At 34.7% G+C, this 72,089-nt stretch overlaps 2 protein-coding genes and 1 pseudogene across 3 annotated transcripts; 1 reads left to right on the top strand and 2 right to left on the bottom strand.

The window, feature by feature from the left end:
• Positions 1-7,396: 7,396 nt before the first annotated feature.
• LOC143258109 (uncharacterized) lies at positions 7,397-27,596 on the top strand (annotated as a pseudogene). Its single transcript, XR_013032146.1, has 8 exons — positions 7,397-7,528; positions 9,907-10,059; positions 11,034-11,195; positions 12,633-12,749; positions 14,734-14,846; positions 22,277-22,402; positions 23,954-24,076; positions 27,286-27,596. The product of XR_013032146.1 is annotated as an uncharacterized LOC143258109 (transcript).
• A 2,956-nt stretch (positions 27,597-30,552) lies between these two features.
• LOC143258110 (uncharacterized) lies at positions 30,553-35,557 on the bottom strand. The gene is made up of 2 exons (XM_076517127.1): positions 35,431-35,557; positions 30,553-31,026 (listed from the first exon to the last, which is right to left on the bottom strand). Exon 2 carries the CDS (start codon positions 31,015-31,017, stop codon positions 30,658-30,660), a length of 360 nt encoding a protein of 119 aa, XP_076373242.1. The 5' UTR covers positions 31,018-31,026; positions 35,431-35,557; the 3' UTR covers positions 30,553-30,657.
• Positions 35,558-49,711: 14,154 nt separating this feature from the next.
• Positions 49,712-54,427, bottom strand: LOC143258111 (uncharacterized). Its single transcript, XM_076517128.1, has 2 exons — positions 54,338-54,427; positions 49,712-50,186 (listed from the first exon to the last, which is right to left on the bottom strand). The coding sequence occupies exon 2, from the start codon at positions 50,175-50,177 to the stop codon at positions 49,818-49,820; it is 360 nt and encodes a 119-aa protein (XP_076373243.1). The 5' UTR covers positions 50,178-50,186; positions 54,338-54,427; the 3' UTR covers positions 49,712-49,817.
• Positions 54,428-72,089: the final 17,662 nt, after the last annotated feature.

A 72,089-nucleotide genomic window follows, 5' to 3' on the forward strand; every position in this document is an offset into this window, starting at 1 on the left:
CTTAAATAAGAATAATATTCTACTCTTCTATAATATATTCTATGAAATTAAATCACAGAACCAACTAGCATCTTATTTTCCAAGAGAAAAGCTTCCGAATGTTTTGTTCTTACAAGAACGTCTCGTGTCCCAAGTTTGACCCGATTTGACCCCAGACAGCTGGAAGAGCGAGCGTTAATGGAACGAGAAATGTGTAACAGTAGTTCCATGACATTAAAAAAAAAAAAACAGTCTGAATCACGTGACAGGAAGACTAAATTTGCTTCAAAATAAACTGTTAAACAAAGAGGGAATCTAAACGTTATATAACAACTAATTTGCATTTTGGGAACCATTAAAATACAAAAATATTAATTATTGGTTCAGTTAAGTCATCATACTTGATTTATTGTTTTAAAAATGTGGTTAATTACAGGTGATCGTGTCAATAACCGTGAAAACATCGGCTGCTTCTGATCAGTTACGAACCTCTTCCATAAGCGGTAAGAAACATTAACTTTACATTATTATGTTGCATTCCCACTATAACAGTCACCATGAATAATATTCATCATATTGCAGTTTAATGCGTTGTAGCTGATCCAGAGTGTATGTCAGTGGTTATCGTGTCGGGCTGTAAGTACGAGAATATATGGCTCGCGTCCCCTTGTCGGTAAAACGCATTTTATTCTTTAAGGCGGCGAGCGCGTTGTAGAAATGAATTTTTAAATTACACTATTTATTTAGAGTGCTGTACTCTGGCTGTATTTCTTCTAATCTATCATATCTATCGAGTGAGTGGCTCTTGTATAGCTTCGCGTGAATATTTGACACAAACTAAAAGATCCAGCTGTATTGTACGGAAAGCTGTAAATTAGTGCTGGGTTGCAGCTGGAAAGTTTAAAACTAATATACACAGTTTCTTAGTTTTCTGCTATCTGATTTATAATTAACATTCTAAGTATTTTAAATATTGTATTTGTCGCAGATATGATATCACTAGTGATTATCTAAAGTTTTTGGATCAATTGCTTACTTTACAATTGCATATAAATAAAATAATTTAATATGTAAGATGTTACTTATTATAATTTATCTTGAACGAATTTCCGATTTATTGTGTTACGTTTCACGATTTCAAATAGCCTGAAACTAAGTTAAATTATGATGTACATTTAGAAGCTAATTAAAGGTAGAATTTTATCAAAATTAGGATGTGTGCGAACAATATTGTTACAGTTTTCTTTCTTAACACAAATAATTTTAATATACAAACAATAATACAATAATCTCCATCTGGTCTGGAACTGAATATTTTATCGATGGTTCACGGTAGAGGAATGAAATTTCGAGTTAATATTGTTACACTTCACTTAACGGGTAAGCTATCCTTTCACACGTGACTTTTACATGGAATTATGGAATGTCTTTGTAGAAAGACTGACGTTCAAAGTTAATTCATTGAAGTTAACGGTTTGTAACGTTCCAAATCTATAAACGTTTCTGGTCAGATATCTGTAGTTTTCCGATTAATAAGCGTTTATCACAATTATAGCTCCTGAGGTTTATAGTATACCAACTGTAGTAAACCAACAATTTCTAACTGTCTCTCGGCGCGTCAAGTTATTATCTTTAGGCGAGGTTTTGGAACATTTAGTTGGCAACAATGCTAGTAATCACTAGTATTTTACATACAAAAAATAGTTTACTATTGATTCTTACACTCGAAATCTTCTACAAATATAGAAAATAGACGAGAATTTCGCAATACACATTTAACAGCATAAGTTACATGTGATTCTAAATATATATTTAGTCAAATAAAATATCAATATTTAAATAAATATATAATAATAAATCCGTTACAAAAATAAAAACATTTCAAACGTTAACTCGCTTTATTAACAGACAGAGAGAATATAAAATGAATTCTTACTTATTACATCCAGGTCGATGTTGGAAAAATTTCAGTACTATACATATATAAACATATACCTGATATTTACTAAAATTACTGATTTCTTTTATCACAACACTGCATAATGAACTCTTTGCGGTCTGTTCATCATGATTAATTGAGCAACGAATTTTAGTATTGATTTGTATGTTCAAAAATTTATACTGACCCCTGGTGAGACTTACTAGAAACAGCTTGGACACGTTTCGTTTAACGTTTATGTTAGGAAACCATAATGGACTATTAACCCTAATAATGGTAAATTATTATTATTGTGCAAAATATGAGTAAATTCTAAAATTTTGATCGGCATGAAACAAAATAATTAAAATTATAATCTATTTAATGTACCAAAATTATGTGTCTTAGTAAAACTAAAACGTTAGGTCAACAGTGTTCTTGGATTGGTCGTATGGTTTCAATAAACTGTAAATCCATGTTCATGACTAATCAAAGTTTTCATACAGTGAGGTAAGACAAAAATGATTAATCACCAACAATGTTATTATATTTTTCATTCTATAAGATATGCATGGTTAACTGGTTTGGGCGCTCGAATCGTAATCTGAGGGTCGGGGATTCGAATCTCCCTTCCCGACAACATGCTTGCTCTTTCATTCAAGATTGAGTTATAAGATGACGGCTAATTTTACTATTCGTTGATAAAAAAGTAGCACAGGAGTTGGCAGTTGGTAGTGATAACTAGCTGCCTTCCCTGCAGTCCTTCACTGTTAAATTATGGTCGTGTAATTTTGCGCGAGCTTTTAATCAAATAGAATATTCTCTTATAAAAAGAGACGAAAGCTCATATATACCAAATAACTTTTAAAGGAGAAATATTTATGTTTTAGTTACATATAAGGTCATTTAAGAACTTGGCACTACTTTATGCGGATGTATACCTTGAGATGCATACAAATGCACGACAGTTACAGTAAACTTAATATACTAATATAGTTAATTGTCGTGTTAATAGTTAATTATTAGGTACAGGAATGCTAATTTCAAAAGGTAAGTTTCAAATGGTAGTACTTATTTTCCTTATTTATATTTTCATTTTATTTCATTTTTTTATGTTCATCTTTTTCTTATTCTTATTTTAACTTGGGAGAGCAGTCACCTTCCCATAACTGTCTGCAGACAATATAGAATGATAAAGAGGTGGGACGTTGTGGGTTTGAGCAACCACATCTCGCTCTTCTGACTTCTAATCTTCTTATGTGAAACTATCGAATTGGAGGTTAAGACTGATAGAAGGTGTATCCCCACCGCAATGTGAATTCCACTTTCTCACTCACCTCCAAAACCTAGGATACATTTTATAATCCCACGTTGTAGCCTGTACCCTAGAAATTTTTTTTAAGGTAGCATATTTTGTTTAATTTTAATGTGTTTTCTTATACATATTTATACATTATTTTAATCGCTTTTATTTTCAAATAAAATAATTTGTCATAGCAAGACTCACACATGTTTTTGTTTCTTCATTATCCACTTTTCACTTTAATTCCTCAGGACATCTTCCTTCGTCCATGATCTTGGGGTCATCATGTAAATCGTCGTTTGTCTGCCTTCTATTTATTTCGAACAGTTTCTGTGACTCAGATGACGGAATCTGCAGATGTCGTCCTTATTACGTGCAGTACAATGATTCTACGTGCCTTCCTCGTAAGTATTAAATTTATTTTGATTGGTTCATCTCTTTTTGAAGCAATACTTCAAAAGTTCTTAAAACATTCTATTCAATGTTGCCAGTACTCAATACTGGTTTAATTTATTCTGTGTATATCTGAGAGTAAACAAATTTTATGTTCTATATAACAGGACACTTATTTTAACTATTATTTTGACAATGGTTAACCCTGAATATTCAGTAATGGTTTAGTTAAAATTTTTAAACATCCGGGCACTGGCATAATGTATAATACAGTACTTAATTTGTGAGTGGGTTATTTAGTTAGAATACTGGAACTCCAGCACAGTTGTAGAGAGCCAGATTAGTATAGAAATGTTTTAAGAAACAAAATAGGTGTGAAATTAACACACACAAAATCATCATTGTTTATTCTAAACAGAACAAAGTATTTTAAGATTTTATTTTAAGTTTGATTGCGTCGGCCCGACATGGCCTGGTGGTTAAGGCGCTCGACTCGTAATCCGAGAGTCACAGGTCGGAATCCCCGCCACACCAAACATGCCCACTTTTCAGCCGTGGGGGCGTTATAATGTGACGGTCGATCCCACTATTTGTTGATAAAAGACTAGCCCAAGAGTTGGCGGTGGGTAGTGATGACTAGCTGCCTTCTCTCTAGTCTTAAACTGCTAAATTAAGATCAGCCAGCGCAGATATCCTTCATGTAGCTTTGCGTGAAATTCAAGGTAAAACCAAACTTTTCTATTGCGTCAAATCAGGTTTTTTATTAACGTAACTTTCTTAGTTTAGTACACAGTTTGATTATTGTAAATAAAACTAGTGTTTTGCATCTTCCAGCTTCTCTGTTAGGATTCGGATGTGCTGTTGATGCCCAGTGTAGAGTGAAAGTGAAGAACACCCACTGTGTCAGCGGCTTGTGCAACTGTCTAAGTAATTTCATTCCACTGAGACGAGACAAATGCTTACCAGGTTAGTTCCTTTTTCCACTGAGACGAGACAAATGCTTACCAGGTTAGTTCCTTTGTTCCACTGAGACGAGACATATGCTTACTTACAGGTTAGTTCCTTTTGTTCCACTGAGACGAGACAAATGCTTACAAGGTTAGTTCCTTTTGTTCCACTGAGACGAGACATATGTTTTATTACTGAGTTAGTTAGTTCATAAATAATATGTTTATTAAGTTAGTTTCATTATTTCAGTTCCTAAAACATATTCTAGCATTGTGTGTGATAACAACTGTCAAGCCATTAAAATCTATATTAATAAATTAAGCGGCTTATCCTTATTAGTAGATTCTAAAAAGCTCCGAAGTATAAAATATATGTATTTACGAAATATTTAAATTAAGTCAAAGTAACAATTGTCTTAAGCATGTTATTTACTCATCATTATTGTAGCGTTATTATTATTCATTTTTCTATCGTTAATATTACTACAACTTTAAAACTAACACGTACGTCCTTCAGAACCTAAGGGGTGTCTCTACACTAAAGTTTGTTGAATACTAAAAGTAACTTCAGTCCAGAAACTCACAAAGAGGGAGGCTTGGCATGGCCATGTGGTTAAATCACTTGGCTCGTAATCTGAGAATCGCGGGTTCGAATCTTCCTCACACCAAACATGCTTGCCCTTTCAGCCGTGGGGGAGTTATAAAGTTACGGTCAATCCCACTATTCCTTGACAAATAAGTAGCCCAAGAGTTGGCGGTCTGTGGTGATAACTAGCTGCCTTCCCTCTAGTTTTGCACTGCAAGATTAGGGACGGCTAGCGCAGATAGCCCTCGTGTAGCTTTGCGCCAAATTCAGAACCCAAAGAGGATGGTTTTGGACGCATTATTTCGAAACAACTTTGTTTTAAAAATAGATAATATTTGTTAGTGGGTTAATTTTAGAGTAAAATACATCATCATCATCAAGTTTCCCATACTAGCTAATTGTAAGATCTACCTGCTTGTAGTAAATTCAGTGTTTATCAATAAAGCCACGTTCTCAGCATCATTAATTAAACAATTGTCAACCCTTTATGCTTCTGTTATCACTTTCTTATAATTATCTTTCAACTAAGATAGGACGATTTCATTTGCGATATGGTAGGGAAGATCGAAGCATCACGATAGTCAGCAGTAGGATGAGTAGACAGGAACACTTTGAAAGTATCTACGGAGATAAATTTGCACTCAACTTGCTTCACATTATATATCACGGTGATTCTAAACAGTTACTGAATACCTCTGTGTGCTATTTGGAGACGTCCAAATAGCTCTCGTGGTTGACCGTTAAGCATCACGCGCTGATAGATTTCAGTCACTTTTCACAACCCCAACGCTAAAAATTGCAGGAAATGTACTATTTTTAGCCAGTAAAAAATATTAAACAATTTCATTGAAATTGAGAAAAACTGGATTAGTACTGGGTTGTTTTTTTTTAACAAAAAATTCCCTTCTTACTGGCTCATGTTATGTTTTAGGCATATCGGAGATCTGGATGCTGTGCGGTATTTAGATCTTCCACTGTAAATGTTCACATCCTTAAAACTATCTTAAAGACAATCACTACGATTCACTTGTGATTTTTCTAGAGGATCAAATTAGCGTTTAGAATTTATCTAAAATTTATCTAGGCATATCGGAGATCTGGATGCTGTGCGGTATTTAGATCTTCTACTGTAAATGTTCACATTCTTAAAACGATCTAAAAGACAATCACTACGATTCTCTTGTGATTTTTCTAGAGGATCAAATTAGCTTTTAGAATTTATCTCCATAGATGCAATTAGAAAAATTATTCATCAATATACACGACTTTCAATGTGAGTGTTTTATTTTTGATGTGCTTTCTCTTCGAAAATACAGAGGGCGCACAATTTTGTAATGTTCTTCAAAATTACACTTGTTAAACCAAATTTTTTTCAATATCTTTTTCTTGAAAAATACAATTCACTTTTGATGAGTTCTTAACTTACTAATTTTCTTCGCTGATCTAACCTGAAAAGATTTGAATTAATTATCTTTATGCGATTTAGTGTTAATACGAATGTTTTATAACTCATTTAATACAATGAACGCAAGGCCTAACATTAATTAAGTCGTTTTAAATTAAAATTATGCCAATTCTATTACAGGTTGCTGTACATCTTTATCTTTTCTAAGCCATCAACGTGTATTTTACACTCTGAAAGTACTATGTAGAAATAGATTTTAATTAAATGCTCCAAAACTATAATCTTGAAGTAGAAGCTTTATAAGTATAGTGCTATCTATCGACTATTTACGAAACTATATTTATTAAAAATAACGTTAAAGAACGAAAAAATGGTTATGCTTCCAAAATATTATGAATAAACATTTTATAAATCGTTAACGTACGTTTTCTAAGAATGTTGTTTGATATTATTTTTTCACATTGTCTTAATATCATGTATACTAGCATGTAATAAAACATATCAGTGTTTAATAAAACGTGATGTCAGCGTTCCTTAAGCCCAATTGTATGTAGTAGCTCCACAGTAAAATACGTGTATCTTGGCGACAAAAAAATAAACAGTGACAAAAAATATATACACGTTATATCTTTTACACTCAGCATTTCTATAAAAATATATTACATAATATATAAAACTATCTTTCAAAACTTGTATCCTACAACAACGAAGACCACGATATGTGTTTTGTAATTTTAATTAGATGTTCTAGAGGCTTAATTAACAATTGTTACCGTATTCTACTTAAGCATACTGAAAGAAATATCGTGAAACTTATATTATTATTATTATTATTTTTTTTTTTGCAGTGGCTAAAGTAGGGAATATTGTCTCAGTCACGAGCAATGTCGCCTTTCAGACAAATATACCTACTGTGATTGGATACTTCCTAACATATACGGAAAGTGTCGGTGTCCAATGGGATATTTGTATAGAGATGATGAACGCTGTTTACCGCGTAAGTGATGCTTTTCGTTTCTTTGTTTTTTCATTGCTGTTAACAGTATTAATTCCAGAAGCGATAATTTATAGAAAAGTTGACAAAGCCAGCATGTCAAACTTCATGTCATTAAATACAGTGTTATAAGATACCTATTAAACTTCATGTCATTAAATATAGTGTTATAAGGTAACTGTAAAACTTCATGTAATTAAATACAGTGTTATAAGGTAACTGTAAAACTTCATGTCATTACATACAGTGTTATAAGGTAGCTATTAAACTTCTGGTCATTAAATACAGTGTTATAAGGTAACTATCAAACTTCATATCATTAAATAGTGTTATAAGGTAACTATTAAACTTCATGTCATTAAATATAGTGTTATAAGGTAACTATCAAATTTCATGTCATTAAATACAGTGTTATAAGGTAACTGCTAAAGTTTACGTCATTAAATATAGTGTTACAAGGTGTGTGTCAAACTTCATGTCATCAAATACAGTATTAGAAGGTGCGTGTCAAACTTTATGTTAGTACGTCGGGACGGTTCTACGTAAACTTCAGGGGCTCTATGACTGGGCTGTTTAGCCCACTTGTACATAATATGCCGTTGAGGTGGGAATCACAATGAAATCATCAAACTGTTTTATTAATAAAAGCATTACTTAGAATATAAATTTATGTATTATATATATATATAGATGGATATTTGGTATTTGCTTATCAACTTTGTCTTGAGTGTTTTGGTTACGTGTATAAACTATTTTAGCATTAAGGTCACTAGAAATGTAACGTATGAAACGTGTATCTTTGAAACGTCCAATCCTACTATTCGTTGGTAAAAGAGTAGCCCAAGAGTTGGTGGTGGGTGGTGATGACTAGCTGTCTTCCCTCTAGTCTTACACTGCTAAATTGGGGACGGCTAGCGCAGATAGGCCTCATGTAACTTTGCGCGAAATTTAAAACAAACCTATCAGTTTTTTCTCTGATAAGTTAGTTAATACGATAAAATTTTGTTTTAAAACTAAAAACGGGCTTCCTGAAATGAAAATGTTAGAAACAGAAACACAAGGTAGTTGTTAACAAAAACTCTCGAGGGAGACTAAGGAAGAGTTAAAAATAACAATATGTCAACCGTAATATATCTGTTATATTAAGCGCCGACGAGTCAATTTTTCAAGCACACTCATTAGAAGTTTCTGAGGAACTAATATACTTTGTGTTCCATTGTCGCACGTGTCGAATATTTCAGTTTTGAAAACTCGATTCAAGAGGATGGCAAGTCAACGTGTGAGTAACATAATTTAGTAGTGGTAGAAAGGAGTGAAATTGAAATGATTATCAAATACGCAAGACATCAACCTGTGACTTACTCCTAAATCCCGTAGGTGTCACGGTAATCAGAAGTCGGGGGTGGGAAAATGTTTGTCACAGACAGACATACAACACTCACAAACTGCTTTAGAATGCATACATATTCACATTTTATTCAGTGCTTTAATATAAACGATATTGTAGCGATGTCGATCAAACTTTGTAATGGGAGAATTTCAAGGATGTCAGTTTTTGTCATCAATATTTCAAAACAAGAGGGAATCCTCAATAGCCGCGGCACTTAAAATTATTTTAGGCGAGATTAAAGTAAATTAATCTATGAGATATTTTCCCTTTTCTTATCAGGTTGCCCCTCAGTGGCTCAGCGGTATGTTTGCGGACTTTCAACGCTAAAATCCGTGTTTCCATACCCATGGTGGACAGAGCACAGATAGCCCATTGTGTAGCTTTGTGCTTAATTCAAAACAACAACAACTTATCAGCTGTATTTTTGGTTGCCAGTAGTACTAAGTGCAGGGCATTGGTGCATGCTCGTTTTAATTTTATTACTCATCAGAATTTTACCAGCCTACCATCAACTTACTTTAGGCAGGATTAGAGTAAATTAATTTATGAGAAGTAGGGCGTGGTCAAATAAACCAATCAAAAGGGTTTCAACTCCTGAATCCAAAACCGTAATTATGTCTCAAATTGGTCATGAAATGACGGAGCTAAGACCCAGTCTGTTTTAAAAAAAAACAAAACACAACACAACAAGATACAAACTTAGAACCATTCTATGGGCTGCTATTCTGCGGCTGAAAAGGTACCGAAATTTAATTAAAGAAGATATTGCAGTAAACTCGTTGTAGTAATTTTACATTTTAATCATTGGAGTTTTGTATGTTACCGTTAATTAGGAGCAAGGGCTACGTTCGAACGTGTCAACAGAAAACTACCTCCCAAGGTCTCGTGTTGTACTAACAAGTTAATAAAACAAGTTTGCCAAACTATGATGTATTTTCTTCAATAGTTAGTTCATTATAAAAAAAAAATATAAATGTTTATTTTATTGTAGATCTTGGCAACAAATGCAAAAGCTCAGACGATTGTGAAGCAGCGACACCTGGTGCTTACTGTAAGAAGCATAAAAAAGTTAATTCTTGTAATTGTCGTGAGGGTTTGAAATCCTCAAAAAATAAGCTTCGATGCGAACCAAAGAGTATACAAGGTAAGATCATAATGTTGTATTGATCATTAATTACACTGGCTTAAATTTTTAAACTTCATGAAAATTGTTTTGGTTTTAATAAGAGATTTCCAATAACTCAGGTATGCAGAGTTCGAAAATAACATTTTTTTTTATTACTTTAGGATTTTTTTAAAAATTGAGAAGAAAAAAAACTTCAACTTAGATCAAATTATTATTTTATTTTCCACAATGAACATACTTTTATTATTATGTTTAGGTTCTAGAACGATCAGTAAGACTCTCACGTCGCGATTGGTCTAGAGAAATCTATAGCCAGTGGTTGTCTACATTTTAAACATAACAAAATTTGAGCCGATTTTTCAATGAAAAATCGGGCCAGAAGAACAGATTAGACATATGTAACTTTGTTAGTAACTACAAATAAAAGGCCCGGCATGGCCAAGCATGTTAAGGCGTTCGACTCGTAATCCGAGGATCGCGGGTTCGATTCCCGTTGCACCAAACATGCTCCCCCTTTTAGCCGCGGAGGCGTTATAATGTGATGGTCAATCCCACTATTCGTTGGTAAAAGAGTAGCCCAAGATTTGGCGATGGGTGGTGATAACTAGCTGCCTTCCCTCTAGTCTTATACTGCTAAATTAGGGACGGCCAGCGCAGATAGCCCTCGAGTAGCTTTGCGCGAAGTTTAAAATACAAAACTACAAACAAACGAAAACCTACTTTTTGTAGGAATACGTATTTCAAGAAAGTTAAATTCCATTAGGGCTTGAAGGAGAACGTTTCTTTATAAGGTCAATTTTAAACCACAGTTATATATTTTCCTAAATTTCCTTTGGAACATAAATAACTTAGTAACACCTGATAAATTATGTGATACTTTTATTTCCATAAACAACCTTCACACGAGAAAAATTGTGATATATTTTAGCTCCTGACATGACGAATACTTAGCTGATGGTGTTGGTTATGAGGTCATGTGTTTTTCTTTTCAGTACCTGTTTTGCAGGATAAAGGTTCTCCCGTTGAAGTCGTTTCCATAGGAAAAATGTGCGTAAGAAATTCTCAGTGCCAAGCTCGAGATCCCTACAGTACATGTATTAACGGGAGCTGTCAGTGTCTGTCAAAAACATCTTATTGTAACCCTAAGAACACAAGTAAGACATTAATGCCAATACGTGGGTGAACTTTAGCTGAAGGTAATACGTTCTAGTTACAACGCTACTACATAAATTACATATTTAGCCACGACGACAAATTATTGTTTCAAATATACATATATTTGTCTGTGTTCATAAATTACAATATTATGCTAACAAAAAAACTCTATCCAGAAATGTTTTGAATAACTTCGTGCAACATTTATTTTTCACAAACCCGTATTTTAATATTAACAAAGCGTTTAACTTCTCAGCCGTTAAGCCTACATTGTTGTTATTCTATACGATATGTGGTTGCATTATTAGAATATTTGTTCGATTTGTTTAGTTCCCCGCTGGTACAGCGGTAAGTCTACGGATTTACAACGCTAAAATTAGGGGTTCGATTCCCCTCTGTAGACATAGCAGACGGGCTGATGTGGCTTTGGTATAGGAAAACATACATTCGATCTGTTTGTATTTATTGATGTGTTGAGATGCTTAGCAAACAGAATCTCAAACTAGTCTAGGTGGTTACGGCGATCTCTTAGTTATCTTAGGGTCGCGGGTTCGAATCTCCGTCACACTAAACATATTCGCCCGTTCAGTCGTGGATGCGTTATATCGTTACGGTCAATTCCACTATTAATTGACAAAAGAGTAGCCCAAGAGTTGTAGGTGGGTGGCGATGACTAGTTGTTTTCCCTCTAGTCTTACACCGCTAAATTAGGGACGGCTAGCGCAGATAACCCTCGTGTAGTTTTGCGTGAAATTCAGAAACAAATTAAGAACTCTGTAGATTTGGACAACACCTAAGAACTCCTGAACATTTCATGGCAATCAGAGTTGGGGAAGTGGACAGTAAGGCAATAGAAATGGAAAACTTTAAATGCTGTGAAACTCCTAAAAATTGGAAAGCGAGTCAAGTAATGGATCCCAGAATCCCTCAAAGCTTCATTGTGATTTGAGCTTGAAATAGGCCCAAGTTATTGGACATGGAGATAATTAAAATGTTTATCATATAAGCAGGAGAATGATTCTATAATTCCTTTTGGACATATCCAAGACTATCTGAAAGTTCCATGGTGATTATCGGTCAAAACTTTGAAAGCACACCCACAGGTCACATTATAATACAGGCGTTCAAGATTCAACGACAATGTTCATATTGTTTTCTCGTTATTGTCTTTTGAATTTTATTAAGATTTTAAGTATTTATTAAAGTTTCATATTTTTACACACGTGCACGAAATCAGTTGGTTTATATATCTACATGTTTGTGTGTGTATATAAATGATTTAAAAGCATACGTGTATCTTGGTAAGTGTAAACGTTTAAACTGCCACGATTGGAATTCAGAGAGTAAAGATTGTCTACTCATTTTCACAGTTTACTCTCCGAGGTTTAGTTTCTTGTGTTTGAGCTAATTTTATGAAGAAATCCCACGTCTTTCAGGTTGTCACAAAGACACGTTCCAGTGCAGAAATGGCCAATGCATCTCCTGGTTCTTCGTCTGCGACAGTCAGAAGAACTGTGTTGATGGAAGTGATGAAAATGAATGTATTCGTTACAGTGAGTACGCTTAAAACACATTAATTAACATTAATGTATTCGTTACAGTGAGTACACTTAAAACACATTAATTAACATTAATGTATTCGTTACAGTGAGTACACTTTACACTTTAATTAACATTAATGTATTCGTTACAGTGAGTACACTTAACACATTAATTAACATTAATGTATTCGTTACAGTGAGTACACTTTACACATTAATTAACATTAATGTATTCGTTACAGTGAGTACACTTTACACATTAATTAACATTAATGTATTCGTTACAGTGAGTACACTTTACACTTAATTAACATTAATGTATTCGTTACAGTGAGTACACTTTACAATTTTAATGTATTCGTTACAGTGTGTACACTTTACACATTAATTAACATTAATGTATTCGTTACAGTGTACACTTACACATTTTACATTAATGTATTCGTTACAGTTAATTAACACATTAATTATCATTAATGTATTCGTTACAGTAAGTACACTTAACACATTAATTAACATTAATGTATTCGTTACAGTGAATTAACATTAATGTATTCACTGAGTACACACACTTTAATTAACATTAATGTATTCGTTACAGTAAGTACACTTTAACATTAATTAACATTAATGTATTCGTTACAGTGAGTACACTTTACACATTAATTAACATTAACGTATTCGTTACAGTAGTACACTTTACACATTAATTAACATTAACGTATTCGTTACAGTAAGTACACACATTAATTAACATTAATGTATTCGTTACAGTGAGTACACTTTACACATTAATTAACATTAATGTATTCGTTAAGTGAGTACACTTTACACATTAATTAACATTAATGTATTCGTTACAGTGAGTACACTTTACACATTAATTAACATTAATTTATTCGTTAAGTGAGTACACTTTACACATTAATTAACATTAATGTATTCGTTACAGTGAGTACACTTAACACATTAATTAACATTAATGTATTCGTTACAGTAAGTACACTTAACACATTAATTAACATTAATGTATTCGTTACAGTGAGTACACTTAACACATTAATTAACATTAATGTATTCGTTACAGTGAGTACACTTAACACATTAATTAACATTAACGTATTCGTTACAGTGAGTACACTTAACACATTAATTAACATTAACGTATTCGTTACAGTGAGTACACTTAACACATTAATTAACATTAATGTATTCGTTACAGTAATTTCACTTAACACATTAATTAACATTAATGTATTCGTTACAGTGAGTACACTTAACACATTAATTAACATTAATGTATTCGTTACAGTGAGTACACTTAACACATTAATTAACATTAGAGCTGGTGTAATTATTATAAAGACCAGTGTGGTATATCAGACTTTGAACACTTTACTTCTGTATGTATGTATATATATATATTTAACTATTTCTAAATATGCATTTTTTGTAAGGAAGATTTTTTTTCGTAGAAATACAAAAGATGTATACATGGTTACAAAATATCGACCAGCTGGTTTACTTTACAGATGTTTATAGTAGATTAGAAACACTTCTTATGATTCGAAACAAGGGGTCGTTCAGCAGAAAAGACGACAATTTCCCAGGATTACGAATTCTCTTTAACATAGGCAGCAGAGCCTAAATTACACGTTTATATATATACGCTAGTAGGCTTTATGCTTTGATCGGTGTTAACATTTGAATCCGTTCATTGTCGTGTAAGCAAGCTTATAGTGTTTGAACGTTTAGGTTTTATTCGAGTAGATGCTGAATTCTATGTCTATAATGTTATTCGTTGTTGTACTTCTAAAAAAATGATGTTATTATCATATGTTATGACATTCATTTCGCATATTTTTACAGAATGCCCACTGGAGGTTTTCCAGTGTAACAACATGACATGTCTGTCCAGATCAGCAGTTGATTTTGTGATTCTAGCAAGGCTCCTATTATTACATGTTTATGACATCTATTAAATGTTCTTTTACAGAATGTCCACTGGAAGCTTTCCAGTGTAATGACGGGACATGTCTCTCAGATCAGTGGTGTGTAATGGCAAATGGGAATGTCCAGATGGCAGTGATGAAGCCAGGTGTTATAAAGGTGAACATATATTAATTAGTTGATAAATAATGAAGTAATTAACAGAAATAACAGACTGTAATTACTTCAACCTATGCTATTTATAGACACGATGCTTCTCCTGGGGATATAGCTGTATGACATGACTAAAGTGATAATTATGAAATTGTAGCGTCCACTATTTATAGCATTTATATTCTAAGTCCGTGAACTGTGATGATAATGTTGTGCACTACTTATGTTTCAATGTTGTATTTAGTAAAAACATAGCAGTAATAAAATCTGTTTATTTCAAAATTTTAGGTCAGTCATTACTGCATTTTTTTTTACAGAAACTGTCAAAGATAAGGAACCAGTGAAAATGATTATGACCATTATTTATGAATATGCTGTATATATTCTACCGAACTTTCTTTATTTATGAAGCCCCTCGGTGTGGATTCCTGTACGTGGTGAGGGGACCTCCCAGGGAAGGTTCTGTTCTATCTGGTTACCTTCTCTGGGATCTAAACATCCACCCACGTGTTTGCCGTGCGTGGCGACCCGTGAAGGGGAGGAGAGGATCCTGGTGGTTGAGGGGTCCAACCCTAACACACCACTTTGGCCTCGAATTCCTGTAGACGGGCGGCCTTTGGGTGGCCCCCCCTGGGTCAATCGGCTGGTCCACTTGGGCTAGAGTCAACCAAGTACCAGTGTTGGAAGTTCTCAACGGGTGTTGTGGACATTGTGCCTGATGCTGGTGTTTGGGTATAGTGCTCACGAAACCCTGGCGTAGCTGCATTGTCCTTGCGTGACTTTGTAGTGCGTCCCCTTGTAGGGCTCCATGGTGGGTGGGGTCAGTGGGTACCGAAATTTTTTCCTTTTCCTATGGATCCTCAAAAAAATTTAAATAAAATTGTAAAAAAACAGTCAATGGGTAAGCGACCACGTCTTGAATACTCAGAACAGCAATCTTCAACATCAGTAACACACGTACCTAATTTTCTTATATTACATTCTCTTTCGGAAAAACCTTTAGGGCAAATGTCCCCTTTTTTATTCAAAGGGACTAGAGGGACTTGCTAGCTCTCCAAAATCAGTAAAGAAACTTCGATCTGGTGACATATAGTTGAAACATCCACATCCCAACACAGTGAACTCCTGTTGAAATCAAAAGCAATTGGGGATATACCTATTGAAGTTACACCCCATGCTACCTTGAATTCTTCACGAGGAGTTATTGTTGAAAGGGATTTGAAGAACGTTCCCGAGTCAGAAATTCTCGCTGGTCTCTCCACTCAAGGAGTTTCTGCAGTGAGGCGCATCTCCACTCGCAAAGATGGACTTACACTGCCAACAAATACCCTCGTTTCAACATTTACTTCACCACGTGCACCTGCCACCATCAAGGCAGGTTATCTCATTTGCAGGGTTCGGCCATACATACCAAACCCTCTTCGATGTTTCCAATGTCAGAGATTCGGCCACTCAAAGACATCTTGTCGTGGTTCCCTGACATGTGCTCGTTGTGGAGGCAAGGACCACGATGCCTATGACTGTGACATGAACCCACATTGCGTAAACTGCAATGGTTCTCACCCCTCATACTTTCATTCTTGCCCAAAATGGTTGGAGGAAAAAGAGGTGCAGCGTTTGAAAACGACACATAACATTAGTTATCCTGAGGCTCGGAAATTGCTGTCCACAACTCCATCTCGGACATATGCTGCTGCACTTCATTCCACAACTACAGTGGGAGTGCAGACAGATCTCTCTGTGCCTCCAAAAGAATCGTTTTCAAAACAAATGAAAAGCCTTTTGACCTCCGTGGTTAAAAAGGTTGATGAATCAACTACCACACCTATCTCTGTCCCTCCCATACCTTCCAACACACCTCAAGATCCACGTCCTTCAGTTTCAAATACAGGCATTTCTTCTGATACATCTTTTTCTCCCACCACAAGAGACAAAACAATTATTCGTTCGCGTCCTCAGTCACTAGATTCCCCTTCCAATAACAAAAACCTGCCCACCCGACCCAGAGCAGGATCCATGGAGGTTGATAGACCTCCTCCGACTAAAGACAGTAAAGAAAAAAGACGTGGTCGTAAACCGAAGGGTTCTCCAGCCACTTCACCTACCCGTTCTTAAAAATGGCCACTTTGATACAATGGAACTGTCGAGGTTTATGTTCTAATCTGGATGATATCAAAACGCTGATTGCTTCCTACCATCCTGTTTGTCTTTCTTTACAAGAAACATTTCTCAAAACTGCTGATACTGTCTCCATTCGGCAGTTTTCTCTGTACAGAAATGACAGGTTGTGTGATGGTCGAGTACATGGAGGGGTGGCACTGTTGGTTGATCAACACGTGCCCACCCTGTCTTTGTCACTCAACACACCCTTGGAGGCTGTAGCCATCCGTGTTTCCTTGGGTCATACCATCACTGTTTGTTCTCTGTGCCTGTCCCCTGGAAAGACATATGATCAATCAGATCTGGATGCTCTCGTTGAACAATTGCCATCTCCGTTTCTAATCCTAGGGGATTTTAATGGACATCATTCCCTCTGGGTAAGTGCTATTATTGATGGGAGGGGCCGATCTGTAGAGCGGATGCTCTCTGACCACAATCTTTCTCTTTTCAATACTGGTTCTTCCACTTACTTTCATGCACCTAGTCAGTCCTTTACCGCTATTGATCTCTCAGTTTGCTCCCCTTCATTATTCTCCCATTTTCATGGAGGGTTGACAGTAATCCACTAGGCAGTGATCATTTTCCAATCCTTTTGAGAGAGACTGGCCGTGGTCGATGCCACCCTACCCGCGTGCCCCGGTGGAAGCTGGATCAGGCAGACTGGTCCACTTTCACTGCTCTCGCAGAACTTGATCCTGCCATCGTAAATCAACCATCAATAGACGACTGTGTAGCAGCGGTAACTGACTGTATTACACATGCAGCTGCTCAGTGTATTCCTAAAACCTCGACACGTTTTCCACGATATTCTCGTCCGTGGTGGAATCCTGCTTGCCACTTAGCACGGAAGGCTCAAAAGCGGGCCTGGGATACTTTTCGTAGATATCCCACACTTTCAAACCGGGTTGCTTTCCAACGGGCCCGTGCACATGCTAGGTGGGTAAGACGTCACAGCCAGAAGGAATCTTGGATTAAGTTCACAACCAGTATATCTTCTACCACCAGTTCCAAGATCATATGGGACAGGATTCGAAAGGTTAATGGACACTACAATTCTATCCCCCTCTCGATCTTACTCTCTGATGGTCAGGAGGTGACTGATGTTCGGAACATCGCTAACACTCTAGGTGAAAGCTTTTGCCGGGTATCTAGCACTTCTGCTTGTTCCTCCACCTTCCTGGCCATCAAGACTCGGGCGGAGCGATCACCTCTTTCCTTTCGAACTGACTGTTTCTTTGACTATAATCGTCCCTTTACCCTGGTGGAACTAAAAATGGCCCTTCATCGGTCTGCCAGTACGTCTGTTGGACCTGATGATATTCATTATGACATGCTGCACCATCTATCTCCTGCTTCTCTTGATGTCCTTCTGATTGTTTTCAACCGGATCTGGCAGGAGAATGTTTTTCCTGATGCTTGGCGCCAGGCTATTATTTTACCTTTCTCTAAGCCAGGAAAGATCCCAAGATTCCTTCAAACTACCGTCCAATTGCTTTGACGAGCTGTCTCTGTAAGACATTAGAAAGGATGGTTAATGCTCGTCTTGTTTGGTTCCTTGAATCAAACAACCTCCTCTCGCCCACCCAGTGTGGGTTCCGTCGACAGCACTCCACCACAGACCACCTAATTCGTCTTGAAACATCTATCAGAGAAGCCTTTCTCAACCGCCAACATCTTGTATCAATATTCTTTGACATAGAGAAGGCTTACGACACAACATGGAGGTATGGCGTTTTGCGAGACCTCCATACATATGGGTTACGTGGCCATCTACCCATGTTTATTAAAAAATTTTTAATGGACAGGAGATTCCAAGTTCGTGTGGGTTCGACACTTTCCCGTTCTTTTGTACAGGAACTTGGAGTCCCTCAAGGCTGTGTATTGAGTGTTACACTCTTCAGTATAAAGATAAATGCCATCACTGAACAACTCCCTCTCACTGTTGCGAATGGGCTGTATGTCGATGACTTTCACATCTCATGTCAGTCGTCAAACATGAGATATATTGAGCGGCAACTACAAACCGCCCTCAATTGTGTACGGAAGTGGACTATGGCGAACGGCTTTAATTTCTCTCTCTCCAAAACTGTATGCATGCACTTTTGCCGTCGACGGGGTATTCACCCTGATCCTGAACTTCATATCAGTGAAGTTTTGCCGCCAGTGGTCCCGGAGACCAAGTTCTTGGGGCTTATCTTTGATCGTAAACTGACCTTTATACCACACTTAAAGCAGCTTCGGGTCAAATGCACAAGAGCACTGAACATCCTCCGTGTTCTCTCTTCTACCAGTTGGGGGCAGATCGCTGTTCAATGTTAAAGGTATATCGTGCTCTTATTAGATCGAAACTCGATTATGGATCAATGGTCTATGGCTCTGCCAGACCCTCGGCCTTAAAGATGCTGGACCCCGTTCATCACCAAGGACTTCGACTCTGCACTGGGGCTTTCCGTACCTCTCCAGTTCAAAGTATATACATTGAATCTCATGAACCTTCTCTACACCTTCGCCGTTTGCAACTATCTTTACAATATACTTTGAAACTTCATTCCTTACCAAAGCATCCCACCTGGAAATGTGTTTTCCTTCCTCGGTGGGCAGTACTTTTTCAGAACAGACGATCTGTCATTGCTCCGTTTGGCCTTCGCATCCGGAAACAATTGGATGAATTGGGTCTATCCTTGGATAACATTGCATGTTCCACAGGTCGGCCCATCCCACCATGGCTTATTACAGCCCCCAAATGTGACCTTTCTTTCAGTCACCTAAAAGGCAGATACTCCAGATTGGAAGTACCGTCTTTTATTCAATGAATATCTTTCAAACAATCATTCAGTTCCTATTTATACAGATGGTTCCAAATCAGGTAATTCAGTGGGCTCTGCTATGGTTTGCTATGGGTCAGTAGTTGCACGCAGAATCCCTTCTACAGCTTCTGTGTTCACTGCTGAACTGTATGCCATATCTCTTGCCCTGGATCATATTGCAGCTGAGCAGTACTCCAACTGCACTATTTATACTGATTCGCTTAGTTCTATACTTGCCTTGGAATCGCTACACGTTAGCTCACATCCTATTCTCGCTGATATTCGTAACCGACTGGCCCGTTTCTCATTAGCAGCTACTTCAATCCAGTTTTCTGGATACCAGGCCATGTTGGTATTCGCGGGAACGAGCTTGCAGACATGGCAGCTAAATATGTCTGCTTCAGCACCATCACTCTATGCCTATTCCGTACATGGACTATGGTGTTATCTTCAAGGGTCGGCTCCGTGCCAGCTGGCAGTCCACTTGGGTGAGCAACGTGCCAACAAACTTTTCAAATCAAACCCAAAATTGGACTTTGGCCATCTAGCTTCCGTAAAGTTCGGAAGGAGGAAGTTGTTCTCACTAGGCTACGCATTGGTCACAGTTTTTTAACTCATCATTTTCTTTTATCTGGAACTGATGCACCAATGTGTAATTTGTGTAACACTCAAATCACTATCAGCCACGTTTTACTTTCTTGCCATCGTTACAATTCTCAACGACGGCAATATTTTAAACATATTTTTCCCAGGGTCAATCTGTAACATTGGACAGAGTTATTGGTGATGGTGACTCTGTCCACCTTGATAATGTTTTTAATTTTTTAATGGCCATTAACCTTTTTAATCTCATTTAAGTGTTGCATGTTTATTCATTACACCTTTTTAATTGTGGTTCCTTTTTTACAGTTTTAATCTCTGTCATTCAATTTGACATTGGACAATGGCCAGAACATTAAATAACTCGACACCAGAACTGGAAAGGCCAACTTCAGGTGACTAACGCTCCTGTTTGAACTATCCGTTTGAACTACTCGTTAGTCATCCTGGCGAGTTGTTATTATACTTTTACTGCATATCATTTCACACTTTTACTAATTAACTTTTTAGTACTGGCCATATTGACTCATAACCCGGAACCAGGACTGGAAAGACCAACTTCAGGTGACTGACGGTGGTTTTTATACTTACCTGTTAGTCTTCCTGGCGGGTTACGATCATTACCATTCTGCTACAGGTAGTTCTTTACAACTTTGTTGACTGGATGTCAACATTGGTTTTTACGCCATTTTCTGTCTTAATTGCCGTTTTGCTTTTATCTTCAATTACTTTTACAAATTTTACTCCATTTACTTGACTTTATCCTTTTACTGGACATTTGGCTACTCATTATTACGATTTTGCGGAGTGTCTTTTAAAACTTTTACTTTCTTTTACATTTTGATAATAGCTGCTATGACACATAACCCAGAACCAGGACTGGAAAGGCCAACTTCAGGTGATTGACGGTGGTTCTTGAACTTACCTGTTAATCTTCCTGGCGGGTTATGATTATTACCTTTTTGCTAGAGTAAATACCTTACAACTTCTTATACTCTGCCTTCTATCTTAACATTGTAGACTAGGTGTCAACATTGGTTTTATACTTTTTTGTTTTACCTTCAGTTCCATTTATGTCTATTACTACATTTATTTATTTATTTATTTATTTTTTTACATTTTTACCGAATGTCTGGCGCAGATAGCCTCGCTGCTTTGTGCCATAAAACACTAAATCAATCAATCAATCAATCAATATTTATGAAGTAAACGATCGGTTATTGATGTCATTCAATAAGAGCAGAACCAGTGCGAAAGTCTAGGGTACAAACAAATGAACAGATGACACTAGCAGTCTGGTCCGCCATGCCTGATGGTTAGGGCGCTCGACTTGTAATCGGAGGGTCACGGGTTCGAATTCCCATCACACCACACATGTTTGTCCTCTCAGTCGAGAGGTGTTATAATGTAACGGTCAATCTCACTGTTCTTTGGTAAAAGAGTAGCCCAAAGTTGGCGGTGGATGGTGATGTCTAGCTGCCTTCCCTTCTAGTATTATACTAATAAACAAGGAACGGCTAGTGCAGCTAACCCTCGTGTAGCTTTGAGCGAAATAAAAACAAAATACAAACTCTAGCAGTCTCTAAATTATCAAAGTCAGAGAGGTTTAGACAGATTAAAACCTTACGTAATTGAGATGGTTATCACCACTCAACTTGAAACAAATTTTGAGTCGATTTATAGCGTTTTCGACTTACGTATCTGTAGGAAACAAAAACAGACGTTAACTCCAACAGTAAACCTTTCAACACTTTGAATGAATTGCACTCAAGATGAAACAGACTTAAGGCAGTTTGTGGCATGTTCTTAGCTATGTATCGATGTTACAGAGTAATTGCCTTGCTAATCTGTGATTCTGATCTTTTCCAGGAATATCTTGTGATAAACATTCTTTTCAATGTGCGAATGGTCAATGTTTCCCACAGTATGTTTTATGTAATGCTGTAACAGACTGCTCGGATGGAAGTGACGAGTTTGAAGCCATCTGCGCAAGAGGTGAGTACATTTTGTTAAAAGGGGTGGAGTAAGCAATACGGACATACTTAACAAACTATTAACGATGTGAAACGTATTTCCTGTTTCTAATTATGAAGTGTCTGCAGCAATATTATAGTTGAGAAATATGAAACAATGATAGATGGATGGTTCAGGATTATGAAACAATGATAAATGGATGGCTCAGGATTATGAAACAATGATAGGTGGATGGTTCAGGATTATGAAACAATGATAGGTGGATGGTTCAGGATTATGGAACAATGATAGGTGGATGGTTCAGGATTATGAAACAATGGTAAGTGGATGGTTCAGGATTATGAAACAATGATAGGTGGAGGTACTTGTTAATTATGTAGAAACAGGTGTTTCAGTTGTTCTCATTTTTGATACTTTTAAGTCTCAATGTTGATGACGACGATGCAAAGTGAAACGTTGGGACGCATCTGACAGATGCCGTTAGGGAACAGTTCTATCTTCAAGGGGTCGTTTTGGGCCAGTTCTACGTCCGAGGAGTCATTCTAGAGTAATTATAAGCTCAAAGAACTATTATGGAACATGTCCGTATTCAATAGAATCTCATGCTTTGGTTCAATGTTCAATAGTCTGTGATGGAATAGTTCCATATTTAAAAGGACATTATGAAGCAGTTCTATGTTTAAGTAGCCAATTGTGAAGCAGTTCTGATTTTGAGGAGCCAATTGTGGAGCAGTTCTGATTTTGAGGAGTCATTATGAAAAACTCCATGTTTGCTTTTCCTGTGACCTGAGGACAATAAATTTAAATTGCAGCAAAATATATAATTTAGTTTATCTCCTATTTATTTCTTCTGATATATATGTGTTCAGCTGTTTAATAGTACAATTTGTACCGTTGAAAGTAGATGTATCTAAGCGTTGGAAACACTCATGTTTGACTGTTCAGTTTGCGTTTCTTTCTGCTTAGTTTTAATTAGTTTTGTATCCCAATTTTTATTGAGATTGAAAAACTTAATAAAACACTAGTTCTAATTCCCCATTGTAGGGTTAAGTACGGTATGGAAACACAGTTCTTGTTTGTTAGTTTCTTGGATTGAATAAAGACTTCTATCTCTCTTTCCACACATAATACGTTCCAGTGATGAGAATGCCCTCCGCCAGCACAGCGGTATGTCTTCGGACTTACAACGCACAATCAGGTGTTCGATTCCCCTCGGTGGGCTCAGCAGATAGCCCCATGTGGCTTTGCTATAAGAAAACGCACACACACATTCCAGTTATTAGTACCCGTGCCATCACATTCACACATCTGCATTTAGTAAACCCCTGTTTTGTTTTTTTCCTCCTTCGCTTCATTAAAACGGGTATGTAGCTGTCAGTGATGTCGAGAAAATCCACTTTTAGAGAAAAGTATATATACATATGTAAAAACTAAAGTTTATTTTAATACGTTAATTTTCTATTTTTCTGTAGAACTGATTGAATATTTATCACGTAGAAAAATACGGTCATAACTATGAACATTTTATGTTATCGTCACAAACTTGCTTCAAGACTCTTGGTGATGTTTTAGGTGAAAAGTGCTCTAGCAATGAATATCTGTGTAACAACGGTCAGTGTCGGTCAACAGCTATCCTGTGTAGTGGTTTAGATGGATGTGGGGACAACAGTGACGAAGAGAAGTGTGAAGTTTGTTGTAAGTATCAGTTCTGTAACAACGGTCAGTGTCGGTCAACAGCTATCATGCGTAGTGGCTTAGATGGTTGTGGGGACAACAATGACTGAGAGATGTGAAGTGTAAGTATCAGTTCTGTAACAACGGTTAGTGTCAGTTTACAGCTATCATGCGTAGTGGCTTAGATGGTTGTGGGAACAACAATGACTGAGAGATGTGAAGTGTAAGTATTAGTTCTGTAACAACGGTTAGTGTCAGTTTACAGCTATCATGCGTAGTGGCTTAGATGGTTGTGGGGACAACAATAACTGAGAGATGTGAAGTGTAAGTATCAGTTCTGTAACAACTGTCAGGGTCAGTCTTCAGCTATTATGTGTAGAGCTTCAGATAGCTTTGGGGTCAGCAGTAACAAAGAGAGTTGTGAAATGTGTTGTTAATATCAGTTATGTTAATCAGTTATTGGCAAAAATGGCGGGTTTAAAAACAAGGATCAATCACTTAAGTTTAAAATAACCTAAAATGTTATTCATTCCAGTGACTAATGAATTTTTCAACTTAGCTAACCCAGTTTTAAATAACCTCAACAAGAATATAGTTTAGTTTTTCCACACCTGACATCTGTTATTAAACATGAACAACGGTTGAACAGTTATGAATAACTAAAACGTTAATAGAATATTCTTTGAGAAAAAAAAATCATAATGACATTTGAGAAAAACATTAACAAGTTAATTACCAGAGAGATAATTAATTAGTTTTACATTTTTTGCTGTTATTTTCTCCATCTGAATTCGTCAAAATATATTAGAATGTCTACTTAAGAGTTACACAAACATGATTCAGGATCAATTATTCTAAATGAACCGAGTCAGGCTTAATAAAACATTATGTTTCTAAGGTCAACATATTGAAGTATCTATCAAAGAACAGGATAGTAAAATGTACAATTTTTCATCTTTCTGTCTCTTTGTATTTATATTGATGCAGAATTTTGTTCATTTTCTCGAGTCAAGAAAAGTACCGGAGAGAAATGCAGAAAGCTATTTTGAGCAATGTTGGTTTATTGACCTCACTTACTAGCGTAAGCTCGAGAAATTCAACCAATAACGAAAAGGCATTCGAATAGTTAAGATTTGTTTTGTTTGAACGAAGTGATTTGTTAATAAAATTGTAAAACCCTTCTGACATCTTAATAAATACAAAAAGATCATTGCATCAATAACATATGTGAAATAATTACAGATCAAATTCATTATGTTAATAATGGTTCTCGGAGCTTACAAATGTTGGGTATGGCATGGCCAGGTGGCTAAGGCACTCGACTCGTAATCCTCGTTACACCAAACATGCTCGCCCTTTCAGTCATGGGTGCATTATTATGTGACGGTCAATCCCACTATTCGTTGTTAAAAGAGTAGCCCAAGAGTTGGCAGTGGGCGGTAATTAGGGACAACTAGCACAGATAGCCCTCCGGTAACTTTGCGCGAAATTCAAAACAAACAAACAAATACAAATGTTGAGTTCGTTTGTTTGTTCTTTATCGCAAATTTACACAGTGGCTGATCTTTAGCGTTTTAGTCCTCAGAATTACCACTGAGAGGGCCTTCCCTCGCGTTCAGCCACCGGGGGTCAAGTGATATCTGTAGACAAAGGAAAAATAATTATAACTAAACAAAGTTAGTTTGAATAGTGCCACGAATTCGTAATAAACAATTACCTGTATTTCTCATTTTTACTACTGGCAACGTTAATTGAATGTTGTATGCTGGGAAAACTATCTACTAAATGAATTCACGAAACTTGATATTTTAGAATACGAGTAAAGCGTTAACACGACATACATATGATGCTAGGTGTATGATAAAATTTAAACACATCAATCAAATAATGTTATGGATCTGCTAAGAATTAACACTTCATCTACGGGATGCCACATGCCTGGTAAGTGTTAGTGTTGGATCCGCATAATGTCAAGAACATGTTAAATGCTAATATAACATCCACATGACGCCAAGGGCGTGGTAAATGTTAACATAGTATTAACATAATGTCATGGGTCTGGTGGCTAGGACACTCGATTCGCAATCGAATTCGGATGCGAAAGATGCTCTACCTTTTCGCAGTAAGGACATTATAATGCGACAATCAATACACTACTCTTTGATAAAATGCATTAGAGTTGGCTATGCAGTTCGAAAGCAAGAATGGCAGCAGGTGGCTTTTGTAGATTTGTCGTACACCAAGTAAACACGCAAAACATGTTGTTGATAGTAGAAACAGAAGGTATAAGTCAATTCTTTTTTAGCATATGGATTTAAGACTAGCCTAAGTCTGTTTAGCTGCTTAAGTCTCTTGAGATAAATGTTAGAAATACACATTAAAATACAGTTAAGATGTGAAGTCCCCAAACAGGATGATCTAATGAATTTTAAACACACTAGAGTTTAGCTTTCTTATGTGTTGATTTATAATTGTGGGAGCTTCTAGCTAGTTTGTTTTGTAGACTTAGCATCTTTAATTCATAAGAAGTAGCGACAGAATCTCAAATGATAAATATATCTCATGAAACCTTATTAACCAGCTATACTTAATAATACATCTTAAACAGCTCTAATAAACACTACTCTATCATGACCCAAAATTAAGTCATTGTAATATACGAAAGGATCGCGATTATTTTAAGAATCTTTATTTAGTGAATATTTAACAAGCCAGGTCTTTTATGCACTAAATTTATTCACTAGGTGGCAGTTTAATATTAATTCATGGACTAAATCTATTCACTAGGTGGCAGTTTAATATTGATTCATGGACTAAATCTATCACTAGGTGGCAGTTTAATATTGATTCATGGACTAAATCTATCACTAGGTGGCAGTTTAATATTGATTCATGGACTAAATCTATCACTAGGTGGCAGTTTAATATTGATTTATGGACTAAATCTGTTCACTAGGTAGCAGTTTAATATCAATTCATGAACCAAATCTGTGCACTAGGTGTCAGTTTGATATAAATTCATTAACCAAATCTGTTCATCAGGTGGCAGTTTAATATTAATACATGCACTAAAGTTATTCTCTAGGTAGCAACTTACTATCAGTATTTACAGATGTGCTCTGAATCGTAAACATTATCATTATGGAATGGAGATCAGTCTAGAAACTTGTGTATTGTTTCGATATTACATTTTCAAATTCCTATAACAAAACTTTTTCTCATTATTTCAGATTGTGAGAAGCCGTGAAGATATTAAAGAGATCTTGGAATCCAGAAACAAAGTGCCTCAAAATAACTTTGATTTATTTATATTTTAGTGAATTAAATAATCTTTCGATTTTCTTTTTAAATCGATGAAGAAGCACAAAAGGTTTCCACTGAAGAATACAGATATTTGTCTCGAATCCGATCAAATGTCCCTGTTATTAGTAGCTCCTTTACATGCAAGAATCAGAGGATCTCGTCCTTCTAGTTTGTTGGAATTTTATGTGAAAACAATGTAAATTATGTTGATATGAATTTATTCACATAAGATCTGCTATACTATCGCTGTATGTGTTTTTTTTCGAATATATTTCTTTTGGATAAATTTAAGATGTGGCTTCAATTTCTTCTTTATGCAAAATGAACTAATAGGTTCTAAGTACAGATACTAAACTAATTAGATATGAGATAAAATATATATAACAAAACCAACAGTTCTAGAACTTTCAGAAGGTTCGTTTGTATTTAAGAGGAAAACTACACAGAGTAAGCTGCACCCTGCTCGCCACTGGTAGCAGACAAATAGCAAACTAGTTAACTGATTACTGAGGTTGTCGGGAAACTCTTTAGATTTTCCAAGTAAACAGATCTTTACATGTTAAAGAAATAACATTTCAATAGCACGTTATTAATAAAGTAAATCAATAATTTTTCAAAAAGGGAAGTAAACGTAGGGATGATTAACAACAATGTAAACAATACACTAGGGATTCGCATCATTCCTAATTAATAGCACAATGCAATATAAAGTTAACAGACAAAACTACAATAAATTCAATTCAATTGTAACTGAATAGTTATATTTATATATTCTTATATGTTACTTCTTGCACGTGATATTATGTAACAATGAAACAAATGCCATCCCTACTATCCTGTTTACGTTGTTTTTGAATGATTGGTATTAACCACTTTATGTTTACATCTCTTGGAAAGCTGTATCTTTACTTGTTTGCTCGTGTCACTATGAACACCAAATTCCTATAAGAAAGCTAACTTCAAGATGTAATGATAGCATCGTTTACACTGGAATTATGATTTTCAAAATTGCTTCAAGTAATTAATATTACTTATATAAACGAAGAGTCTGTTGGAATCTACGTCACCTCAGTGAAACTGGTTGACACCATTGTTATGGTTTTTGAGCTATCATGCAATAAATCCAAAGCTGGTGAACAATAAATGTGAGTAAAAACTCACAAAACCAACAATTTTTAAATGTAGACTTTGTTGTCTAATTTCGATCAAATGTAATATTCGAAAACTTATTTATCTAAATAAGTTTAGAGTCATAAACTACTATGATAGTTATAGACATTCCCAGAACTTGTGATTCAGTCATTACATAGATATTGTTATAAAAGGAAACACTGTATAGTATAGTAAAGTTCACAGAACAACAAACAAATTAATGAAACTGAAATAATTAAAAAGACACCGAAAGAAAATTGAAAACATAAAACACATTTTGAACTCTAATGAAAGATTTTTGCGTGGGTCTGGCTCGTCCATAATAGGGCCGGCATGGCCAGGTGGTTAAGACACTCGACTCATAATTCGAGAGTCGCAGGTTCGAATCCCGTCACACCGAACATGCAAGCCCTTTCAGCTGTGGAGGTGTTATAATGTGACAGTAAATTCCACTATTTTTTTATATATTTTCATCGTATCTGTCAAAATATAAATTACTTTCGGGTCTGTACGAGAAAACACCACCATTACAAACCCACTATGATAAATTATGATCTATTTTTCTATATTAAAATTATGAGGTAACAACTTGAAAGCGTTGTATTACGTAATGTCAAAGTATACGTTGTTACAGTACTTTTTGTTCATAATGTTATTTTATTACAAAGGCGTAATATTTATTAAAGTAGAAAATTTATTAATCAGCAAGTGTTGTTAATCCATTTATGTGTTCCAAACTGTAAAGTGTTTAAAGTGTTACATTACACTATCAAAATATTTTTGGCATTTTATGGTATATTTGTTTGACTGATAATTGTTGTTTTATTATTGAGCTTTAGGCCCAGCATGGCCAAGTGTGCTAAGGCGTTCGACTCGTAATCCGAGGGTCGCGTGTTCGAATCCCCGTCGCACCAAACATGCTCGCCCTTTCAGCCGTGGGGACGTTATAAAGTGACGGTCAATCCCACTATTCGTTGGTAAAAGAGTAGCCCAAGAATTGGCGGTGGGTGGTGAGGACTAGCTGTCTTCCCTCTAATCTTACACTGCTAAATTAGGGAAGGCTAACGCAGATAGCCTTCGTGTAGCTTTGCGCGAAATCCTGAACAAACAATTATTTAGCTCGTGGTATTTCTTACAATATTCAGTATGTGTTTTAGTAACAGAAGCTACAGACAGATGGCAATAAAGGAAACATTGATGGACAATCTAAACGAGAGAAATGACTAGGCTATAACATAACAAAAATAATACAGTCTTTCAAAGCTGTCATTAATTAAGTCAGTATATTAAACATAAAAAGCTTGTGAAAAAAATCCGAGAGATATCATATTGCTAATAACTCAAGAAGGTGTTCATACCCCTCATGTTATCGTGCTATGTGTGGAAAAGACCCATCATGGCCAAGCGTGTTGAGGCGTGCGACTCGTAATATGAAGGTAGCTGGTTCGCATCCCCGTCGCGCCAAACATGCTCGCCCTTTCAGCCGTGGAAGGATAATAATGTTATAGTCAAACCCACTATTCGTAGGTAAAAGAGTAGTCGAAGGGTTAGCGGTGGGTGGTGATGAATAGTTGCCTTCCCTTCAGTCTTATACTGCTAAATTAGGGACGGTTAGCACAGATAGCTCTCGAGTAGCTTTGTGCGAAATTAAAAAAAAAAAAAATACGTGGAAAATAAATAAATAAGTCTTCCGATAAAACTTGATATTAAGTTAAACATGTCAGATTTATTAATTTTATATTAAATTCTTAATGAATCTGTTTTGTTTTTAATCGCACACTAGGCTAACTGTTCTGTGTTCAGTTATAAGCTCACAGACTTACCACCGAGCTACATGTTTTATAAGACATTGGAATTTGTGAATAGTTGTACCAACGAGATATCGCAACAATCACCTATATTGTTTTCTTCCTTCTGATAATAGTAGCAGATTTACGTGTAAGTAAAGTGATTACAAGTACTTACTATTTGCAACATACACTTTTTATTTGATTTTGTCTGTATAATACATAGTTTTAATACATTCAAAACAGTGATTCAGATTCTTGTATAATTGTGTTGTTCAATGACGGTTTCTTTAGTGCAGAATTATTGAAAAATTAATTATATGTTATTTTCCAAATCTCTTGTATTCATTATTATCATGTTTATTTTATTTTTGCTACAACACCTCTTCCAAATCTCAGGTGACCGTAGTCATCAAATCTATAAGGTGGTGCTTGTACGTTGACTAAATCTTCGTCTTTAAGTTCAGTAATTCCTGGTTGAAGATTGCTTTCGTCTTCGTCTTCTTCTACGCTGGTGTGAGAGTTTGGGTCACTTGTGTAGATAGTGAGTCTGTTTGTGTTAGGTTGTAACACTGTGTAACGACGAAACTTGTTGATGAACGGGATAACCAGTTGAGCTATTTTCTGAAGTTGAGACGGTATTAAAACCGGTGTTGAAGACGAAGCTGACACGGATAGGTAAAGAACAGAGAAAAGTGCAACACAACAAGTAATCTTCATGTCTTTCGTCTGTAAATATAGGTTAGGTTAGTGTTAAATCTACGTTTATGGACAGAGATATAATTAAAATAGTCAGTTTATTCTCACTATTCTGAAAAAAAAATATGTAAGGATATAGAAACATTGCAAGAAAAGTAGTAAGATAACTGTGCTAACATTCCATTAGTTTGATCTTAAACTTACGTATGCATGTAATTAATAAAAATCAAAACTGAACGTTGTAAAATTTATCGAAATTTTATCATCTGCGCTCTTGAATCATTTTTTGGCTTAAAAATAGCTTATAGCTCTAAATTACATAAAGCTGGTAAAGAAACTGTAGAAAATATACAAAAAAACCTTTGACTTTATAATAATAACAGATTTTAAAAAAAATGCGTTGTTTTTGGTGCTCATTACAGAAAAATACCGACTACTAATTGGAAGATTGGCGGAAAGAAAACAACAATAACAAAACTAAAGTACGCTTATTATAATTTAGCTGTCTATGTTATGTTCTGAACGGGAATAACGTTTGTTATTCATACATCCTACGAGTCGAAACAGGCTTGAACAAGTGAAACAAAGTTTGTTTGTAATTAAGCACGAATACAAAGTGGGTTATCTGTGCTCTGTTCACTGTGGGCATCGAAACCGTGATTTTAGCGTTGTAACTCCGCAAACATACTGCTGTGCCACTGGGTTGTAAGAAAAAGAATTTATTTAAACATTTGCAAAGTTATTTAACTTGGTTTCGTTTGTTTGTTTTGAATTTCGCGCAAAACTACTAGAGGGCTCTCTGCGCTAGCCGTTCATAATTTAGCAGTGTAAGACTAAAGAGAGAGCAGCTAGTCATTATCACCCACCGCCAACTCTTGGGCTACACTTTTACCAACGAATAGTGGGACTGATCGTAACATTATAACGCCCCCACAGCTGAAAAAGGACGAGCATATTTGGTGCGACGGGAATTCGAACCCGCGGCTAGTATTAGTAAAGAAGGTTTTAAAACAGCTTTTTAAACACAAAATATTTTAGTGGATAAAATTGTGATTAAATAAATTAAACAAGCACTGTTAAAATTAATACATATTATCCACTGCTGAAAAGTAGGCATGTTTGGTGTGAGAGGGACTCAAACCCGCAACCCTAGAATTACGAGTTGAGCACACTAACCATGTGATCTACCGTGTAATGCAGTTTTCATGATCTTGCTTTATGGAGACTTACGAGTTAGAAAATGTTATATTTAAATTTCACTTTTTGTTTCTACTGAAATTATACATTAAGTTAGTGTTAGTTATTTTTAATTTATATTTTTATTTAGTAATATGTATGTTAGGGCACTTAGTAATATGTATATTAGGACGTTTAGTAATATGTGTGTTAAGACCTTTAGTAATATGTATGTTAGGACATTTAGTAATATTTATGTTAGGACGTTTAGTAATATGTGTGTTAGGACATTTACTAATATGTATGTTGGGACAATTAGTTATATGTATGTTAGGACGTTTAGTAATATGTGTGTTAAGACATTTACTAATATGTATATTAGGACATTTAGTAATATAGAATATTACTTTTCTTAGGCTTGTCAGTGGCTCAGCTGTTAGTCTGAAGGCTTGTCATATAAAAAACTAAGTTTTGGCGCCGCAGGTGGGGGACATCACATGTAGCCCACTGTGTAACTGTGTGCTTACCAGTTATAAGGCAAACTTTTTGGTAATTAATACAAGGAAACCTGTTAAAATACACTGAAATATGACATATTACTTTTATAAAAAATTAGGAAAAAGAGTGATTAATAAAACACTAATATATTTGTACAAATTAGGTTCAGCATAACTAATCATCCGATTTGATTTAAAACAAAAGGGAATTCTCAATAGCCGCGGCATTTGAAATTATTTTAGGAAGTATTAGAGTAAATTAGCTTGTGAGGTCTTTTGCGTGCTCGAATACACCAGTCGAAGGAGTTCGATCTTGTGAGTCTAAAACTGTAATTTGATCTCATACCGTTTGTTTGTTTGTTTTTGAATTTCGCACAAAGCTAGTCGATGGCTATCTGCGCTAGCCTTCCCTAATTTAGCAGTGTAAGACTAGAGAGAGCAGATGATCATCACCATCCACTGCCAACTATTGGGCTACTCTTTTACCAACAAATAGTGGGATTGACCGTCACATTATAACGCCCCCACGGCTGAAAGGACGAGCATGTGTGGCGCGATGGGGATTCGAATCCGCGACCCTTAAATTACGAGTCGCTCGCCTTAATACGCTTGGACATGCCGGGCCACATCTCATACCGATCGAGAGATGACGGAGCTATGAGCTGAAAGGTGTGTACTTCAAGAAGAAAGAAAGAAACAAACAGAAAAAGCCCTGAGCTCTACTCTGAACCACGGCTGAGAATCCATATAATCTAGATACACTGTTCTTAAACCCTTGCTTGTCATAACATTTAAGAACTTTCTCGGATAGTTCTGTGAAACAGTTAATGGTTGACGATATTCTTAAATATCATTTTGTCTTCCGGTACGGACATTTATGAACACACAACGCTAAAATCCGGGACTGGATCACCCTCGATCAGAACAGAAGATAACTTAATGTGGATTATCTTCAAAAGAGATAAGTTTCAATTTGTGTATTGAATTAGAAAATAACTTAAGAAAGAATTTAAGTGGTTTGTTTTTGAAGTTGCAATAATAAAGAAATGTATAGAAGTTTTGTTTGGCTTTAGAACAAAGCCATATTGGGCTATCTGCTCTGTCTACTGCAGAGAATTGAACCCCAGATTTCAGCGTTGATAGTTCACAAACTTACCGTTGCTTCACTGGGGAACTCTATAGGATACAAAATAGCTTTTGAAGCTGTCCATATCTCAATTTATAGCGTCTTGCTTTCATAAATTATATACATATATTTATATATTTATCTTGCAAAATTATCAAATTATAACGCTTTCTTTTCGAGCTATTGGGTTTACGAAAATGTTTTAATTTTTTTTTCAGATGTGATTATATCAAAATGTTATGAAATTCAAGATTAACGTTATATATTCAGCCGGATTGTAAAGTAACCCTGAATTTGCCAGCTAAACCCAATGGGTTATATTTAAATTGTTACAGAATTTTATACAATTCTTTGTTCAACCACGTTCGATTAAGATGCTTATTTAACCAGAAGCTTTCTTTTTTCCAGTATTTCTTAATAAAAGCACATTTACTGAAAAAGTTTTAACAATGTTATATTTTAGCCACAGCATTATGGCTCATAAAAGGGCTCTGGGGTTCTTGTTTGTTTATCAAGTTCATACATTTAGCTAATTGCTTCCTCATCTCTTGACCAATTTGAGTTTTAATTTAATTTTTGTACTCAGGAAGTCAAACCCTTTCGATTGATGTAAGTCTACGGATTTACATCGCTAAAATTAGGGGTTCGATTCCTCTCGGTGGGCTCAGCAGATAGCCCGATGTGGCTTTGTTATAAGAAAAACACAAGTTCTAATCCTGCTTAAAAGAAATTCAAATACCGCGGCTACTGAACATTCTCTGTAGTTTGAACTTTAGATATTTCCTCAAATAATCGAAAGATTGACAACAACCTAATAGTCCTTCTGGTAATGAACTTCGATACTTTAGTCTTTTAATTGAAGGGCACATGACTATATAAATATATGTATATACATATTATGAAACTATTTGTCTTATTTGAGATATCTTTAATTCCAAAAAATAATGTCGAAATGTAAGAACAAATCGAATTGAAAGTTTCAAACCAAACATTCTGTACAAAAATGTATTTTATGACATAAGGAAAAGGCTTACAGCAAAAATATCATTCATATGCTCCAGGTTCCTTATAGTGCATTCCAAGAAGCATTTGTGATAGAACTGTAGAAAACGTTTTCACGTATTTGAATTACTTCGAAAGAAACTAAGTTTGAATTTCAAAGTTTTAACGTCATCAACAGGCAATAAAAGTTATGGCGAACTCGAGATTATATTACATTTGTACTTAGTTGAAACAGCATCAAAATGAGTAATATATAAATCAAGATAGAAATTTGAAGAAAACTAGGAAGTGGGTAAAACGTATCTAGGCTTTCTAATCAGTACATCAAAATATCAGTTGATGTTTCCCTTATGTTAAAGAAATGAAATATAGTAGAATTTATTTCCACAAATAACATAAGTAGTTCTATTCGTAGTTCTGTGAAAGATAGCACTTGTTAAAATTTAAACTATGTCATTCATAGTTTAAACATGACCTCTTCAATATTAAAGTTCAAACAATTATGAAGATATAACTTATAAATTATACAGCTCAGCTTAAGTATTTACTCACTTTTGTTTTGTGGTGAAATAAACTTATAAAACAATTATTATGAGTCGTATTATATATTTAAAAAAAAACTTGTATAAATACCAGAATATCAATCGCTGAAGTCACCCTAGAATTCTCTTCCAGTTACCTGTTGTCTTGTTATCTGTTACCTGTTGCTTTAGCAACGTGAATATTCGTGATTTTATATAGTTCTGATCCTATAACAGAAGATATTAAGGTGAAAACAGCGCATGTTCTGCGAGGGTTAAGGTCAGCGCATGAGCAATGAATTGTTTATTACATTTGGCTTGGAAAATGATTGGAGGAAAATATTTCAAGGGAAAGTGTGTAAATAAAAAGAATTCAAGGATACAAATAATAATAATAAATATTTTATTTTGAAAAGAGTGAAAGACGTGATAAATTTAATAAGAACGAACGGTTTGTCTGTAATAAAGTGTATAGGATTTACAATGTAACTGATTTTACGCAGCAAGTTTTATTAGAGCCCGGCATGGACAGGTGGGTTAAGGTGTTTGACTCGTATTCTCATGTTATTAATGTATTGATCATTACCTCATCAATTTTTTTTAATGGTTTCAGAACTCACAATATGTATACTTAATATACACTGTGAGATGGTCAGGATAACCTCCTACGGAGAGGTAGGGAAAAAAGTAGTGGCGGTAGGTGTGCTTTATCTTACACGCTTTCAACAACCAGCTCTTAATATCCTTTCACATTGTTTCACGTTATTAATTAATTGACGATCATTGGCCGTGGAAGTGTCTTATGGTACGAAGTTTTAAGGTCCGGGTCTTATTAGAAAATAAGTATTACTGAAAAACTGCTCTTCATATCAGCGATATAGTGACTTCTGTCGCATGAACTTTGTCTGAGACTATATATTATTGCAATAGCAAGAACCATTTTCATCACTGCATTTCTTCATAGAAAGTGCTCGTGCACTTTCTGAGATATGTAAGACGTTTGTGTGCCCTCCCCCTATTGTGTATATTTGTGTGCTTTGTTATGACAAAGCTACATCGAGCTGTCTACTGTATCCACCGAGGAAATCAAAACCTCGATCTTAGTGATGTAAAACAAAAGACTTACTGCTGTCTTACCGGGAGATGAAAAATTTAATATTTTTTTTGTTTGATGCAAGAATGTGATGCTCTATATATGAATGTTATTAACATTAACTTACGTGGAAGATAATAAATGCTCAATAACTTCAGGAATAGAGCGGAGGGTTGTGTAAGCCCTATTAACATGCCATCTCTCTTATTCTAAATTAGCTTTCCACAAAATAGGTTACGTTTGGCATAGCGACCAAGGAGTAGTTAGAAAGCAGACATACAAACACACAAATATTTTTGCATCATATATATATATATATAGATAAATAGATTTCCTGTTGAAAATAATTAAGAGAAAGAATTAAAGTAATTTAAGGACAAAAGAGTGGCTGATAAAATATATATTCCAAGGTCAAGAACAAAAACATAATTTATTTTCATACACATAATAGGCCCGGCACGGCCAGGTGCTATAAGGCGTTCGACTCGTAATCTTCGGGTCGCGGATTCGAATCTCCGTCGCACCAAGTATGCTCGTTCTTTCAGCCGTGGGGACGTTATTATGGTACGGTCAATCCCATTATTCGATGGTAAAATAATAGCCCAAGAGTCGGCGGTGGATGGCGATGACTAGCTGCCTTCGCTCTTGTCTTACAGTGCTAAATTAGAGACGGCTAACGCAAATAACCCTCGTGTAGCTTTGCGCAAAATTCAAAACAAACAAACCCTCCTATCCATAAAAAGCTGTTGGGAATTTTATGTTTTTGTCGTTGTTTTTTAAAAACTTAATGTTATATACGTAAACTTTGGCGCATATTGACTCAGAAAAATATTGGTAAAAAATATATCGTATTACGTAGGCCTAGCGAGTTTATTAAAGTTGGTAGAATTCCAGCCAGTGGATTATAGCAAAGAAATGTCCACGAAGTTGGCTTAGAAAAGTTTAGAAAAACTGCCGTTTGTAGCTATGACTAAAAGCATAAAGGTATTACAGATACTCACCTCATATTTGTAGATACCTATCACAATTGGAATGATTGTTTTGTAATTTCGCACAAAGCTACTCGAGGGCTATCTGTGCTAGCCGTCCCTAATTTAGCAGTGTAAGACTAGAGGGAAGGCAGCTAGTCATCATCACCCACCGCCAACTCTTGGGCTACTCTTTTAAAAAACGAATAGTTGGTAAAATTGACCGTCACATTATAACGCCCCCACGGCTGGGAGGGCGAGCATGTTTAGCGCAATTGGAATGAAAAATACACTTTAATACCAGTTTTATTTTCAAGTTTTCAAGCATTTATTAAAATTGTAATAAAAATAAGTTTATACTTCAGTTCTTCTCAAATGTTTAAATATAAATCACAAAAATAATAAACTTAGAAATTTAAAGCTCAACATTAACTTTTGAAATGAGAGAACAAACGTTGATTAATATTGGTGTTGAATTTTATTCCGCACACAGGATAATCTATACCAAATTATTAGGAACCAATCACACTGTCATTTACATTTCAAAATGTGACGTAACTTAGAGAATAAACGTATAGTTTTTCCTGTATTATTGTAAAGCGTCTCTTAGCATAACTGTATTACTCAATAATTACTTTTAGCGGTGGACAGTAAACGTAACTCAAAGGTTTGTCTCTGAGTGAAAGTAAGAGAACAACACAATAAAGTTTCTTTAAATAAATTAAATTAATACATTAATTTACACTTTCCTACATTAACTTAAAAGTTTTTTCTATCGCTGGAGACATGTACTTCTCCCACATTAACTTAAAGGTTTTTTCTATCGCTGGAGACAGGCACTTTTTCCAAATTATTTTAACGTTTTTCTGCCACTGGAGACAGGTACTTTTTCCACATTAATTTAACGTTATCCATCACTGGAGACAGGTACTTTTTCCACATTAATTTAACGTTCTCCATCACTGGAGACAGGTACTTTTTCCACATGAATTTAACGTTTTCCATCACTGGAGACAGGTACTTTTTCCACATTAATTTAACGTTTTCCATCACTGGAGACAGGTACTCTTCCCACACTGACTAAATGTTTTTTCCATCACTGGAGACAGGTACTCTTCCCACACCGACTAAATGTTTTTTTTCCGTCATTCGAGACAGGTACTTTTGCTTATGCACAATAATATTTCGTCCGCCTTGTATAATCGTTCTGTTCATCTAACTACGTTAGTATCACTGATCTATCTTTAGACGTAATGATTGTTATTGTGAACTTGTAGACGTAAAGCTTACAATTGCACTGTCGGCTGTCTGTTATACAGACAGGACAGGTTACTATTTAATAAATATGCTCTACAGATATGACATGCTACTAGTTAATAAGTATTGTAAGCATTATAAAGTATAAAATTTTTCGCTCACTCAAATTACAATGAAATGTTAATTTGTTTTGGACATTCACGTAAAGCTAATTTTGAATGGTGAAAGAATAAAAAGAAATACTCATCTTGACCACACACTAATCAACTAGTGGGGTTTCACCGTCGCCCCTATAGAAATTTCAAAGCGTGAATTTTGTGGAAGTTGGAGACAAACCTCGAACCCCCAGAATTTTTCCATTTGGTACGTCAACTATTAATTCACGCCTGGTCCAAAGTTAAAAGTAAGTGACTTGGAACGGTCTCTAAATGTTACTCTGTTATTTTACTTTATTTAAAGGTAAGAATGTATCAGTTAAACCATATTATCGAGCCAAAGCTAGGCCTTTTTTAGTATTTATTCCTATTTCTGTTCGCTCTGCATAAGTAAAAAGACAAAATTACGTATTGTTAGTTAAGGAAGGAAAATCCATTGACGAGGTGAAAATAAATGCTACTTTTATGACTTAATAGAGTAAAAAATACTAAAAGGGAGATTTTTAATATGGTTCTTAAAGATATATTAACACTTTCAGTTGTGAATATTGTCAAATTAAGAAATAGCTACTACACATTTCTAAAAGTTTTTTTCATTAGGCCTTTTATATATAAGCTGGACAGACCATCACATTCACACATCTGCATTTAGTAAACCCCTGTTTTGTTTTTCCTCCTGCGCTTCATTAAAACGGGTATGTAGTTGTCAATGATGTCGAGAAAATCCACTTTTAGAGAAAAATATATATACATATGTAAAAACTAAAGTGTATATTAATACGTTAATTTTCTATTTTTCTGTAGAACTGATTGAATATTTATCACGTAGAAAAATACGGTCATAACTATGAACATTTTATGTTATCGTCACAAACTTACTTCAAGACTCTTTGTGATGTTTTAGGTGAAAAGTGCCCTAGCAATGAATATCTGTGTAAAAACGGTCAATGTCGGTCAACAGCTATCATGCGTTGTGGCTTAGATGGTTGTGGGGACAACAATGACTGAGAGATGTGAAGTGTATCAGTTCTGTAACAACTGTCAGTGTCGGTCAACAGCTATCATGCGTAGTGGCTTAGATGGTTGTGGGGACAACAATGACTGAGAGATGTGAAGTGTAAGTATCAGTTCTGTAACAACGGTTATTGTCAGTTTACAGCTATCATGCGTAGTGGCTTAGATGGTTGTGGGGACAACAATAACTGAGAGATGTGAAGTGTAAGTATCAGTTCTGTAACAACTGTCAGTGTCAGTCTTCAGCTATTATGTGTAGAGCTTCAGATAGCTTTGGGGTCAGCAGTAACAAAGAGAGTTGTGAAATGTGTTGTTAATATCAGTTATGTTAATCAGTTATTGGCAAAAAGGGCGGGTTTAAAACCAAGGATCAATCACTTAAGTTTAAAATAACCTAAAATGTTATTCATTCCAGTGACTAATGAATTTTTCAACTTAGCTAACCCAGTTTTAAATAACCTCAACAAGAATATAGTTTAGTTTTTCCACACCTGACATCTGTTATTAAACATGAACAACGGTTGAACAGTTATGAATAACTAAAACGTCAATAGAATATTCTTTGAGAAAAAAATCATAATGACATTTGAGAAAAATTAACAAGTTAATAACCAGAGAGATAATTAATTAGTTTTACATTTTTTGCTGTTATTTTCTCCATCTGAATTCGTCAAAATATATTAGTATGTCTACTTAAGAGTTACACAAACATGATTCAGGATCAATTATTCTAAATGAACCGAGTCAGGCTTAATAAAACATTATGTTTCTGAGGTCAACATATTGAAGTATCTATCAAAGAACAGGATAGTAAAATGTACAATTTTTCATCTTTCTGTCTCTTTGTATTTATATTGATGCAGAATTTTGTTCATATTCTCGAGTCAAGAAAAGTACCGGAGAGAAATGCAGAAAGCTATTTTAAGCAATGTTGGTTTATTGACCTCACTTACTAGCGTAAGCTCGAGAAATTCAACCAATAACGAAAAGGCATTCGAATAGTTAAGATTTGTTTTGTTTGAACGAAGTGATTTGTTAATAAAATTATAAAATCCTTCTGACATCTTAATAAATACAAAAAGATCATTGCATCAATAACATATGTGAAATAATTACAGATCAAATTCATTATGTTAATAATGGTTCTCGGAGCTTACAAATGTTGGGTATGGCATGGCCAGGTGGTTAAGGCACTCGACTCGTAATCCTCGTTACACCAAACATGCTCGCCCTTTCAGTCATGGGTGCATTATTATGTGACGGTCAATCCCACTATTCGTTGGTAAAAGAGTAGCCCAAGAGTTGGCAGTGGGCGGTAATTAGGGACAACTAGCGCAGATAGCCCTCCGGTAACTTTGCGCGAAATTCAAAACAAACAAACAAATACAAATGTTGAGTTCGTTTGTTTGTTTTTTATCGCAAATTTAGACAGTGGCGTTTCAGTCCTCAGAATTACCACTCAGAGGTTCTTCCCTCGCGTTCAGCCACCGAGGGTCAAGTGATATCTGAAGACAAAGGAAAAATAATTATAACTAAACAAAGTTAGTTTGAATAGTGCCACGAATTCGTAATAAACAATTACCTGTATTTCTCGTTTTTACTACTGGCAACGTTAATTGAATGTTGTATGCTGGGAAAACTATCTACTAAATGAATTCACGAAACTTGATATTTTAGAATACGAATAAAGTGTTAACACGACATACACATGATGCTAGGTGTTAAATTTTAAACACATCAATCAAATAATGTTATGGATCTGCTAAGAGTTAACACTTCAATTACGTGATGCCACATGCCTGGTAAGTGTTAGTGTTGGATCCGCATAATGTCAAGAACATGTTAAATGCTAATATAACATCCACATGACGCCAAGGGCGTGGTAAATGTTAACATAGTATTAACATAATGTCAAGGGTCTGGTGGCTAAGACACTCGATTCGCAATCGAATTCGGATGCGAAATATGCTCTACCTTTCAGCAGTAAGGACGTTATAATGTGACAGTCAATACACTATTCTTTGATAAAATGCGTTAGAGTTGGCTATGCAGTTCGAAAGCAAGAATGTCGTACACCAACTAAACACGCAAAAATATGTTGTCGATAGTAGAAACAGATGGCATAAGTCAATTCTTTTTTAGTATATGGATTTAAGACTAGCCTAAGTCTGTTTAGCTGCTTAAGTCTCGTGAGATAAATGTTGGAAATACACATTAAAATACAGTTAAGATGTAAAGTCCCCAAACAGGATGATCTAATGAATTTTAAACACACTAGAATTTAGCTTTCTTATGTGTTGATTTATAATTGTGGGAGCTTCTAGCTAGTTTGTTTTGTAGACTTAGCATCTTTAATTCATAAGAAGTAACGACAGAATCTCAAATGATAAATATATCTGATGAAACCTTATTAACCAGCTATACTTAATAATACATCTTAAACAGCTCTAATAAACACTACTCTATCATGACCCAAAATTAAGTCAATGTAATATACGAAAGGATCGCGATTATTTTAAGAATCTTTATTTAGTGAATATTTAACAAGCCAGGTCTTTTTATGCACTACATTTATTCACTAGGTGGCAGTTTAATATAAATTCATGGACTAAATCTATTCACTAGGTGGCAGTTTAATATTGATTCATGGACTAAATCTATCACTAGGTGGCAGTTTAATATTGATTCATGGACTAAATCTATCACTAGGTGGCAGTTTAATATTGATTCATGGACTAAATCTGTTCACTAGGTAGCAGTTTAATATCAATTCATGAACCAAATCTGTGCACTAGGTGGTAGTTTAATATTAATTCATGCACTGATGTTATTCACTAGGTGGCAGTTTAATATTGATTCATGGACTAAATCTGTCACTAGGTGGCAGTTTAATATTGATTCATGAACTAAATCTGTTCACTAGGTAGCAGTTTAAAAAACATTCATGAACCAAATCTGTGCATTAGGTGGCAGTTTAATATTAATACATGCACTTAAGTTATTCACTAGGTGGCAACTTACTATCAGTATTTACAGATGTGCTCTGAATCGTAAACATTATCATTATGGAATGGAGATCAGTCTAGAAACTTGTATTTTGTTTCGATATTACATTTTCAAATTCCTATAACAAAACTTTTTTCTCATTATTTCAGATTGTGAGAAGCCGTGAAGATATTAAAGAGATCTTGGAACCCAGAAACAAAGTGCCTCAAAATAACTTTGATTTATTTATATTTTAGTGAATTAAATAATCTTTCGATTTTCTTTTTAAATCGATGAAGAAGCACGAAAGGTTTCCACTGAAGAATACAGATGTTTGTCTCGAAACCGATCAAATGTCCCTGTTATTAGTAGCTCCTTTACATGCAAGAATCAGAGGATCTCGTCCTTCTAGTTTGTTGGAATTTTATGTGAAAACAATGTAAATTATGTTGATATGAATTTATTCACATAAGATCTGCTATACTATCGCTGTATGTGTTTTTTTCGAATATATTTCTTTTGGATAAATTTAAGATGTGGCTTCAATTTCTTATTTATGCAAAATGAACTAATAGGTTCTAAGTACAGATACTAAACTAATTAGATATGAGATAAAATATATATCACAAAACCAACAGTTCTAGAACTTTCAGAAGGTTCGTTTGTATTTAAGAGGTAAGCTACACAGAGTAAGCTGCACCCTGCTCGCCACTGGTATCGAAACCCGGTATATAGCGTTGGAAGTCCGCAGGCATACCGCTATGTTATTGGGGGAAATTTTTAGAAGGTATGAAGTCCTTAGTTTTCGAAATCGCTTAGGTTTTCGAGTTTTTTTTTGTTGTTGTTGTTTTTGCTACTGGAAAATAGCTTTACATCAGACTCAGTTCTATTCATTACAGATACACTGATTATAAATAACAACAAGAAGTATTTAGAGAAGTACACAAGACATTAAAACGTGTACAAACATTCTAAAGATTTAACGTTTCTGTTAAATCCTGAAATTAATACTGGACATTTAGAACGAGTCTCAAATCTGGCTTCATCTATTCTTTGTCCCAGCAGACAAATAGCAAACTAGTTAACTGATTACTGAGGTTGTTTTCAAACTCTTTAGATTTTCCAAGTAAACAGATCTTTACATGTTAAAGAAATAACATTTCAATAGCACGTTATTAATAAAGTAAATCAATAATTTTTCAAAAAGGGAAGTAAACGTAGGGATGGTTAAGAACAACGTAAACAATACACTAGGGATTCGCATCATTCCTAATTAATAGCACAATGCAATATAAAGTTAACAGACAAAACTACAATAAATTCAATTCAATTGTAATTGAATAGTTATATTTATATATTCTTATATGTTACTTCTTGCACGTGATATTATGTAACAATGAAACACATGCCATCCCTACTATCTTGTTTACGTTGTTTTTGAATGATTGGTATTAACCACCTTATGTTTACATCTCTTGGAAAGCTGTATCTTTACTTGTTTGCTCGTGTCACTATGAACACCAAATTCTTATAAGAAAGCTAACTTTAAGATGTAATGATAGCATCGTTTACACTAGAATTATGATTTTCAAAATTGCTTGAATTAATTAATATTACTTATATAAACGAAGAGTCTGTTGGAATCTACGTCACCTCAGTGAAACTGGTTGACACCATTGTTATGGTTTTTGAGCTATCATGCAATAAATCCAAAGCTGGTGAACAATAAATGTGAGTAAAAAACTCACAAAACCAACAATTTTGAAATGTAGACTTTGTTGTCTAATTTCGATCAAATGTAATATTCGAAAACTTATTTATCTAAATAAGTTTAGAGTCATAAACTACTATGATAGTTATAGACATTCCCAGAACTTGTGATTCAGTCATTACATAGATATTGTTATAAAAGGAAACACTGTATAGTATAGTAAAGTTCTAATGTCCTATTGAGGAAATATTTAAATAACCTTTTTGATGAACAGTCTTAGCCGTCTTGGCTTAGGCAGTGCTGCCACCTTCCGGATACAGTATTTACTATAATTGGCTATCAGCGTGAGAAACTGTTAAATGTGCCAATTCCCATTTTATTGGGTCAAAGGTTAAGTATAAGAGAAATATTGAAAAGTTATTAACTGTTCACTTTATACTTGTGGAGTCCACCATTTAAAAATAAACGAAAACAACAACAACACTAAAAACTAATAAGTTGTATATAATGTGCTCCTCAAATTTTTAGGACAAAATTAAAGAACACAGAACAACAAACAAATTAATGAAACTGAAATAATTAAAAAGACACCGAAAGAAAATTGAAAACATAAAAGACTTTTTGAACTCCAATGAAAGATTTTTGCGTGGGTCTGGCTCGTCCATATTAGGCCCGGCATGGCCAGGTGGTTGAGACACTCGACTCATAATTCACAGGTTCGAATCCCCGTCACACCGAACATGCAAGCCGTTTCAGCTGTGGAGGTGTTATAATGTGACGGTAAATTCCACTATTCGTTGGTAAAACAGTAGCCCAAGAGTTGGCGGTGGGTGGTGATGACTAGCTGCCTTGCCTCTAGTCTTACACTGCTAAATTAAGAAAGGCTTAATTAGCTCTTGTTGAACATTGACGGATTCCATTGACATAAAATATCGATACATAACAAACATTAAACAAAACGAGTTTTTTTAATGTTAGCGGCAATTTACTATATTAAATCTAAAATTAGTAAATGGGGCAATAGCCTATACCTCCCTTACTCAAATATAGGAACCTTTTTTAACTGAGAAATAAACTAATAGGTGGCATAATAGAGACTGCAAATACAGACATATAGGTGTGTAAGTCGGTCTCTTGAAAATAATTCAGTTATAAGTTGAAGTATCAGGTCGTGATGTTTATATTCATAGTTAGTTGTAAGTCAAAACTTGGGTTGTCGTGTTCAATGTCTTTATCCGTGTTTTTAAGTAATTTCAGTTCACTAAAAAACATTAATAAATGAATAAACATCTCACAGAAAAAACTATATTATTAAAGTTAATATTTTTATGGAAAAAGTTAAGCTTTAGTTCCATGATCTGATTTAAGAAAGAATAATTCAGATGTTTATATTCAGAGTTGGAGTGAATTAAATCATGATAATGAGCTATATACAGAGCTTCGTTTTTGAAAACAACGTTTCGGCTACCTTATTGTTTGTTTATTTTGAATTTCATGCAAAGTTATTCGAGGGCTATCTGCGCTAGCCGTCCCTAATTTAGCAGTGTAAGACTAGAGGGAAGGCAGCTAGTCATCACCACCCACCGCCAACTCGTGGTCTGCTCTTTTATCAACGAATAGTGGGATTGACCCGTCCAATACAACACCCCCACGGCTGAAGAGGCGAGCATACTTAGTGTGACGGGGATATGAACCTGTGACCCTCGGATTACGAGTGGAGTGCCTTAACCACCTGGCCATGCCGGGCTTTGGCTTCTTAGTAGTATTCTAACTATAAATTTGAAACGTGTGTCAAACTCGCAAAAAATGAGAAAAACAAAGTGAAGTGGTTATAGCATCTTTGTTGGGCAGACTGTAGAAAGTTCCTTTCTACTAAGAGTTCAATAAACCTGAAAACTTTTACTATAAACAAACGAACGTACAGATACAATCTATTTCATGGTATATAAATGTAAAATGTTTGGTTTTCTTATATCCGAAATACTTCCATATTATGATGAACAGCAAAATAAACGCATTTTGTTCTATATATTTGAAGACTTTACCTTTTACCTTTCACTTAAGCTATTTCAGTTATAATGGATGTTCGTTCTCTTACTATATCCACGTCTTACTGTCCGTTACAGCTTTAAAGTTTACTTCAGAGCCAACTATTTCTGATTTATACCAATAGATGGCACCAACCCCTAAATGTGTTATATTGCAATAAGTCATAATCCAGTGCAAAAATGTGTGCGTAAGTTTTCAGATAGCGAAGCCACATCGGGCTGTCTGGTGAGTCCACCGAGAGGAATCGAACTCCTGATCTTAGCGTTGTAAATCCATAGACTTACCACTGTATCAGCGGTGGCCTCAATGTAAAAGCGGAGTCTATGTAGAGTGCTATCGAAGTTGTTGGCGGAACATCGGAACATTTATTGAAACATCGTTAAGTAGATGAATTTAATAGAATTCTCATAATGTTGGAGAAAATTTCATTCTCCCCGTCGCGCCAAACATACTCGCTCTTTCAGCTGTGGGGACGTTATAATATGACGGTTAATCCCACTATTCGTTGATAAAAGAGTAGCCTAAGAGTTAGCGGTGGGTGGTGATGACTAGTTGCCTTCCCTCTAGTCTTACACTACTAAATTAGGGACGGCTAGCACAGATAGCCCTCGAGTAGCTTTGTGCGAAATTCAAAAACAAACAAACAAAAATTTCATTCAGCAATCTCCTCTTAAAATCAGATGAGGAAAGTGTCTATCTACGTTACATTAAATAAAAATGCGTTTGGTTTATTTTACTTCCCAAATCACTCTCACATCTTACATTTTTTTCAGCTGTGAATATTTTTTATATGCATTGTTCGTTCGTTTGTTTTAAGCCCAATTCTACAATGGGTTATTTAAGCTACGCCTACCGCTGAAAATTCAATTCTAAAAATATTAAGCTCAGCACTATATTATGGATTTAAGGGTCCTGTTTTGACGTCCACTTTGCCAAAAGGTCATGGAGACATGGGTGCGTTATAAGAGTGAGAGTAAAATCTGAATGTTCGACCCGAGTGGACTCAACAGGTGTTATTAAGAATTTTCCTTCATTCTAGTCTCAGAATTAGAGAAAACTAACGCAGTTATCTTTAGAGTAACTTTGCGCGAAATAAAACAATAATTATATATGATATATATATATCTATGCTATAAAGAAGTGAAAAATAATCTAAATATTAAAAAATATCGTTATTTTAAAATTAAAACTAAATGAAAACTTAATGAAAGCCATGATTTCAACTGTTTCTGTCGAATTTCGCGCAAAGCTACTCGAGTGCTATTTGCGCTAGCCGTCCCTCATTTAGCAGTGTAAGACTAGAGGGAAGGCAGCTAATCATCACCACCCACCGCCAACTCTTAGGCTACTCTTTTCCAACGAATAGTGAGTTTGACTATAACATTATAATCCTTCCACGGCTGAAAGGGCGAACATGTTTGGCGCGACGGGGATGCGAACCAGCTACCTTCATATTACGAGTCGCACGCCTCAACACGCTTGGCCATGATGGGTCTTTTCCACATATAGCACGATAACATGAGGGGTATGAACATCTTCTTGAGTTATTAGCAATATGATATCTCTCGGATTTTTTTCACAAGATTTTTATGTTTAAGATACTGACTTAATTAATGAGAGCTTTGAAAGACTGTATTATTTTTGTTATGTTATAGCCTAGTCATTTCTCTCGTTTACATTGTCCATCAATGTTTCCTTTATTGCCATCTCTCTGTAGCTTCTGTTACTAAAACACATACTGAATATTGTAAGGAATACCACGAGCTAAATAATTGTTTGTTCAGGATTTCGCGCAAAGCTACACGAAGGCTATCTGCGTTAGCATTCCCTAATTTAGCAGTGTAAGATTAGAGGGAAGACAGCTAGTCCTCACCACCCACCGCCAACTCTTGGGCTACTCTTTTACCAACGAATAGTGGGATTGACCGTAACTTTATAACGTTCCCACGGCTGAAAGGGCGAGCATGTTTGGTGTGACCGGAATTCGAACACGCGACCCTCGGATTACGAGTCGAACGCCTTAGCACACTTGGCCATGCTAGGCCTAAAGCTCAATAATAAAACAACAATTATCAGTCAAACAAATATACCATAAAATGCCAAAAATATTTTGATAGTGCAATGTAACACTTTAAACACTTTACAGTTTGGAACGCATAACTGGATTAACAACACTTGCTGATTATTAAATTTTCTACTTTAATAAATATTACGCCTTTGTGATAAAATAACATTATGAACAAAAAGTACTGTAACAACGTATACTTTGACATTACGTAATACAACGCTTTCAAGTTGTTACCTCATAATTTTAATATAGAAAAATAAATCATAATTTATCATAGTGGGTTTGTAATGGTGGTGTTTTCTCGTACAGACCCGAAAGTAATATATATTTTGACAGATACGATGAAAGTATATAAAAAAAAATATTCAATTTTCAATTTCAGTTGAATGAAAAATTAAACTAGACCCGTGTGTGATTTTCATTTCACCTGATAATTGTAATTATCGGCTCGGCATGGCCAAGCGTGTTAAGGCGTTCGACTCGTAATCTGAAGGTCGCGAGTTCGAATCCCCGTCGCGCCAAACATGCTCGCCCTTTCAGCTGTGGAAGCATTATAATGTTATAGTCAAACCCACTATTCGTAGGTAAAAGAGTAGTCGAAGGGTTGGCGGTGGGTGGTGATGAATAGCTGCCTTCCCTTTAGTCTTATACTGCTAAATTAGGGACGGCTAGCACAGATAGCTCTCGAGTAGCTTTGTGCGAAATTAAAAAAAAAAAAAAAATCTGTGGAAAATAAATAAATAAGTCTTCCGATAAAACTTGATATTAAGTTAAACATGTCAGATTTATTAATTTTATATTAAATTCTTAATGAATCTGTTTTGTTTTTAATCGCACACTAGGCTAACTGTTCTGTGTTCAGTTATAAGCTCACAGACTTACCACCGAGCTACATGTTTTATAAGACATTGGAATTTGTGAATAGTTGTAACAACGAGATATCGCAACAATCACCTATATTGTTTTCTTCCTTCTGATAATAGTAGCAGATTTACGTGTAAGTAAAGTGATTACAGGTACTTGCAACATACACTTTTTATTTGATTTTGTCTGTATAATACATAGTTTTAATACATTCAAAACAGTGATTCAGATTCTTGTATAATTGTGTTGTTCAATGACGGTTTCTTTAGTGCAGAATTATTGAAAAATTAATTATATATTATTTTCCAAATCTCTTGTAGTCATTATTATCATGTTTATTTTATTTTTGCTACAACACCTCTTCCAAATCTCAGGTGACCGTAGTCATCAAATCTATAAGGTGGTGCTTGTACGTTGACTAAATCTTCGTCTTTAAGGTCAGTAATTCCTGGTTGAAGATTGCTTTCGTCTTCGTCTTCTTCTACGCTGGTGTGAGAGTTTGGGTCACTTGTGTAGACAGTGAGTCTGTTTGTGTTAGGTTGTAACACTGTGTAACCACGAAACTTGTTGATGAACGGGATAACCAGTTGAGCTATTTTCTGAAGTTGAGACGGTATTAAAACCGGTGTTGAAGACGAAGCTGACACGGATAGGTAAAGAACAGAGAAAAGTGCAACACAACAAGTAATCTTCATGTCTTTCTTCTGTAAATATAGGTTAGGTTAGTGTTAAATCTACGTCTATGGACAGAGATATAATTAAAATAGTCAGTTTATTCTCACTATTCTGAAAATAAAATATGTAAGGATATAGAAACATTGCAAGAAAAGTAGTAAGATAACTGTGCTAACATTCCATTAGTTTGATCTTAAACTTACGTATGCATGTAATTAATAAAAATCAAAACTGAACGTTGTAAAATTTATAGAAATATTTTCATCTGCGCTCTTGAACCATTTTTTGGCTTAAAAATAGCTTATAGCTCTAAATTACATAAAGCTGGTAAAGAAACTGTAAAAAACATACAAAAAAACCTTTGATTTTATAATAATAACAGATTTTTAAAAAAATGCGTTGTTTTTGATGTTCATTACAGAAAAATACCGACTACTAATTGGAAGATTGGCGGAAAGAAAACAACAATAACAAAACTAAAGTACGCTTATTATAATTTAGCTGTCTATGTTATGTTCTGAACGTGAATAACGTTTGTTATTCATACATCCTACGAGTCGAAACAGGCTTGAACAAGTGAAACAAAGTTTGTTTGTAATTAAGCACGAATACAAAGTGGGTTATCTGTGCTCTGTTCACCGTGGGCATCGAAACCGTGATTTTAGCGTTGTAACTCCGCAAACATACTGCTGTGCCACTGACTTGTAAGAAAAAGAATTTATTTAAACATTTGCAAAGTTATTTAACTTGGTTTCGTTTGTTTGTTTTGAATTTTGCGCAAAACTACTAGAGGGCTCTCTGCGCTAGCCGTCCATAATTTAGCAGTGTAAAACGAGAGACAGAGCAGCTAGTCATTATCACCCACCGCCAACTCTTGGGCTACACTTTTACCAACGAATAGTGGGACTGATAGTAATATTATAACGCTCCCACAGCTGAAAAAGGACGAGCATATTTGGTGCGACGGGAATTCGAACCCGCGGCTAGTATTAGTAAAGAAGGTTTTAAAACAGCTTTTTAAACACAAAATATTTTAGTGGATAAAATTGTGATTACATAAATTAAACAAGCACTGTAAAAATTAATACATATTATCCACTGCTGAAAAGTAGGCATGCTTGGTGTGAGAGGGACTCAAACCCGCAACCCTAGGATTACGAGTTGAGCACACTAACCATGTGATCTACCGTATAATGCAGTTTTCATGATCTTGCTTCATGGAGACTTACGAGTTAGAAAATGTTATATTTAAATTTCACTTTTTGTTTCTACTGAAATTATACATTAAGTTAGTGTTAGTTATTTTTAATTTATATTTTTATTTAGTAATATGTATGTTAGGGCACTTAGTAATATGTGTGTTAGTACATTTACTAATATGTATGTTAGGACATTTAGTAATATAGAATATTACTTTTCTTAGGCTTGTCAGTGGCTCAGCTGTTAGTCTGAAGGCTTGTCATATAAAAAACTAAGTTTTGGCGCCGCAGGTGGGGGACATCACATGTAGCCCACTGTGTAACTGGGTGCTTACCAGTTATAAGGCAAACTTTTTGGTAATTAATACAAGGAAACCTGTTAAAATAAACTGAAATATGACATATTACTTTTATAAAAAATCAGGAAAAAGAGTGATTAATCAAACACTAATATATTTGTACAAATTATTTTAGGAAGTATTAGAGTAAATTAGCTTGTGAGGTCTTTTGCGTGCTCAAATACACCAGTCGAAGGAGTTCGATCTTGCGAGTCTAAAACTGTAATTTGATCTCATACCGTGTGTTTGTTTGTTTTTGAATTTCGCACAAAGCTAGTCGATGGCTATCTGCGCTAGCCTTCCCTAATTTAGCAGTGTAAGACTAGAGAGAGAGCAGATGGTCATCACCATCCACTGCTAACTATTGGGCTACTCTTTTACCAACAAATAGTGGGATTGACAGTCACATTATAACGCCCTCACGGTTGAGAGGGCGAGCATGTGTGGCGCGATGGGGATGCGAACCCGCGACCCTTAAATTACGAGTCGCACGCCTTAATACGCTTGGACATGCCGGGCCACATCTCATACCGATCGAGAGATGACGGAGCTATGAGCTGAAAGGTGTGTACTTCAAGAAGAAAGAAACAAACAAACAGAAAAAGCCCTGAGCTCTACTCTGAACCACGGCTGAGAATCCATATAATCTAGATACACTGTTCTTAAACCCTTGCTAGTCATAACATTTAAGAACTTTCTCGGATAGTTCTGTGAAACAGTTAATGGTTTACGAAATTCTTAAATATCATTTTGTCTTCCGGTACGGACATTTATGAACACACAACGCTAAAATCCGGGACTGGATCACCCTAGATCAGAACAGAAGATAACTTAATGTGGATTATCTTCAAAAGAGATAACTTTCAATTTGTGTATTGAATTAGAAAATAACTTAAGAAAGAATTTAAGTGGTTTGTTTTTGAAGTTGCAATAAAAAAGAAATGTATAGAAGTTTTGTTTGGCTTTAGAACAAAGCCATATTGGGCTATCTGCTGTGTCCACTGCAGAGAATTGAACCCCAAATTTCAGCGTTGATAGTTCACAAACTTACCGTTGCTTCACTGGGGAACTCTATAGGATACAAAATCACTTTTGAAGCTGTCCATATCTCAATTTATAGCGTCTTGCTTTTATAAATTATATACATATATTTATATATTTATCTTTCAAAATAATCAAATTATAACGCTTTCTTTTCGACCTATTGGGTTTACGAAAATGTTTTAATTTTTTTTCAGATGTGATTATATCAAAATGTTATGAAATTCAAGATTCACGTTATATATTCAGCCGGATTGTAAAGTAACCCTGAATTTGCCAGCTGAACCCAATGGGTTATATTTAAATTGTTACAGAATTTTATACAATTATTTGTTTAACCACATTCGATTATGATGCTTATTTAACTAGAAGCTTTCTTTTTTCCAGTATCTCTTAATAAAAGCACATTTACTGAAAAAGGTATAACAATGTTATTTTTTAGCCACAGCATTATGGCTCATAAAAGGGCTCTGGGGTTCTTGTTTGTTTATCAAGTTCATACATTTAGCTAATTGCTTCCTCATCTCTTGACCAATTTGAATTTTGTACTCGAGAAGTCAAACCCTTTCGATTGATGTAAGTCAACGGATTTACACCGCTAAAATTAGGGGTTCGATTCCCCTCGGTGGGCTCAGCAGATAGCCCGGTGTGGCTTTGTTATAAGAAAAACAAAAGTTCTAATCCTGCATAAAAGAAATTCAAATACCGCGGCTACTGAAGATTCTCTGTAGTTTAAACTTTAGATGTTTCATCAAATAATCGAAAAATTGACAACAACCTAATAGTCCTTCTGGTAATGAACTTCGATACTTTAGTCTTTTAATTGAAGGGCACATGACTATATAAATATATGTATATACATATTATGAAACTATTTGACTTATTTGAGATATCTTTAATTCCAAAAAATAATTTCGAAATGTAAGAACAAATCGAATTGAAAGTTTCAAACCAAACATTCTGTACAAAAATGTATTTTATAACATAGGGAAAAGGTTTACAGCAAAAATATCATTCATATGCTCCAGGTTCCTTATAGTGCATTCCAAGAAGCATTTGTGATAGAACTGTAGAAAACGTTTTCACGTATTTGAATTACTTCGAAAGAAACTAAGTTTGAATTTCAAAGTTTTAACGTCATCAACAGGCAATAAAAGTTATGGCGAACTCGAGATTATATTACATTTGTACTTAGTTGAAAGAGCATCAAAATGAGTAATATATAAATCAAGATAGAAAGTTGAAGAAAACTAGGAAGTGGGTAAAATTTATCTAGGCTTTCTAATCAGTACATCAAAACATCGGTTGATGTTTCCCGTTATGTTAAAGAAATGAAATATAGTAGAATTTATTTCCACAAATAACTTAAGTAGTTCTATTCGTAGTTCTGTGAAAGAAAGCACTTGTTAAAATTTAAACTATGATATTCATAGTTTAAACAAGACCTCTTCAATAGTAAAGTTCAAACAATTATGAAGATATAGCTTATAAATTATACAGCTCAGCTTAAGTATTTACTCACTTTTGTTTTGTGGTGAAATAAACTTATGAAACAATTATTATGAGTCGTATTATATATTTAAAAAAAACTTGTATAAATACCAGAATATCAATCGCTGAAGTCACCCTAGAATTCTCTTCCAGTAACCTGTTGTCTTGTTATCTGTTACCTGTTGCTTTAGCAACGTGAATATTCGTGATTTTATATAGTTCTGATCCTATAGCAGAAGATACTAAGGTGAAAACAGCGCATGTTCTGCGAGGGTTAAGGTCAGCGCATGAGCAATGAATTGTTTATTACATTTGGCTTGGAAAATGATTGGAGGAAAATATTTCAAGGGAAAGTGTGTAAATAAAAAGAATTCAAGGATACAAATAATAATAATAATAATAAATATTTTATTTTAGAAAGAGTGGAAGACGTGATAAATTTAATAAGAACGAACGGTTTGTCTGTAATAAAGTGTATAGGATTTACAATGTAACTGATTTTGCGCAGCAAGTTTTATTAGAGCCCGGCATGGACAGGTGGGTTAAGGTGTTTGACTCGTATTCTCATGTTATTAATGTATTCATCATTACCTCATCAATTTTTTTAATGTTTTAAGAACTCACAATGTGTATACTTAATATACACCGTGAGATGGTCAGGATAACCTCCTACGGAGAGGTAGGGAAAAAAGTAGTGGCGGTAGGTGTGCTTTATCTTACACGCTTTCAACAACCAGCTCTTAATATCCTTTCACATTGTTTCACGTTATTAATTAATTGACGATCATTGGCCGTGGAAGTGTCTTATGGTACGAAGGTTTAAGGTCCGGGTCTTATTAGAAAATAAGTATTACTTAAAAACTACTCTTCATATCAGCGATACAGTGACTTCTGTCGCATGAACTTTGTCTGAGACTATATATTATTGCAATAGCGAGAACCATTTTCATCATTGCATTTCTTCATAGAGAGTGCTCGTGCACTTTCTGAGATATGTAAGACGTTTGTGTGCCTTCCCCCTATTGTGTATATTTGTGTGCTTTGTTATGACAAAGCTACATCGAGCTGTGTGTACTGTATCCACCGAGAAAATCAAAACCTCGATATTAGTGCTGTAAAACAAAAGACTTACTGCTGTCCTACCGGGAGATGAAAAATTTAATATTTTTTTTTTTTTGATGCAAGAATGTGATGCTCTATATATGAATGTTATTAACATTAACTTACGTGGAAGATAATAAATGCTCAATAACTTCAGGAATAGAGCGGAGGGGTTGTGTAAGCCCTATTAACATGCCATCTCTCTTATTCTAAATTAGCTTTCCACAAAACTAGGTTACGTTTGGCATAGCGACCAAGGAGTAGTTAGAAAGCAGACATACAAACACACAAATATTTTTCATCATTGGATTGGAATTTCGCACAAAGCTAGTCGAGGGCTATCTGTGCTAGCCGTCCCTAATTTAGCAGTGTAAGACTAGAGGGAAGGCAGCTAGTCATCACCACCCACCGCCAACTCTTGGGCTACTCTTTACCAACGAATAGTGGGATTGACCGTCACATTATAACGCCCCACGGCTGGGAGGGCGAGCATGTTTAGCTCAATTGGAATGAAAAATACACTTTAATACCAGTTTTATTTTCAAGTTTTCAAGCATTTATTAAAATTGTAATAAAAATAAGTTTATACTTCAGTTCTTTTCAAATGTTCAAATATAAATCACAAAAATAATAAACTTAGAAATTTAAAGCTCAACATTAACTTTTGAAATGAGAGAACAGACGTTGTTTAATATTGGTGTCGAATTTTATTCCGCACACAGGATATTCTATACTAAATTATTAGGAACCAATCACACTGTCATTTACATTTCAAAATGTGACGTAACTTAGAGAATAAACGTATAGTTTTTCCTGTATTATTGTTAAGCGTCTCTTAGCATAACTGTATTACTCAATAATTACTTTTAGCGGTGGACAGTAAACGTAACTCAAAGGTTTGTCTCTGAGTGAAAGTAAGAGAACAACACAATAAAGTTTCTTTAAATAAATTAAATTAATACATTAATTTACACTTTCCTACATTAACTTAAAAGTTTTTTCTATCGCTGGAGACATGTACTTCTCCCACATTAACTTAAAGTTTTTCTATCGCTGAAGACAGGTACTTTTTCCAAATTATTTTAACGTTTTTCTGGCACTGGAGACAGGTACTTTTTCCACATTAATTTAACATTCTCCATCACTGGAGACAGGTACTTTTTCCACATTAATTTAACGTTCTCCATCACTGGAGACAGGTACTTTTTCCACATTAATTTAACGTTTTCCATCACTGGAGACAGGTACTTTTTCCACATTAATTTAACGTTTTCCATCACTGGAGACAGGTACTCTTCCCACACTGACTAAATGTTTTTTCCATCACTGGAGACAGGTACTTTTTCCACATTAATTTAACGTTCTCCATCACTGGAGACAGGTACTTTTTCCACATTAATTTAACGTTTTCCATCACTGGAGACAGGTACTTTTTCCACATTAATTTAACGTTTTCCATCACTGGAGACAGGTACTCTTCCCACACTGACTAAATGTTTTTTCCGTCATTCGAGACAGGTACTTTTGCTTATGCACAATAATATTTCGTCCGCCTTGTATAATCGTTCTGTTCATCTAACTACGTTAGTATCACTGATCTATCTTTAGACGTAATGATTGTTATTGTGAACTTGAAAACGTAAAGCTTACAATTACACTGTCGGCTGTCTGTTCTACAAACAGGACAGGTTACTATTTAATAAATATACTCTACAGATATGACATGTTACTATTTAATAAATATACTCTACAGATATGACATGTTACTAGTTAATAAGTATTGTAAGCATTATAAACTATAAAATTTTTCGCTCACTCAAATTAAAATGAAATGTTAATTTGTTTTGGACATTCACGTAAAGCTAATTTTGAATGGTGAAAGAATAAAAAGAAATACGCATCTTGACCACACACTAATCAACTAGTGGGGTTTCACCGTCGCCCCTATAGAAATTTCAAAGCGTGAATTTTGTGGAAGTTGGAGACAAACCACGAACCCCCAGAATTTTACTATTTGGTACGTCAACTATTAATTCACGCCTGGTCCAAAGTTAAAAGTAAGTGACTTGGAACGGTCTCTAAATGTTACTCTGTTATTTTACTTTATTTAAAGCTAAGAATGTATCAGTTAAACCATATTATCGAGCCAAAGCTAGGCCTTTTTTAGTATTTATTCCTGTTTCTGTTCGCTCTGCATAAGTAAAAAAAACAAAATTACGTATTGTTAGTTAAGGAAGGAAAATCCATTGACGAGGTGAAAATAAATGCTACTTTTATGACTTAATAGAGTAAAAAATACTAAAAGGTAGATTTTTAATATGGTTCTTAAAAGTTATATTAACACTTTCAGTTGTGAATATTGTCAAATTGAGAAATAGCTACTACACATTTCTAAAAGTTTTTTCATTAGGCCTTTTATATATAAGCTGGAAAGACTGGAAAGTCAATGTAAGTAAAGAATTACACACTTCAGTGTGTGCGACTAACATTATGTTGAAGAATTTATATTTCGTACATGTTAGATAACACAAAGTCTCCAACATATAGTTAGTACCATTATTACTATAACACACATAAAAAAAATCACAGTACGTCTAACAGAGCTATTGTGTAAGTCGTCCTTGAAATATAAATCAATGTGATGAAGCTAACACAGCGACTTGCAATGTGCTAATAACAACAAATTATAGACAATATTAGTAAAACATGGGAATGTCCGCATTGTTCTAAACGTAAATTAAGTTTTCCACCTAATTGGCAAAACATTTAGTTCGAAGCCATCTGTACTCTAACGGTAAGAAACAAATCGTGCATTGTTTTCTGAGAATCAAGTATTGCGTTTCCTCAGTCTTACAAACAACATCAATTGGAGACGACGGCAATTATGGTGTTTGACTTGTTTCCTGAGAAACATCGCTTGGTTTCAATATTTTAATGGTTAAAATCATCTTCTGAGGCACAAACATAGCTTTGTTTTAACATGTTAATGGTTAAAATCTTCTACTCAGGTACAAACGTAGCTTTGTTTAATATTTTAAGGGTTAAAATCTTCTACTCAGGCACAAACATTGCTTTGAGTTTTAATATTTTAGTGGTATTTGCTTAGTTTTTGAATTTCGCTCAAAACTATACGAGGGCTATCTGCGCTAGCCGTCGGTAATTTAACAGTGAAGGGAAGGCAGATAGTCATTACCACTCACCGCCAATTCTTGAGCTACTCTTTTACTACGAATATTGGAATTGACCATAACATAATAATGCATCTACGGGTAAAAGAGCAAGCATGTTTAATATGACGGGGATTCGAACCCTCGTCCCTAAGATTACGTGTCGATCTCCCCTAACGACCTGACCACGTCGGACCAAATTTTAGGGGTGAAAATGTATTGCTCATGCACAAACATATACTCGGTTTAATATTTCAAGGGTGAGAATCTACCATTCAGACATAGCCGTATTAAATGCTGAAAACTGGACTTAGTAATTTGATTAACTATAGCCGATGAATACCTATATTTCATGCTGATCTTAATGTTTCATGTTGTACATGGTTCTATAGAAGACATACATTTTGAATTAAGACTAACGTTTGTGTACCAAAGAAAAGGAAAAAAAAAGATACATGACGTACAACCGGGTTAATACATTTTCATTACAGATTTCTTGATTCTAAAATCCACGTTCTGAAAAGGGTTTTGTAGACGGTCATATGTGATTATAAATCCATCTTCTGAAGGGAAGATGCAACACAAAAGTAGAACATTTACATGTGGTTAGTTTGAAAGAGGAAAATCATAGAAGGTCGAATGAAATATCAGTACTCTTTGACAGAGGTATGTTTCTACTTCTTTATAGATTAGGAAAATGTTTCCTATACGAGGATGATTCAGAGAAACATAAATTCATGCTCGAAATGTTCTTGGGTTACTTAAACGGTTTGTTATTATTTTACTTCCGATTCCATTTTTCAATAGCTTAAACTTTCTTCTTTGTAAGACTTACATATTTTCAATTAAGACACCTGAGTACGTCCGCTTTTAAGAGTTGAAAAAGTTTGCTTGCTTGGTTTGTTTTGAATTTCGCACAAAACTACGCGAGGGCTATCTGCGTTAGTTGTCCCTAATTTAGAAGTGTAAGAATAGAGCGAAGGCAGCTAGTCATCACCACCCACCGCCAACTCTTGGGCTACTCTGTTACCAACGAATATTGGGATTGATTGTCACATTATAACGTCCCCACGGTTGAAATGGCGAGCATGTTTGGTGTGACGGGGATTCGAACTCGTGACTCTCAGGTTACGAGTCGAGTGCCTTAACCACCTGGCCATGTTGCGCCGAGTTGAAAGAGAAATAAATGAAATTGAAATAGATGTCGTGTATTCATTCTACTAGAATAACTCCTGGGAAATAAAACATAACTATTGAGTACAATTAACAAAGACGTGATTATCTGAAGCAATTAAAGAAATAAGCGGAACATTATAGAGATGATTAACAATTATTAACAGATACTTAGTGCTCTAGGATACTCCACTTCAACTAGATATCTGTGAGGTTTGTTTATAATCAACCAAGCATACTCCACTTCAACTACATATTTGTGAGGTTTGTTTGTAATCAACCAAGCATACTCCACTTCAACTAGATATCTGTGAGGTTTGTTTATAATCAACCAAGAATACTCCACTTCAACTACATATGTGAGGTTTGTTTGTAATCAACCAAGCATACTCCACTTCAACTAGATATCTGTGAGGTTTGTTTATAATCAACCAAGAATACTCCACTTCAACTACATATCTGTGAGGTTTGTTTGTAATCAACCAAGCATAGCCCACTTCAACTACATATCTGTGAGGTTTGTTTATAATCAACCAAGCATACTCCACTTCAACTACATATTTGTGAGGTTTGTTTATAATCAACCAAGAATACTCCACTTCAACTACATATCTGTGAGGTCTGTTTATAATCAACCAAGCATACTCCACTTCAACTACATATCTGTGAGGTTTGTTTGTAATCAACCAAGGAATCTCCACTTCAACTACATATCTGTGAGGTTTGTTTATAATCAACCAAGGCTACTCCACTTCAACTACATATCTGTGAGGTTTGTTTGTAATCAACCAAGCATACTCCACTTCAACTACATATCTTTGAGGTTTGTTTGTAATCAACCAAGGATACTCCACTTCAACTACATATCTGTGAGGTTTGTTTTTAATCAACCAAGAAGATAAAGAATGGGCTGTGCTCACCATGGGTATCAAAACCTGGTTTCTAATGGTATTGATTGATTGAATGTTTGGAATTAAGCACAAAGCTACACATTGGACTATCTGTGCTCTGCACTCACTACGGGTATTGAAACTAGTTTTCTGGCACTGTGAGTTCGCAGACCTGCCGCTGTGCCACTGGGGGGAATATATTTGACAAATGTGTTTCAGGACAGTTGGTAAAGTTTTAATACTAGTACCGTTCTTTTTGAGATAACTTTTTACTTCAAGAGGGTTTCTTGCCACCATGAATATTTGAGGACTGAATTTATGAGGTTTATAAACATTTGTTTGATAAATCTAGTTTGAAAATTTAACTTCTATGTATTTTTATTAATCCATCTATTGGTAAAATAACGTTTTTATGTGAGCATAATTGTACTGTCTGTTGTATAACCATGTAACTACTCATCTATATAAATATAACTCTATTGCTTGTTGTATGTCCATGTAACTACTTACCTATGTAAATATAATAGTACTGTCTGTTGTATAAGCAAATCTGTGATTTCACATTTTGTTTTGCTGTTTTTATAGGCGTTTTTTACAACAATTTATAAGAGAAGCAACTTTTCATGTCCAAATATAACCTTTCATTAATCTTGAATTTCATTTAAATGAATTTATATACTTCAGTCCACGTGAAAAATATTCCAGCTAGTATATAATATAGTTTATTTCGTATTATAAAAACAGAAAATCGATAAATTCTTATTGAGATAAGTAATAAAATTAACCTAAATCATTTCAATACACATTAATCAACTTTTGTTTTTCTTGTTCTTGAACATACATATTATTGATATACCATAATGCTATTAATTAACATAATTTCATAATAAACTTACAAATAGAAGCCGTATAAACATCTAATATTTTGTTTTACTTGCCTTAGATGACAAGAGATGAGAAGAAAAAAAACACCCAATTATCAGACATCTTTCAAGACCCAAAACCTGCCACTTGCAGAATAATTGATCAAGTCGGAGGCCACAAGGATTTAACGTAGCTGTTTGAAATTGTCAACTAATAACCAGAAGAAGGACAGTTTGTTTGAATTTCGCGCAAAGCTACACGAGGGCTATCTGCGCTAGCCGTCCCTAATTTAGCAGTGTAAGACTAGAGAGAAGGCAGCTAGTCATCACGACCCACCGCCAACTCTTGGGCTACTCTTTTTACTAACGAATAGGGGGATTGACCGTCACATTATAACGCCCTCATGGCTGAAAGGGCGAGCATGTTTGGTGCGACCGGAATTCGAACCCGCGACCCTCGGATTACGAGTCGAACGCCTTAACACACTTGGCCATGCCGGGCCCAGTAGAAGGACAGAGAACCAGCAGAACTCGCCGCCACCAATACCTTATCTACCTCTCTGAACTTTGTAATAGGATCGATATTTTTTTATAACGCGGCCGTTGTTGAAAGTGCTAAATAAGTTCAAGTGAGGGAAGTTTGTCGCCTGAAACATCCATATCAAATCCAAGTTACATCATGTCTCGAACTCTTAACTAATCGATCCGCATTTCGACACATTAACTACTACACCTAGTAAACAGATTCTATGATTTCGCTGTGTGGAGTTGAAATTAAATTATTTAATTTTTCTATTCTAGTGAGAGTTTGCAAACTGTCTTGATTAGTAGTTTTTTATTCTCTTGATGAGGAAGAGTTTTAGTTTAGGTTAGGTCTAAGGTTAGGCCTAAAGGTAAAAATAAGCAGAGTATAAACCATGCATATTTAATAAAATACGACTACAGCAACAATAACAGCAAAATTCTGAACGCCTATTCTCCACTTGATAATCCAGAAAAAGCCTTTAATTTTCATGTTAAAACTTAATATTTTTTCATGAATTTTCGATTATTTTTGAGTTATTTTAATATTTCCCTTTTTTCAAATGGCCCTATATGGCCTCGTGAATAAGGCACTCGATTAGTAATCCGAGGGTTCCGGGTTCGAATTCCCGTCGCACCAAACATGCTCGCACTTTCAGCCGTGGGGGCGCTATAACGTGACTGTGAATCCTACTATTCGTTGGTAAAAGAGTAGCCCAAGAGTTGGCGGTGGGTGGTGATGACTAGCTGCCTTCCCTCTAGTCTTACACTGCTAAATTAGGGACTTATTTTAGGTATTGAAGTTAAGGAAAGAAAATTCTGTGACGAGCTAAAAAATAAATGTTACTTTTATGATTTAATAGAGTAAAAAAAATCCTAAAAGGTAGATTTTGACATGGATCATTAAAGTTATATTAACACTTTTTGTTTTAAAGTATTGTCAAAGTATTAAATAACTAGAACACATCTTATAAAGTCTTTTGAATAGGCCTCCAGTATAAGAGATGAAAAGACATATGAAAGTCAAAGTAACTAAAGTATTATACATTTTTATTTGTCACACACTAATTTTTGTACACTTTGGAAAACACAAAATGGTAGCAAAATCACGAGGAAGAAAAAATAAAAGAAGAATGAGCACAGATATTTATCACACAGTCTTTCCTTGTGCTCATTATTTATCACACAGTCTTCCTTTCTGTTAATATCAGGGTCTGAGTAACTGAACGGCACGTGTTAGTTTATTTACAACAATAACTTGGATGAGCTTTTTTAATATACTGTACAAAATACCTATTAAAGTACATTTACATTCATTCACATTTTGTTTACAGATGAAGTGCACACATATATGTATTTAGATAGTCAGATGTGCGAGCATTTTCAGGATAGCCAGAAACTATTATTATACAAGAATGGAACTTTTGCTTATATGATACTGAATAAATTTTTTATTTCTTGATGTGAAACCACCAATTTCGCGAAAGATTTATTCTGTGTTCATGTAGAGTTGCAACAGAGGTCACGATTTTCCAGTTTTGCCTCTGTTTTCCCTCATAGAGAACTTTATTTTCTCCATACTCAGGGTGCGTATATGACGTTGTGAATACGTTACACTCGGATCTAATACAGTGGCCCCACAGGTAATCAACTAGTCACTGTAATAGATATTATGTTAGTTGTTTAATCGTTTAGTAACATAACTGTTCTTAAGTAACTTGTGTTTGTTTTATGATACCACAGAAATGTTCTTTAGGATAAAATACTGAATTCGAGGAGTAATGTTATTTTATTTTCTTTCTAAAACCGGTTTGCTTTCAACCACGAAGTCCCTCCGCTATGAGATCAACACATTTATTAGTTAGAAGATTTTACCGACTACAAATTAAGATTAGTAATATCGGTGGCTGTGTACAAAGGCTATAACAGAACAGTGACGTAATTACAAACACAACTGCTTTTTATTTTAACCATTTCCATGGTTAAACTTTCAAACTTTCAACTTTTATAAAAGTAGCTTTATCCATGCTCTGCATATGCATCATAGATTTATCCATTAGCTTTTAATGGTGCTCTCAAAATAGCACTTTATAGTACACATATTACAGTTGAGACGAATTTGTTATTATGTATTTGGTTTGATATTGAGGTTCGTTTAAGTTAAACTTATATTTAGAAATGTACATAACTTACACTCTTAAATCTGTATTGCGAACTTCATGCTTATATACTAAAGTTGTAGAAGATTCTCTAGTGTAAGAATCAATAATATCTGTTTGTGTGTAAAAGTTAGTTTATCATCTATATTCAGTGATGTCGAGAAAACCCACTTGTAGAAAAATGTATATGCAAAAACGGCTCGTTTGGGTTGAGAAAATATTTTACGTAGAAGAGCGAACAACGTTTCGACCTTCTTCGGTCATCGTCAGGTTCACAAAGAAAGAAAGAGGTAACTGACCGGAAGTTGACCACATGTTTGGAAGGGGTTGTGTAACTGAGTGTCAGAATGTAGAGGGCGGTGTTAGATGTTTGAATACATAATTTTATGTTATTATATTTAATATAGGTTTGTTTGTTTGTTTTTGAATTTCACACAAAGCTACTCGAGGGCTAGCACAGATAGCCTTCCCTCTAGTCATTACACAGATGACTAGCTGCCTTCCTTCTAATCATTACATTTCACCGCCAACTCTTGGGCTACTCTTTTACCAACGAATAGTGGGAATGACCGTCAAATTATAACTCCTCACGGCTGAAAGGGCGAGCATGTTTGGCGCGACGGGGATGCGAACCCACGACCCTCAGATTACGAGTCGCACGCCTTAAAACGCTTAGCCATGCCGGGCCCACCTAAGACGCACGCTCAATCTCTTGTCTGCACCTTTCTTTGACACCAAAGGAGTTTCTGATCAGATATCATGACTTTCTCTCAATACGCACCAACAAACCACAGTCAATAAAAAGTAACAATTGATAGCAATTAACATTAACTTTAGGATTATAATTATTATTTGAAACAGACTTATACTTTAGGCAATCAACCAGATTATTTAAAATATATGGGATAGTTTTTCTCTATAAAACATTAATAACTTCCTTTATAGTAACGCATTGGAATCTAGATTAACAGTGTCTTGTCATATCCCGTCGTATCAAGCATAATCAATTTCGTTAGTTGCTTAATCCAATATCAAGTAACACTATACGTTCTTTAATTCAGATAATTTTCGTAAAAATTAGAAAAATTACACTTAAAAGTACTTAAAAGTTGTCAATGAGTAATAACTTTCCATTAGTGTGATTATTTTGAAAACTTGAGCTAGAAATTGATAATACAGTTTGCTTAGTCCAATCAATATTTATGTACCAGCATGTCCTTTAACGTCGTCCTGCATTTTTGCTGCTCTAAGTAAAATGTCTTTAACCTGAATAACAAAAAAAATGTCCAATTTTACTCTTAGGTGAAGCATTAGTATAATTTTAGACCGATAGCTCACGAGACTTTTTGCGTAGGCATGCGCCACAAATTTGGCCAAATCTGAGAAGCTTTTATTAAATAACTTTGCACATGTGACTTATATCTATACCACATTTAACATTTTATTATATGCCATAAAGATTGTATCAGTGTACCACATTTGAAAAAAGTCAGTCAAAGTTAAGTATGTTTTTCTATCAAATAAATTTTCCGTACTTTCGGCGAGAATAAAAAAATCATATTAGAGTTTTTATACCTTGTGTATTTCTTAACGAATTGTCTTGAAATTTGGTATGTGAGGTAAAGGTCCAGTAGAACATACCAAATTTCAAGACAATTCGTTAAGAAATACACAAGGTATGAAAACTATACTGAAAATGTGTACTAGTTTGGGTGCCACATTTCGAGCAACATAAGATCGAAAATCGTCAAATTATCACTTTTGTTAATAACACAGTGTGTCCTGCAAGCACTCTCGTGGCAGCGTGGTATGACTGCGGACTTATACTGCTAGAAACAGGGTTTTGTTACCCATGGTAGCAAGAGTAGCTTTTTGTTTAATAATAAACAAACAACAACATTCTGCAGGTTGGTTTAGTCGTACAACACATGTCCTAATTTTGTTTTCTTTTACAATTTCATCAGAAACTAGTAGTAACTTTTTTTTCCATCTGTTTTTTGTCAAGCGCAAACGTTTGTCTATTGTTTCCTGTCAGCGGGTATAGAAATGCTATTTTTAACTTTATAAGCCCTCGGACATATCAATTAGGCTGCCGATATTGGTCCTTCTCTGCAATTCCATTGAACTTTCAAATGAAAAATTACAAAAATGATTCCATTTTAGCAAACTGCAAGGGCATAAAGATAGGATTACCTTTTGTGTCAATATTTTTCCAGAATACTAGAAGGAAAAAAACCAGTTCTGTTCTGTAGGAATCTAAAATCTTCCGTTTAATATTTATCAGATGTTTTGAAGAGAAACACTAATTCAAGTAATATTTAGTCTTAGTAATCTATAAAAAATATTACAATTCTAGTTATTTTCTTTTCCGCTAGGCACGTTTCCCTATGTTTTGCTTGCTTATTTCAGAAGTTTTCAAAATTTACACTAGCATAGCGATTAGTAAATTCGAATTGATAGAACAGAGGGAAGTTAGCTAGATAAAAGTACCTACTGTCTACTCTTGGGATGCTCTTGTCTTATCAATCAGTGAAATTCATGTCGCTACTCTTACAAGCTCATAGTGACCATAGCTGTTAAGAATTGAGCATGCTTTGCAAAAAAGTGTTCTAAACATTAAGATTCACAGACCGAACACTCTAACCACAGTGCCATACGCGGCTCTACGTTGCATATGGAAACTTACAATATATTACAGACTTAACTATAGGATACAAGCGACGAGTTTGCTTTCAAATGTGAAAAGATAAACTGTAACTATACTGAAGCTTTCGCTAATAACATCCAACATTTAAATTCATTTTGATGAACTGAAAACAAAGAAATCTGAACTCTAAATTTTTATATATTACATAATTATAAATTGTAATCAACATTTAAGTTTCATTTTCGTACTTAAATTGTTTATTTGTTTAATTAAAGGATTTCGATAAATACCATAAAGCTATCACTATGAATTCTTGATAAACTAATAAGCTGTTTCTGTCATAACTTCAACATATAGAACACCAACAGGACTCAACTATTTCCATTATAGCTTTAACACATAGAACACCAACAGGACTCTACTATTTCCATTATAGCTTTAACACATAGAACACCAACAGGACTCTACTATTTCCATTATAGCTTTAACACATAGAACATCAACAGGACTCTACTATTTCCATTATAGCTTTAACACATAGAACATCAACAGGACTCTACTATTTCCATTATAGCTTTAACACATAGAACACCAACAGGACTCTACTATTTCCATTATAGCTTTAACACATAGAACACCAACAGGACTCTACTATTTCCATTATAGCTTTAACACATAGAACATCAACAGGACTCTACTATTTCCATTATAGCTTTAACACATAGAACACCAACAGGACTCTACTATTTCCATTATAGCTTTAACACATAGAACACCAACAGGACTCTACTATTTCCATTATAGCTTTAACACATAGAGCACCAACAGGACTCTACTATTTCCATTATAGCTTTAACACATAGAACACCAACAGGACTCTACTATTTCCATTATAGCTTTAACACATAGAACACCAACAGGACTCTACTATTTCCAGTATAGCTTTAACACATAGAACATTAACATGTCTTTTCTATTTCCATCACCACTTGAACATATGGAACATCAATAGTTGAAGTGATTTTTCCAAAACTATATATTTATCCAATTAGCAAAATATAAATTAATGTGGAAAGTGGTTGTTAATTATTATGCCAAAGAACAAGAGCTTAAGATTAATTATACTTGATATTCGATCAGCGCAGTGCTTTATCTAGATGGCTGGTTTGATTTAATTTGCGAGAACGAACAAGATGTAGATATTTTATGTGGCAAGTTGTTTTGTACCAATACCTAAATACGCATCGTCCTAATCCAACAGCTTCGTGAATATTCGGTCTCGAAGCTTTCAGGTGAAAAGAACATTGAAACACATAGATAAAATAAATAGAATTTTACTTGTTTTTCACGTGGTTTTAATTATTTAGGCCTGACCAGCGTGTGCTTCAACCGGTCCATTATCGTAATGAGTTTATTATTCAGGCTCGTTCCATTGATTATACCCGATAATATGCACGCGCTGCAGATCTTGACAAAATAGAGGACGGCGTGGACGTTTAACATCATGCGTTAGTTATAAGATTATTGGTTAAATTTACCGAGATAGTTGAAATATTATGGAACAGGTACCAAGCTGGCGACAGTTATCTTCTCGGCATTCGTTCTATTTAAAATATGGAAATTACACATTTATAAAAAATCAAGAAATACATCTTATTATAACTACCAGTTTTAATGAAAAATGGAACACATAGTGCAGAAACTAATTCGGTTTCAGTGTACAACAGAATATCTGATTTCTGTCATGATTTTATTTCTTATTTTAATAAAGTTAATTTGAATAATAGTATGTACATATGAATGAGTTTCAAGAAATTAACATAAGATATACACAAAAACGACCATTATATATAAATGATGCCCCCTAGTGGCTCAGCGGAATGTCTGCGGACTAACAACGATAAAATCCGGGTTTCGATACCCGTGATGGGCAGAGCATAGATAGCCCATTGTGTGGCTTTGTGCTTAATCCAAAACAACAACAACATAAATGATATTTTTATTGAATACAAAAGTAAAATAAAAGTTATATATATATATATACATATACTAGTTCAATATAAAAACATATGCTCTAAATCTTAGTTTTAAATTAACACAAACACATCTTGTAAGTACTAATTTTTAATTAATACAAAACACACGCTATAAACAATTACTTTATCCAGGCCGTAAGTTCAAATTATGGACTTATATTAAGCGTAAAAGGATATTAAAATACTAGTTTAGAAATAAAATACAACACTCGTTACAAATTATAATTGTGTAATGAGCACACAAAATATTTTACGAACAAAGGCCTTCTGTTACATAAAGGCCCGGCATGGCCAGGTGGTTAGGCCGTTTGAATCGTAATCTGAGGGTCTTGGGTTGAATCCCCTTTCAACCGTGGGGGCGTTATAATGTGATGGTCGATTGCACTATTCGTTTGTAAAAGAGTAGCCCAAGAGTTGGCGGTGGGTGGTGATGACTAGCTGTCTTCCCTCTAGTCTTACACTGCTAAATTAGGGAAGGCTAACGCAGATAGCCCTCGTGTAGCTTTGCGCGAAATTCCAAACAAACCAAACCAAACTGTTACGTAAAGAATCGTGCATTATTAATCTGGCTTTGTCATGAATAGAGGAGGAAATTGTATATAGCATTCTGAGGTAACTATAGAAACACACTGTACATACATTAGTTTTATCATAAAGGTCAATGTTAATTTGCATACTAAATTTTTTGAAGGACGGAAAAATGCACTTTAAAAAATTAGTTTGCAGTCGATTGTAAGTATAGATACGTCCCTCCTTAGTTTCTCAAAATATAATTTATTACTTTTAAAGGAAGCTTTTGGAGAAAGTGTGTGTGTTTTCTTATATAGTAAAACCACATAAGTCTATCTGCTGAGTCCACCGAGAGATATCGAACCGCTGATTTTAGCGTTGTAAATCAGTAGACTTACCGCTGTACTAGCGGGGGACTTTGGAAAAGGAAATGAATGATTGGTTTTCTAAAAACCAAGTTTCAAATATTTTAAAGGAGATTTCAGGTAAATATATAGGCAAAACTTAGCCACTCTGTGTTTTGGTATAATGATTAGAAAAACCATTGATAACTAATACTAATATTCATAAAATAACTTTACAACAAAACGTGTTAACCACTTTTATTTGTTAAAGACATAAACAACAGTAGCGGTTCTTCATTTAGGATTTTACAAAAATATTGTTTATGTTTAATTATAAAAGCGTCCATAAAATACGTTAACAATAATAGTAAAACTTCATTTATGATTTTACAAAAATATTGTTTATGTTTAATTATAAAAGCGTCCATAAAATACGTTAACAATAATAGTAAAACTTCATTAATGATTTTACAAAAATATTGTTTATGTTTAATTATAAAAGCGTCCATAAAATACGTTAACAATAATAGAAAAACTTCATTTATGATTTTACAAAAATATTGTTTATGTTTAATTATTAAAGCGTTCATAAAATACGTTAACAATAATAGTAAAACTTCATTTATGATTTTACAAAAATGTTATTGATGTTTAATTATTGAATTTCGCGCAAAGGTACATGAAGGCTATATGCGCTAGCTGTCCATAATTTAGCAGTGCAAAACTGGAGGGAAGGCAGCTAGTCATCACCACTCATCGCCAACTCTTGGGCTACTCTTTTACCAACGAATAGTGGGATTGACTGTTACATTATTGACTGTCAAAGTATTCTAATCATTATAAATTTTTATGACCTTGAATGTTTCCAGTTATATCAGCATATTAAGTTACGTATATTATGCACTGGATTAACCTGTAATTATGATCAGTCTAAGTATCATCTTTATGTTTTATGAAATCTAACAGACTTACAGAAAATGTAATATACGATAAGCAACTAGAACTTCCACATTTCCTACTGATACAAACCTTAAACCTATTACCAATATTACTGTACGGAACATACTGTGCGGACAGTTACTACAGTTTATATGATCGGGTACTGTATTATGATCTTGGAGCTTCACAACTACTGCCATTTTCGAGATTTGTTGCAGCAATTATCGAACTGGAATTTCAATGATTGTCATTGAATTTTACAGTTTCATTAAATAAACAGATATTTAGGTATCTACCGAGAATCTAGCTTCTTCTATGGTACCGCATGAACAGGTAATTCTGCTTTCTGAAATGGTTCATTACTATACATTGTAAAGAGGGATTCTTTACAGTTCATAAGGTGTAGGGATTAAGGGTACTTTTTAAATTCTTAGGTATATAAATCACGCATGTAACCCCTAATAGACACACATTTACTGGTGAACTGTTTCCTGTCACATATACCAAAGTGACACTTTATGAAATTAAAAAAATATATTCGTCAAAACTCCTTTCATTGTTTCAAAATCCTATTTTATGATATTAATTTCGTGTTAAAAGAAGAAATGTGATATTGCACTATGAAATTAAAGTGTTATTTAAAATATGCTTCGATTTTATGAATTAAATTTATGTAAACTTCACGTTTATGTTCACTTTAATTAAAGTGGAAAATTTACTCACGACATATCACATATTTATTTCATATTTCACTGATATATATTCAATGTACACGAAAAAGTTGTTCGTACTATCTGAAGTAAGGAGAAAGATTGCAAGTATATTATGACATTTATTTTCACACTTTTTTAATGTGAAGATGTCTTTTATGAATCGAAGACATAATTATTTAAATTACGTACGTCTAAACATTTTAGGATGTTATGTACCAATTGAAACACTTTCATGGGAAAAAGATATATGTACCAACTGAAATACTGTCAGGGGAAAAAAGATATGTTATGTACCAATTGAAACACTTTTATGGGAAAAAGCTATATTGTGTACCAATTGAAACACTTTCGTGGGAAAAAGTATATCATGGAAATAATAGAAATACATATATCGTTTGAACTATGAACGAGTCTGTTCATTATTTTATTTTATATTCACTTATTTCTGTTAAAAAATCTTATCAATTACTAATATTTGAATCTGAGAATATTCCAAGATCCAAGAATCGTATACTTTACATTTCTCACTGGTGAAAAGTCAGTTCACTTTGACACACAATGAAGATTTGGAGTTATTGTTCTTGTCATGCGATTACGTAAGACTGTATGTATATATATAAATATGCATATAAAGATATCTACAGTAATACTGCACAAGAAGCAGCAATTTCACAATAAAATCTACTTCTCAATTTACTGTATTATGTTCCACAGAATATTGTAAATTATACGACAGCATACTGGTGTGAAAGGTACAGATAACTATGTCAAGGTATATAACATACAACAAAATAAATGT

This window comes from Tachypleus tridentatus, chromosome 7 (genome assembly GCF_004210375.1).
Source record: "Tachypleus tridentatus isolate NWPU-2018 chromosome 7, ASM421037v1, whole genome shotgun sequence".
NCBI classification, from domain to species: domain Eukaryota; kingdom Metazoa; phylum Arthropoda; class Merostomata; order Xiphosura; family Limulidae; genus Tachypleus; species Tachypleus tridentatus.

Excerpts from the sequence above, each read along its gene's own strand:
- LOC143258110 (XM_076517127.1), bottom strand. The coding sequence starts at position 31,017 with ATGAAGATTACTTGTTGTGTTGCACTTTTCTCTGTTCTTTACCTATCC.
- LOC143258111 (XM_076517128.1), bottom strand. The coding sequence starts at position 50,177 with ATGAAGATTACTTGTTGTGTTGCACTTTTCTCTGTTCTTTACCTATCC.